At 39.5% G+C, this 72089-nt stretch overlaps 5 protein-coding genes across 7 annotated transcripts in view; all 5 read right to left on the bottom strand.

Annotated features, from left to right (window-relative positions):
• Positions 1-6977, bottom strand: part of LOC110368519 — a 15927-nt gene extending 8950 nt beyond the window's left edge. Inside the window, exons 1-3 of one of the 2 annotated variants that reach the window (XM_036139888.1) lie at positions 6915-6977; positions 6512-6573; positions 6119-6186 (exon numbers count right to left, since the gene is read on the bottom strand). In XM_036139888.1, the coding sequence (XP_035995781.1) occupies positions 6119-6129 (11 nt within the window). In that variant the 5' untranslated portion in view covers positions 6130-6186; positions 6512-6573; positions 6915-6977. The remainder of the gene's footprint in view (positions 1-6118; positions 6187-6511; positions 6574-6914) is intronic. The other variant, XM_036139890.1, reaches the window with a different exon arrangement.
• The window catches only part of LOC105925838, a 31140-nt gene extending 21953 nt beyond the window's left edge, over positions 1-9187 (bottom strand). The window contains exon 1 of the mRNA XM_036140691.1: positions 9068-9187. The gene's annotated coding sequence lies outside the window, so the exon portion shown is untranslated. The remainder of the gene's footprint in view (positions 1-9067) is intronic.
• Positions 9188-30884: 21697 nt separating this feature from the next.
• Positions 30885-42971, bottom strand: LOC110368486. The gene is made up of 3 exons (XM_036139894.1): positions 42870-42971; positions 42478-42545; positions 30885-32660 (listed from the first exon to the last, which is right to left on the bottom strand). Exons 2-3 carry the CDS (start codon positions 42486-42488, stop codon positions 31112-31114), a joined length of 1560 nt encoding a protein of 519 aa, XP_035995787.1. The 5' UTR covers positions 42489-42545; positions 42870-42971; the 3' UTR covers positions 30885-31111.
• An 8561-nt stretch (positions 42972-51532) lies between these two features.
• Positions 51533-58106, bottom strand: LOC105925998. 2 transcript variants are annotated; one of them, XM_036139877.1, is made up of 4 exons: positions 58097-58106; positions 55462-55520; positions 53648-55120; positions 51533-53218 (listed from the first exon to the last, which is right to left on the bottom strand). In XM_036139877.1, exons 2-4 carry the CDS (start codon positions 55470-55472, stop codon positions 51607-51609), a joined length of 3096 nt encoding a protein of 1031 aa, XP_035995770.1. In that variant the 5' UTR covers positions 55473-55520; positions 58097-58106; the 3' UTR covers positions 51533-51606. The 2 variants fall into 2 exon arrangements, with proteins under 2 accessions (XP_035995770.1, XP_035995769.1); XM_036139876.1 differs by lacking the exon at positions 58097-58106 and having other exon boundaries at positions 55462-55781.
• Positions 58107-65178: 7072 nt separating this feature from the next.
• Positions 65179-72089, bottom strand: part of ppp1r3b (protein phosphatase 1, regulatory subunit 3B) — a 10259-nt gene continuing 3348 nt past the window's right edge. The window contains exon 2 of the mRNA XM_012862150.3: positions 65179-67379. Within this exon, the coding sequence (XP_012717604.2) occupies positions 66506-67379 (874 nt within the window). The 3' untranslated portion in view covers positions 65179-66505. The remainder of the gene's footprint in view (positions 67380-72089) is intronic.

Raw genomic sequence — 72089 nt, 5'->3', positions numbered from 1 at the left:
ATAATTTTTGGACCAATAGAGGAGAGATCAAAAGTTAGCACACAGCTTCAGTCACTTCAGCTAAAAACCACTGATCAGGCCCGAAACCTGGGTGTAGTGATGGACTCAGACCTGAACCTTCAAAAGCATTTACAGACAGTGACAAGGTCGGCTTTCTATCACCTGAAGAACATTTCCAGGATTAAAGGTCTAATGTTTCAAAAGGATCTGGAAAAACTAATCCATGCGTTTATATTTAGTAGAATTGATTACTGCAACAGTGTTTTCACAGGTCTGCCTAAAAAGTGGACCAGACAGCTGCAGCTGATCCAGAACGCTGCTGCACGCGTCCTCACTAAGACTAAGAAAGTAGAGCACATAACCCCAGTTCTAAAGTCCTTACACTGGCTCCCTGTATATCTGAGAATAGACTTTAAAATACTTCTGTTAGTCTATAAATCCCTAAATGGCTTAGCACCTAAATACATTACAGATTTGTTATCAGTGTATGAACCATCCAGACCACTCAGGTCTTCTGGCTCCAGCCTACTCTGCATACCTAGAACCAGAACTAAACACGGAGAAGCAGCATTTAGTTCCTATGCTCCGCTTATCTGGAACAAACTTCCAGAAAACTGTAAAAGTGCGGAAAGCCTGAGTTCTTTTAAATCAAGATTAAAAACACATTTGTTTAAAATTGCCTTTGACTGTTCTAGTTAAACTGTTTTACTATTTTTAATGTTCTTCTTTGTTTCTACATTCTATCTCTACTTGCTTTTATTCTATTTTCTATCTACATTTTATTCCTACTTGCGTTTATTTTGCTATATTTTAATCATGTAAAGCACTTTGTATTGTCTCTGTACTGAATTGTGCTATATAAATAAATTTCCCTTGCCTTGCCTTGCATCTGTGACCAAGACAGCAAGTGTTTGTGATGTATCAAGAGCCACGGTGTCCAGGGTAATGTCCGCATATCACCAATAAGGATGAACCACATCCAACAGGATTAACTGTGGACGCACGAGAAAGATGTCTGAAAGGGATGTTCGGGTGCTAACCCGGATTGTATCCAAAAAACATAAAACCACATAACTCTACTTATAAATAACTTTCTGAAATATAAACTAAAGGTCACCAATCAGTTCTAAAACATCTTTAGATGAACCCTTGTTGAGCCCTGGAGAACCAGCGTACCAGATTAGCACCTTACAAAGAGTTTACAATCATTCTGTTACATTTTATCTGAGTGTCTTTTACTCAGGTGAGCAGCAACTCGTGGTCTTGTCTTACTTTTTATTGATTATTTTTTTAACCAGGACACGAACATTTATTACAGGATCAGCCCGATCCAAATAAACTGAATCGTTTAACTCACTTACCATAACACAGCAGGTCCCCATCACCGTTTATGACAACGAACTTCCACTTCTTCTTCTTCTGTTTTAAAAGTGGTGCGCCCTTCTTCTTCGTGTTTTAATGGGTGCTGACCACATCCAAAAGGATCATTACCGCCCGTCTAGTGGTGCGCTCTGTTCCTCATCTTTATATTATCAGCAGCGCAACCAGCTACCGTAACACCTGTTTCTGCGCGCAACAGCTCTACCGTAATAACAGTCTACGCGCAACATTTTCCCCTCGGTAAAATCAGGGACATTTCCGGGGACAGCTTTAGCAGGGACAGGTGGTCCAAAACGGGGACAGTGCCCGGAAATTGGGGATGTCTGGTTACCCTAGTAAAGAAAGCCAGTGTGGTGTTAGCTTTAATCTAGCACGCATTCCCCTCCGCAGTTAAGCCGGCTTTGTTTACGTTCCGGTCGCCGGCTGAGTTGCACTTCCGCCCGGGAGAAGTCGGCAGGATCCAGTGTTCTGGAGATCTCTAGGATGACGGGAATATCGGCGATAAATGTATCACTGTTATAGCTCCGAAGGTCCAGAAACTCATGTGTGCTATTGCGCAGCAACGCGGTGCAGTTTTGGAAGAAAAAGTCCGGTGAAAAATAGATTAAAAAAAACTTCAGGAAAACTTTGTCGTTTTTTGATGTGAGGCGCTGCAGAGCTGAAAAGTCCATATTTCGCCTGCTAATGAGCAGTAGTTCTTGCTGTTGCAATTTTTCATAATTCATTCATTTGTATCAGTTGTTCAAATTATTTATTTGTTACTTGTAAAAAAAAATATTGGGTACCCCCAGTGGGTGGTGAACCTGCAACTTTTGGTGCACCAGCCCAACACCTAAACCACTGTACCAAAAAAAAAGTGTCATGCTGAACTCTGCATTATGGAGAGGTCAACTGTGTCTAGGAAGTGGTTTTGAGAAGTGGTTTTTGGTTAATTTTGGCACCACGGTAACTTTAAATAGCGTCAAGTACAAATAGCACACTTCGCGGCGTCGAGACGCACGTTTTGATATATAGTTTGTGGGGGTACAGCCTATGGTTCGGGCTGTATTAACGGTGACGGAAGAATAAAAAGGATTAAAGAAACCCTTATTAGGTGCATAGTATAAGGCCTCCGCCATGCATTTTCAATGCATAGGCGGGCGTCTAATTAGAAACTTTGTAATCAAGGTAAAAAAAAGGAAAAAGAAATTGTACTATACTAGAAAAGAATTATAGAAATAAAACTTGATAGTAAACAATTATGGAATACACTGAATAATTTATTGAGAGGAAATAATAAATCAATTCCAGCTTATTTAGAACATGAAGGTGATTTTTTACTGGACCAAGTGATATAGCGAATCATCTTAATGAATAATTCATAAATAAAATAATTAAACTGAAAGATACTAAACAGCTATACAAGACAGATTTATCAAATACAGTAATAAAGAAGACGATGGAAGGTAAAACATGTAGCTTTAAATTCAAGAGTGTGTTTGTAAAGTGGATTACTTCTGATGAATTGTAAAAACAAACCACCTGGTGTTGACTACCTTGATCATACGTTGCTTAAACCAATAGTTTTATTATTGCTCATATAATTAATTTGTGTTTTATGCATAATATATGTTTGCAAGAATGGAAAATATGTAAAGTAGTGCTAATACCTAAAAATACGAAATATCCTTTTCTGGATCAAACAGTAGACCAATAAGTTTATTACCAATTCTTGGTAAAATAATGGAAAGAATTGTTTATGAACAGATTCAGTCTTATTTTATGAATAATGATTTGTTTACAACTTTTCAGCATTCATATAGAGGAAAACACTCAACAGCCACTGCCTGGACTCAGATGATTCAAGGATATGGAGGAGAGGAAAATAAGGTGTTGTAATGCTTGATTTCACTGCAGCATTTGATATCATCGACCACAAATTACTGTTAAAAAACTGGAGTATTATGGTTTTTCACAAACTGCATTATCATGGATGAAATTTTTTTTAGATAGAAGACAATTAGTTTATTTTAATGGCAGTGGAACATGGCGTGCCTAAAGGAAATTGTCTTGGGCCGCTCCTGTACACAATCTTTACCAATGATCTTCCATCTGTTTTAGATAAGGTGAGCATCTAAATGTTTGCAGATGATTCCACCATATATTTAGCAGCAACTAATATTAGTGAGTTAAATACAAAACTACAAAGAGAGCTTCAGTTAGTGATGGACTGGGTAAAGAGTAACAAATTGGTTCTCAATGTATCTAAAACTACCTGTTTAGTGGTTGGAGCTCCTTTTTCTTTACTTTCCAAACAGAAACTTGAACTCAGCATAGAGCAAAATTCTGTTGATCAAAGACAAGAGGCTAAACTTTTGGGAGTGATAATTGATAATAGATAGTTGGGACAGACATGTTCAGAACTTGTTAACTAAAATGGGTAATACTTTATCGGTTATTAAAAGGAGTTCAAAATATTTTACATCGCAGATTGTTAGCACTTGATGCTTTGTTTTTTTCACACCTTGATTATTGCTCGGTGGGTTGGTCAAATACTTCAGCAATTAATATAAAAAAACTACAAGTATTTCAGAATAAAGCTGCACATGTCTCTCTTTAATGTGGTTTTAGACCAAATGTTAATAAAATATATGATAGACTTTTATGGTTAAAAGTTGAAAATAGATTGGTGTATTCAGTAATGGTATTTGTATATAATGTTATAACAAATAAAACACCTTTGATTTTATGTGCAAAACTATTTAGTTTTATCCAAGAAAACATGCAGTAAAAGGTAGTTTTATTTTACCTAGAGTTAAAACTAAATCAATTCAACGTTCAGTTAGGCACATGGGAATGTGTAAATGAAATTCACTCCCAAATATTATCAAACAACAAAACACTGTATGGTTTCAAAACTTGACTTAAGAAATATTACCTTCAAGGAAATTTTAATAATCGATGTTAATTTAATTAAGGAAATACTGTTTTAGGGTTGTTGTTAGCTTGTTCTTTGATATAGATCTATTTGGAGTAGCAATATTTAATTTTAATTATGTTTATTATTTATTTATCTTATTGTTATTTTAGTGATCAGTGGCGTTAAATGTAAATATGTATTAAATTTTGAGTAAATGTCTTGTGCGTATAGTGTGTAACATGATGTAATAAATTGTATTTTCACATGGAAGATTGGAGGACCACAGGAAGAACAGCTCTTAGCTAATGCTGAAGCTAATGGGGATCCAGATAAAACAAACAAACCATTGTCCTTATATCAGCTGTTTGGGCTGATATTCACCGGACAATACCTAACAGACCGAGAGTTATTTAAATAACTTAAATAACAAAGAACAGTGAGAAATAGTAGCACCACAATGTATTCGGAAGGTGGTTAAAAAAATCTCTGTTAAAGCTGCAGGCCTGTAAAACTCTGACCAATCTCTGCTCTTTGCAATGAAGAGCAGGGATTGCTTGCTGGCTGCGCATGCCGCTTCTAATGTTTACGTGTGAACGTTAGCTTAGCGCCTTGGTTAGCGGTTAGCCTCGGGGTTAGCCATTTATTGTAGCTCCACTGCTCTTACTGTAGACTTTGAACATGGCTGAGAGTCGCAGACCGAGTTCATGTTTATAAGAAGAAGAGGAAGAGGAATTTACCAAGTGTCACTGGTACATTTCTGGAATCAGTTAAAGTTACATTTAATTCATGTAATTCAGTCATTTAACAGCCTAAAGTGATTGGAAAGAAGAGAGACAACAACATCTAACTTCCTTTAGACGTTTAAACTTACACAAAGAATGATGAACTAAAGCTAATAAAGGAGCTAATCTGCTCTCAATGTTATCATAAGTTTTTGTCATTTAAACACAGACTGGACTGATGCACATAAAACCCCACATCTGGGCAGTCTAGAGTTTTATCTGAGCAGTCTAGTAACAGACCTTTAATCCAGAAGCTCCCAGCAGTTTGCGATGGAAATGCTTATGTTACCAAGAAACTTTATCAGTATTTTTCTTATTCAGATTGAAGGATTTCGTCTAATTATTGTGTGTTCACAGCAACCAGAATCATGTCTAATGAAAATAACAATGATTACAAATTGACTTTTCATACTGTTAATATGTTGTATGTTGTATATTTATTTCAATAATCTGATGTTACACATGTGACTATGTAAAATATGGTAAAAGCACTTCTAACTACACTCCCCTGTATGAGAAGTGCCATATAAATAAAATTTGATTTGTTATTAAAATGTGTTGGTGCTCATATTTTAACAAAGTCAGCATTTGTTGCAAGGTATAGTGATACTTTGTGACTTCACCCAGCTATAATTTGATTAAAAATTCAAGAGTGTTTGCCTTATTAGCGCCATCTTGTGGTGAGACTATGTCCCATTAATAAGCAATATAGACAAAGTAAACACGCCCTTGGAGAGAAAACTGGGATAAGGCAATAAAAACCTCAGGCTGGACCAAGGCTATAGGTTTATAGAGCTGCATATATATATAATTAGCTTTAATTAAGAGATTAAAGATAATCATCAGAAATCAATTAATAATAATCTCTAATTAAGACATTATGGAAATTATTTTTCAACATCAGATGGGAAATGTTTATCTAAAATTATTTCTTTTAGACCAGGACAGAATTAACTCTCTTCACACAAAATTATCAAAGTTTATAAAATAATTTAGATCTTCCTTCACATAACCTTGACTTGGTTTCAGGTGTTAACAAGATTTAAGAGTTACTCACGCTCTTTCCATGGTGAGGAAGTGGTTCAACGATCTCCACAGCAGTGATGCTGAAACACGTCTTAATGTCTAATAAAACACAATCAAACAGATGTTGCTGCTGTTCTCATTCAGCTCATTTTAAATGGTTTCTACTGCATCAGCTAAAAAAGACATTTCTTCATATTATCCCCATGCTGTTACTGTGCCTTTAAGAAAAGGCTAAATATTTTTGATGTAGATGTATTCATTAGTAGATACAGAAGTTGCATCTTCACCTTTATTGGACTATTGTTCAATGTTGTTAGATTATAAATGATGATAAAAAATTAAAAAAATTTTCCTGAACCCTGCAGTCTGTATAAATGGTCTGTTGTTTATCATACCATATAATTAAAGTACGAGGTTATCCTACCTGTGTGTAAATTACACAACTGCTCCTTGTGACGCTCAGTGAGGCTGAAGAGGCAGAAAGCTCTAAGATGAGTCAGAGTTTAGAGTTTTATGCAGTTAGAGGAGGAGAAAAACACTGATCACATGGTTTCACAAAAACTCTCAACTGTTATCATGAAGGGAAATCTTTGAAAAGAGCTACAACCTTTTACTGAGTTACTGAGCAATGAACAGATAAGACGAGATGGAACAACAGGGTGTAAAATAAGACAATAATTACTTTTATTTGTTTGTTTTATAAAAAAAAGACCTAATATTAAATCAAAGTTCATCAGTTTAGCAGCAATGTCTGTTGTGTTTAACTGACTTATTACTGACTGTATGTTATGTATCCTTCCATAAATTAAAACAGGAGGTTATCCTACCTGTGTGTAAATTACACAACTGCTCCTTATGAAGCTCAGTGAGGCTGAAGAGGCAGAAAGCTCTAAGATGAGTCAGAGTTGAGAGTTTTATGCAGTTAGAGGAGGAGAAAAACACTGATCACATGGTTTCTGTTTGCATAATTTAGTTTTCTCGGGGAGTGTTTGTTTGCACATCCAGCTCTGCAACTTGGAAGATTTAATTTGCACAGTATTTTATATAATTAAGTAAACTGACTGCTACTGTCTGTTTGTTTCAAGTATCAATTAACTTGAATATTTTAATTTCAGCTAATGACTATTTGTACACTTCTTAACTCCTCCAGGAACGTTTTTCTGATTCACACAGATAGATAGATAGATAGATAGATAGATAGATAGATAGATAGATAGATAGATAGATAGATAGATAGATACTTTATTGTCCCTACAAAGCTCCTGCATGTAGCTGAACAGTGATTTATATGGTCTGTAAAGGGACTGTTGTCTGTCTTTTTGACTCAAACATTTTATTGAACACTAAGGACTATTTGCTTGCTTTAAGCTTCTCATGAAGGGTTGTTGGTGCAATCACAAAAAAGGGGAAAACATTATGTGTTCAGGATAACGCACAATGCCAATAAAGATTTTTGATTCACACAAATTCTCCACTCTTATCTTGAAGGGAAACCTTTGAAGAGAGCTACGACATTTCACTGAGTTAAAACAGGGCAAAAAGAGATGGAAGAATAGGGTGTAAAATAATAGAATCATTGTTTCCATTTAATTTATTCTTTGTTATTGAAGAAAGACCTGAATACCGTTAACAATTATTGGTTTGATCCACACATTTTCACAATGCACCCAGAGGAGCCGGCCCAAGTGTCTGGGGAGAGGGACGTCTGGGTCTCCCTACTGAAGCTGCTACCCCCACGACCCGACCCCGGATAAGAGGAAGAGGATGGATGGATGGATGGATGGATGGATGGATGGATGGATGGATGGATCCACTAATAATGCATTTAGAAGCAGAATAAAAAAAACATCTGATTGAAAATCATACTTTTAAATTATTGTTGAAATGCATAAAATTATTTAACAGTGTATTGTGATTTAAAATAGTGGCAACATGTATATTTCATATCAACAGATTTTACACATTTAAAACATTTAGTTTGTAATTGCATCAAACAAACGGTGCTACTCTCATCTCTTCATAAAATAGATTTCAAACTAATTTCTGTTATTCAGAAAAGAGAATAGCTTTAATCCAAATGTTCTTAACCCAGACTTCACATGTCTGATGTAGGCCTAGTCAGAATCAGACATACTTTAATAAAAGGTACAGGAAAAAATAACAAAGACCCCACACACTGAATTTAGTCACATTCTTAACTTGTAGTTTGTCCTTTAACCACATCAGCTTTGAACCGTGTCAGTTGATCAGTACGTTGATGCTGGTTTCAATTAAAAGCTGTCTTTTTGTTCAAAGGCCTCTTGAATCTGACGTCCAAACATTCCAGGGAGATGTTTCTTATGCATCACAGCTTCCACATAATAACCCATAAACACATTCTGTTTAGGACAACTATCACATGTTGACTGGGCAGAAATGTCCATTCGGTACCTGAATAAATGTTAGCATTTCATACGATTCAGCGGCCAAAAGCTGCTTTCACTTTAAGGTTTGTGTGGCTTATCCACACATCTCCAAAATGTCGTCTTGTGAGATGTTTTGGTCACAAGGCGTTAATGGCGGTAGTGATGGTTTATCAGGTTTAACATAGCTGGCTTCTTTCACTCCTGTCTCCAACCTCCTGTTGTTCCTTGTCCTAAAGGAACCTCTGACTCCTGATGAGCTGGTTATTCTGGATTGGCCCGTCTTTTTGTGTAGCTGCAGTTTATTTTCTAAATGTGGAGATGGAGCTCCGGTGTTTTGACCTTGGGAGGAACCAATCTCAGACTGTTGCTAGGATCTCATGCTTCAACAATGTCCTTCTTCCATTCTCAGATACTCAAACCGACAGGGAACTGCAATGTCTTTCACCTCTGCTACTTTTCTTCTTCCCAGGACTAGGTTTAGTGATATCTTGAGATCCTGCTTGTCTTAACATAAGCCTAGTTAGTGTAACCACAAGTTGAATGAACTTTTAGTGTTTCAAGTTCACCTCACTCACCTTGTTTTTCTGAAATCTCAAGTTCCTCATTATGACTGATAGAAAGAGATGACCAGCAACTCATGCTTGTCTTTCTCTGCTATAATGTTTGAATCCTGCTTCACATCCTAAATTTGGCTGCCTCATCTGAATATTGCAGGGGTGTCCAACTCCGGTCCTCGAGAGTCGATGTCCTGAAACTTTTAGAGGTTTCCCTGGCCCCACACACCTGAATCAAATGTCACAATTAGTTTCTCAGTATGCAGTCAGGTTCTTCAGAGTCCTGCTAATTAACTGATTATTTGACTCAGGTGTGTCAGAGCAGGGACACATCTAAAGGTTGTAGGACACCGGCTCTCGAGGACCGGAGTTGGACACCCCTGGAATATTGTTTGAGCCTTTGTGATTTTATTCTCTTTATACCCTTGTAAAAATACTTCTTATTTCTGTTGCTATGTATCATAGCAATTAGCTAAGACTAAAACAAACACCAAAAAAGTAGCGCAGCATCTAAACCAGGAGGAATACAAAAATTCAAAATGCAATGCTTTTGATCAAATAAATTAAGAAAAAAGTAAAAAGAATGGGTCGCTTGCAACAGGATGCTGCATAGTCTACTCAATAAGAGGAAATACCAGCTGCAAATAGCTAATTTACAACAAAAGAAAAACATTTTGTGCAGTTTGGGTTTTATGGGAGTGATGCTGGATTCATGAAAAATGTTATAGTTCAATTTTACAGGTGCTATAATAATTTCATTGTAAAATAAAATGTAAGCAAATTGGCTAATTTAGAAAGGTTAATATCTGAGTCGTCATTGTTCAATTTAATTTGACACCTTTTCTCTTTTAAATTTAATTCATTTGTTCATTCAGTTTTTATTGACTTTAGTATTTGCTGCAAAAAAAAATAATTTTCTTATACAAGACCCTGTTCTGTGTGTCAAAATATTTTTAAATCTTAAGACCAAAAGGTTCCCATGCACTCTATCATGTTTTGCTTATGTGTTGTGCACGTCAACAAGACAAACCCTCTATATCGTGCCATCTCAGAGAGTGGTAATGTGGGTTTTGCTTTGCACAAAAGAACATTTTTTCATGGGAACAATGAGGCCATAATTTTTTGTACCACACCCAAGTTACATCTTTGTATGGAGAAGGATTAATGCACATACCAACCAATGCCAACAAACTCACTGACAGCTAGTTATAAAAAAAAGAAACTATAGGTATTCAGATCAGATATTTTATGTAGGCATATCAAGGCTGAAACAATTTAGAATATTATTTATATAATTTAATGAAAATGATCTTGAATATTGAGGTATTTCAAAGGTGTTTGCATAGGGTGTGAGTTTGGCACCATGTCAGGTATGTATTCATACTTAATTTAATCTGAACAGTAACTGGGTGTATGAATGAATGGATGTTTTGGTTTCTCTTTCAGACTGTTGATGGATTTATTTCTTGATGAGTGACAATTTAAAGCTGGTCTGATTTCTGTGAGATGATGTCTTGAATTCAGATGTTACTGTCATTATTTAGGTTCTTTGAGGTTTTTGGTATTCTTTTGTGTATTTGTGTAAATAATATTTACACAAATACATATGTGTAAATATTCAAATGTGTAAATATTCAATTCAATTCAGTTTTATCTATACAGGAAGAAAACCTCCAGCAGAACCAGAACCAGGCTCAGTGTGAACGCTCATCTGCCTCCAGCCACTGGGGCTTAGAGAAGACAGAGCAGAGACACAGAAAGCTCAGAAGCTCACATTGACCCAGGAGTACTTTCTATGTTAGAGAAGACAGAGCAGAGACACAGAAAGCACAGAAGCTCACATTGACCCAGGAGTACTTTCTATGTTAGAGAAGACAGAGCAGAGACACAGAAAGCTCAGAAGCTCACATTGACCCAGGAGTACTTTCTATGTTAGAGAAGACAGAGCAGAGACACAGAAAGCACAGAAGCTCACATTGACCCAGGAGTACTTTCTGTGTTAGATGGTAATAGTGGATGATCTGTCTCCCCTGATGATGTCACAGCTAACAGAACGCCAGACTAGGTGTACCTTCTATGAAGAGAAAATGACAGAGAACAAAAAGTTAAAAGCTGAAATAACAACAAACAAAGCAGATTGGAGAGCAGTAGGAGAACTCAGCAGAGAGAGAGAAATAGACCCTGATGTCCTCCAGCAGCCTAAGCCTATAGCAGCATAACTATAGAGGTAGCTCAGGGTAACATGAGCCACTCTGACTAGAAGCTTTGTCACAAAGGAAAGTTTTAAGATTAGTCTTAAAAGTAGACGGGGTGTCTGCCTCACGGACCAAAACTGGGAGTTGGTTCCACAGGAGAGGAGCCTGATAGCTAAAGGATCTGCCTCCCATTCTACTTTTAGAGACTATAGGAACCACCAGCAGACCTGCAGTCTGAGAGCGAAGTGCTCTGTTAGGAACATACGGGGTAATCAGAGCTCTGATATATGATGGAGCTTGATTATTAAGGGCTTTATACGTTAGAAGGAGAATTTAAATTCTATTCTTGATTTAACAGGAAGCCAATGAAGGGAAGCTAAAATTGGAGAAATATGATCCCTCTTGTTGATTTTCATCAGAACTCTTGCTGCAGCATTTTGGATCAGCTGAAGGCTTTGAACTGCATTTTGTGGACTTCCTGATAGTAAAGAATTACAATAGTCCAGCCTTGAAGTAACAAATGCATGGACCAGTTTTTCAGCATCACTCCTAGACAGAATGTTTCTAATTTTGGTGATATTCCTAAGGTGAAAAAAGGAAACTCTGGAAACCTGTTTAATATGGGATTTAAATGACATGTCTTGGTCAAAAATAACACCAAGATTTTTAACTTTATTACCAGAGGCCAAGTTAATGCCATCCAGATTACGTGATTGGTTAAGAAGTTTATTTTTTGAGGACTCTGGTCCAAAGATTACAACTTCTGTCTTGTCAGAATTTAAATGCAGGAAATTTAAAGTCATCCAGCTTTTGATGTCATCAAGACATGATTGCAGTCGAAGTAACTGATTGGATTCATCAGGATTTATGGATAAATATAGCTGAGTGTCATCAGCATAACAGTGGAAATTAATCCCATGCTGTCTGATAATTTTGCCAATGGAAAGAATATATATATATATATATATATATATATATATATATATATATATATATATATATATATATATATATATATATATATATATATAATTAGTCCAGGGACTGAACCCTGTGGTACTCCACAGGTGACCCTAGAGTTTGAAGAAGATTTATTATTAACATGAACAAACTGGAATCTGTCCGACAGATAAGATTTAAACCAGCCTAATGCTTTCCCCTTAATCCCTACAGTATGTTCAAGTCTTTGTAGGAGAATATTGTGATCAACTGTATCAACTGCAGCACTGAGATCTAACAGGACAAGTACTATCTCCGTATGTTGTCAGACCCTTCTGCCTTCAATTAATTAAGTCTTCTAAATGTTCTCTGGGCATCAGCTGTCTCACGTCTGAGTGCCTGTTCATCTGGGTGAGGCATGGATTTCCTCACAGGAGAGTTGTTGAGAGCTTCAAACCGACTAAAGTTGTAATAATTCCTGTTTGTTCCTGCCTGAGAAGGTGCTGTGTGGAGTCCCATGATGCCACTTCCTTCTCCTTGTGTTGCACCAAGCACTTAGGTCTGAGTGATCACGCCTGCAGTGGCTCGAATTACGGGGAGTTGCTGCACCTGGGAGGAGCATTATATATTCCTGACTCTCCTAGTGGGTAACCACCAGATTCTTGAAAGCCATTGTCCGAGTAGACAATCCAGCATTCCTTGTCTTGACCTCCAGATATTGACTCTCTCTCTTTCCTGTTTCTCGCCTGGCTCCCTTGCCCTTATGCTGGTTAAGATTCTCAGTCATCCAGGTCATTGTCATTCCAAAAAAAAAGTAAAAAGCAAAGCAACTGGACTTGTTTGATTGCCCTGTTGGTTTCTGATCTTTGACATCTACCTCCTGCCTTGCTTCTCGACCAAGCCTACCTCTGCCCCTGTTTGGATTCTCCTGTCTATCGTGTATGACCCAAGTCTGGACCTCACACCTGTCTCCTGCTTTTGGCCTATCTCAGAAACCTCTGCACGATGTGTGTGCCTCCTGTTGCGTATTCTCTTGCCTGGATCCTAGATTGAGACCTGGATGCGTACAGGTCCTGGAGAGATGGAAGATTGCAGCCAATCAGCTTCTCTGCAGACCGGATGACACGCTGCAGTCTGCTCTGGTCCTTAGCGGTGGCACCAGCGTACCAGATGGTGATGGAGGAGGTGAGGATGGACTCAATGATGGAGGAGTAGAACTGCACCATCATTGTCCTTGGCAGGTTGAGTTTCTTCAGCTGCCTTCTTCAGGAAGTCCATCCTCTGCTGGGCTTTCTTGGTGAGGGAGTTGATGTTCAGCTCCCACTTTAGGTCCTGGGAGATGATAGTTCCCAGGAAGTGGAAAGACTCCACAGTGTCCATGGTGGAGTCACAGAGGGTGATGGGGGTAGCTGGGGCTGAGTTCTTCCTGAAGTCCACAACCATCTCCACTGTTTTTACAGCGTTGAGCTCCAGGTTGTTCTCCCTGCACCAGGTCACCAGATGGTCAGCCTCCCACCTGTAGGCGGACTCGTCACCATCAGAGATGAGTCCCATGAGAGTGGTGTCGTCTGCGAACTTCAGGAGCTTGATGACTGATGACTGGAGGTGCAGCTGTTGGTGTTCAGGGAGAAGAGCAGAGGAGAAAGAACACAGCCCTGGGGGGAACCAGTGCTGATGAGCTGGGAGTCAGAGTCATGTTTTCCCAGCTTCACCTGCTGCTTCCTGTCAGACAGGAAGTCTGTGATCCACCTGCTGCTTCCTGTCAGACAGGAAGTCTGTGATCCACCTGCTGCTTCCTGTCAGACAGGAAGTCTGTGATCCACCTGCAGGTGGAGTCGGGCACATTCAGCTGGGAGAGCTTCTCCTGAAGCAGAGCTGGGATGATGGTGTTGAAGGCAGAGCTGAAATCCCCAAACAGGATCCTGGCGTAGGTTCCTGCAGAGTCCAGGTGCTGGAGGATGCGGTGAAGGGCCAGGCTGACAGCGTCGTCTGCAGACCTGTTGGCTCTGTAGGCAAACTGTAGGGGGTCCAGGAGGGGATCGTTTAGGTTTAGGGTTAACACTATAAACCAGTATTATGAGTAGGTATATTTATGACTTACACTTAGACTTAGACAGCTTTATTTGTCATTTTGTATGCACAAAGTGCGTACAGAACGAAATTTTGTTTGCATACAGCTTGAAAAATCACAGTAAATTGTAGTAATTTTCAGGATAAAGGTAAAGATGCAGCAGTGATTTATGTAAATAATTGAAATGTAAACAATGTAAACAATGCAGGGGAAATAGACAGTGTGCTATTTACGGTATCCATGACAGTATTATTAAAACCGTGTAATATACAAATGTGGTACAGAGTCCATATGTGGATTATATATATGCATCTGCATTTTTATTTGATTGAATTTTGATTTTTATATCTTTTATATTTTCCTCTCTTTCATATTTTTCAGAATGAGATGTGTTGAATTTCATTGTGATTACCAGAAGCTTGTTTCCTATTTATGCTGGTTGATCAATATATATATATATATATATATATATATATATATATATCAATAAAAATATAAATATGCTGCTTGGTGTTTATACAGAATAAAGGTCCTCCAGCTGGCTGAAAAAGGAGGAGCAGCTATGTTTCGTCTCGACTTTTTGTTTTTCTTCAAGTTCATTTCTCTTCAGAAGATGTCATGCTCACTTTAACTTCTTTACCCACAATTTTTTCTATTTTTATTCTTATAGGTTCTGAAATGCATTTATTTGTCTTGCACATTTACTTTGAAAGGTTAGATGGGTGTGCTTTATATAGTTATCTCTTACTAGTTGTATTAATGCTAATGCAATCAGACTGGATTTAATCTTCTAAATCGCTACGATAAATTAATCTGATTAGATAAAACTTTTAATTGCTGTAAAAGTAAAAAATCAAAGTCTTTAGTTATTTGTCTATATGCCTGTGGAAATTCTCAGTTATCTAGGTCTGTGACACAGCAAACAGGCTTAAATCGGAGGCAACCAGACTTTCGTTCAGTTCTTTCTGAAAATGTTTCGACAGTTACGAGCCACTAGAATTGATAAAGACTCCTGGATAGGTGTTGAAACATTTTCAGAAAGAACTGAACTAAAGTCTGTTCTGCCAATTACTATCAATTAATCTCTATATATTTCTTTACAAGTGTATATAAGATCCATCTATAGCTTTCAATCTGAATACTTCAAACATATACACAGGGAACATAGACGTTCTGTACTTTCTGCCACATCCAATATGGCGGAGACGTTGATGTGCAAACCTGCGCCCAATGAGGCGTTTACGTATAAATGTCTGTGACCGTGGCTATGAGGAAGTGTTCACCTTAATGCATCCCCCTGCAACCCTGTCACATATTTTTCTCTATGTATTATTTTATTTTATCACGGTTTCATATTGTTTTATACAGAGGTTTCTTTTTTTATCTTCACTTATATGTTCTGTCTTCACTTTCAATCAGATTGGCAGCGTTTAAGCTTCTTTATGAGAAACCTGGGGGCCTTTAAAACCTTTTTGAACAATTTAAGAATGATCAGGGACTTTAAACCACATGTCGGCCTGAGGGCTTATTTTTCAGGAAGGCAGCTTTAATAATATATGCAGAGCAAGATATTTTCCAGCCCCTGGAAATATTATATTTAACAGGAATCTCCCCACTTTATTTACTCTGTGCAGTTGCCACCCGTGATGTTATCGCCTCTGTGGCCCCTCGGCAAAAAAAAATTAAATAATGAAAAAGATCCACATCCAGGTTGGGCAGAATCAACCACTTCTGTGGTTATCTGTTATGGGAGTTTTGGGTGGAATTCCAAGCAATAGTAACTGAGTTCCCATCTTTACTAAATGACGAGACGGTGGTATGACGTATGCACTTTTATTGAGAAACAGAGCAGAGAGTCACATAGTTGGAAAGTAATCGCACCCCTCGGTTCCGCTGCGGTCTGCGTCTGCCCTGTCTCTGCCTGTCTCACTTTCCGGCTTCCCCTAATACTGCACCGTGGCCTTGGCTAGAGACATAACAAAGACAGTCTATCATAGACAATAATCATTCTACGCAGCATTCAGCCTTGCACTCGGCAAACAGTGGAACTTATACACAGACATCAGGTCTCCAGGCCTCCTCTGTCCGAGTGGTGTGAGGCCATAGTGACTTCAGAATAATAATTCTTATAACATTCCTCTCTTTTTTTCTTCTTTTCTTGATGATGGCGTCGTCAGCATCAAGACAACCCAAGATGACACATCACTTGAAAATGTGAACAAAGCACAGAGGAACCATTTCTGTAAACTCGTAAAGTGGGACCCAAAGGGTTCCCGTGTTGGAACCGGGTAGTGCTGGAACTTTTAATACAGATCAACATGAATGCTTCATAGAGCTTTAACACACAAGATCAAAGATTTAGCTTTTGTCCACAATTTAGGATTCATCTAATTAGGTAAGGCCTGTTTTAGGTACCTATGCGCACATTACTCTTAACTTACAACACCAGGAGCAAAGGCAGGAGAGGTTCAGTGTGGCCAGGGAAACCCCAGAAAAAGCTACCCCCAGGGGATAGTAAAAACTGCAAGGCCCCCTCCCAGGGAGATCTGCTCTCGGCCAATCTGAGCCTGAAAACCCTGTATTGAATCTAAGTGTTAACGTTACCAGCTAATATTAAAGGATCTTTAGAGCCAATCCGATCCTGGTTCTTCCTATATCAAATCAAAAAGGTGCATAAACCATAGATCTTTGTGTGTCTGAAGCAAACAGTTTCCATTTTTTACCATAAAACCCATATTGATCAACATGCTGTAATATTAAAGTGTAGATCTCATAACACAAAAAAATCAAACATGTGAGTCAGTGGAACAGAGCAGTTAAACAAACAGCAACAGAATATGAGAAGAGTTCTAAACGTCAAGAACGCAAAGTTAAGAAAACCTTCAGGCCATTCAGGCACAAGGCAGAAAATAATCTAATCGCGCTTAGGGTCTCTTCAGGCAACTCCTCCCGTTGAAGAATAAGGAATCAGAGTTCTCTGGCTTCTTCATCCCCAGTCCTCTTCTTGGTTCCTCCTCTCAGGCTGGACGATTGAGCTGGATGGTAACGAATGTTCAGTTCTGGATGGGCACTAAGCATTTTATTTTGCATTTCTCTCTAATAAAACACTTTGTGAAGATGGTCAGCAGACACCAGTCCTTGTTTCCACTGGAGAACAGAAACAAGGTGTAATTAGTGTTCTTATCAAAACCCCTTTCATGTGTCATTTATTAAACATTCTCCAAGCACTTTCACATTCAAGATATTTCTGTCCACAATTATTTAGCTCTCAGAAATCTGCTATTAAATTATTAGTTAAAAGAGTAATTTTTAAGTTCAAATGTATCTGCAGTGAATTCATAATAATTCTTAACAGAATGCTTTCAATGTGTGTCTTAACTGTTGTTGTCTGACAGTTGAACTTCTCTGTAACATAATTTCATCAACATATTCGTTTCATGTCATTTCCCATTTTATTTTGAAAACCCAACTGAGAAAAAGAAAGTCATTCCATGTGAAAGCCTTTTCCCTCTTTTGCTCTCTTTTTTTTAAAGAAAGAAAGTGAGGTGCTGTTCTGCACAGAGAAGACAAAATATTTATACCATGCTGTTACCGTTCAAGGATGCCAAGGTTCTACAAAACAAAACAAAGCCGTGAGCAGGAGAGAACAGGAGTTTTTTGAAAACGTTCTAACATTGTTGAACAACCAAAGCTACTTAAGCAAATCAGAATTAGTTCCCAAATTAATCCTAAAATAAAGTAAACCTGTGATGTTCTTGGCACTGGCGCTGATTTTTCTACACTCTGCACACCTGTTCCTCTCTGCCCTGCTCGCAATTATCCTTTACTGGCTTCAGCTGTTTTCCTCTCCATATAAGCCCCGTCCAAATCAGCTTCCAGTGCCAGATCGTCTCATAGCTTGCTAGCGAGTACCTTCCAGCGTTTTTCCCTGTTCTGTCTGCTAACCCGTACCTGACCTGTTCTGCCTTGACCACCGAGAGTGCCTAACCCCTTATCTGATTCTGTCTGCCCACGTCTGGAAACCTGACCCGGCCCGTCCCTGGATTTCTGCATCTGCCTTCGCCTTGGATTTCTTGCCTGTGAACCTGACCTGTCTCACCGTGAGTTTTTCGAATCTGCCTAACCCCTGACGTCTGTGTATCTGCTAGTTTTTTTGGACCTTGGATTGGACTTGGACCTGCCTTCTGGATTTCCCCTCTTGTACCTCTGCCTGGATTTGGCTCACTGGACTTTGCCCCACAGACCATCACCCGTCAAAGACCCCAGTGGACCGTCAGCCGCTCAACGGCTCAAACCCCCGCAAACCCCTTCCTGCCGAGCCGGTCCCTGAGCTCACAAACCCTCTAACTGGTTAGTGTTTCAGATTACCTCTTTTCCCTTTTTCCTCCCTGACTGATCACTAACCTGTTGTCTCCGTCTCAGGGGGTTACCGGCTCGAGAGCTACCCGCGCGCTCCACGCGCAGCGCATGCACAGTCAAAATAAAGCCTGTTACCAACCACTGACCTGTGCTGTGTCGAATCTTGGGTCCTACGTTATCGTTCGTTACAAAACCTTACATTTTGTACATTGTGATTTAATTATTTATTTATTTATCTTCTTAAACTGAGGATTGAGGACTTTGATTAATAAGTTGTTGGATGAACGCGTCTCTGCGTTACTATTTATCTAGGCCTCGGTAATCTGATCTATGATCTATATATTCTGAGTGCCTGGTCAGGAAAGGTTAAGGTTCTCTGAAGCTTTCTGTTTTCAGCAACCCTGAAAACCCCGGACCCTTTACAGTCAGTGTAAGGTGTCAGATGACCTGTGGGACCACCTCGTCTTCCCTCTGGTTCCACCAGATGTGTCAAGTCCACAGCAGCTCGTCCTGGGTGCCATGCCCCAGGGGTCTCCACACCCCCCTGTGTGGAACGTCTCTCATTGCAAGGTTCTCACCTTACGTCCCGTTCAAGATGTTCTTTACACAACAGGAGTTCCAGTGTGGGGTGTCTTTGCTGCTTTGATGTTCCTCAGAGAAAACCTTCATTCACTGATACATCTTCAAGCTGTTACCCTTTTATCATCACAGCCCACCAGCCATCCTGACCAGATCCAAAATGTCCCCATAATTTAATCTAATTAAATTAATCTTACTTCTTTTCTGTATGTAAGACGATAACCATTAAATTATCCTGATCTAAATGCCCTTAGGTTAACAGCTAAAACTCAGTGTTATGTGTTTTTTTTTCCCCTAGGATGTTTAACTGGTTAAAAAGACTATTGAGTTACTTGTGTTCTAGTCGAGATATATTAAATCTCCATAAATATTGTAACCATTGTACACTGATGCTTTAATCCTAAATTTACCCATGTTAGTTAGTAGGATGTGTCATTATGCTAATGTTATTGCAACCTTATCCATTTTAGCCAGTAACCTTTTCTTTGCGTTTTATTGAAGCCTGCCAGAGTAGTAGAAATCAGCTTACTTTAAGATGTTTATTAAATGAAATGCTATTTAAAAGTTCAGATTACTCTATGTATATAGTGAAAACTAATTAATTCATTTATTTAACTGTTGATATAATACCCACTTTATTGGTTGCTCTATGATTCCCATCGAGTTACTTCTTTAAAAGTTTTTCCACCTTTACATAATCTTAATGTGTTTCATAATGTGTGTTTTGTTTTAATTGTGTACAAAAAAATCTAAAGTGAAATGCATGAAGTCGTGTCTGCAGAACTCATCTGTGTTTGTTGTCGAAGGTTGTCCAATGCCTCAGTCATAGTCCTTCAATGTCCTTTTCCAGTCCAATGTCTAAATTCAGCAGCCCAACATTCTCCTTCTCATCAAGAGTCCATCCTCCAGTCCTCACGCCTGCAAACAGAATGAATTCTGCCAGCATTTTTTGCCAAAGAAAACGCTCCATAGGTTGAAAAGAAATTACAGCAAAACAGTCACAAACATTTTAACTAGTGTTCCCTCTTTTCTCCTTCTCCCAAGGATCAGCCCCCATGTCACTGTTGCACTGTTTCTGGATTCTCTCGCATCTGAGAATGTCTAAAATGAGACTAAATCTCTATGTTAGCACATTCCTATCATATTGACCAGGTTTCTTTGCAAAGAAAAAGAAGCAGAAAGATAGAGCTGTTAATAGCAGAAAGCAACAAACATCTTTAAGACACCACCTTTCCTGCTGGAAGATCTGGCATAACTTGGTTAAAACTAAGTATAATTTAGTGGCCAAATCTGATTATAACTCCTTACTGCACTGCTAGCACTGTCTTTTCAGAGTCTTCTGTTGGCAGAAAGGTGGCGTCTCCTTTAATCTGAAAGCAATAACTCAGAGAAAAACAAGAGCGTTAATAGCATGCAGTTAAAACCCTGGTCCCCTTAGTGTCCCTTTAACGTGATGTTTTTCCCTTTTTTTCTGATCCTGGGAAGGTTTCTATTCTTCCCCTTTCCTTTGAAACTTTGTTCAAAACACCTCCAAAAGAAAGCGAAAAAAAAAAACGAAAGAAATTAACCAAACAAAATTAAAACAAAATTGTTTTCCAAGGAGCACAATTATGTCTTTTCCAATATGACATAGGTTTTTGACTTATTACAAACCTTTTTGATATCCTTCTGGTCCTTTGACCATGTGTAATTGCTGTTAGTAATACTTTTGTTTATATATACCTTTTCAATCTTAATTGGTCAAGGGGGAAACTTTAAAGCAATGATTGTTCCCTTTTAGTTTTTGAGCTTCTAGTGTTTCTCTATAAATGATAAGAGTTTTCCCCGTAATTTAGCACATTAAGAAGACTACCCAAAACAACCCAAGATTAGTGTTAGAATTTAACCCTTCAGAAGCTGGCTTTATTTTATTTTTTCCCTCTGACATAGTTTTCGTGCCCCCAGGCCAGAACACACAGACCCAGCCTCGCCATAAACATTCAGATGTTTAAATCATGGTCAGATTTGTTTATCATATCTATTGTCCTTCTCAGGTTGTACTGTCCCTCTGAGGATCGCCTCAGCTCAGCATAACTAATAACATCAGATGATTTTGTAACTGATGACGCGTGTAACGTGGCCTTCTGATATTTTGACGCTTTTCAAACTTTCTCATTAGTTGCATTCAAATTCCAAGTAAAAAATAAAATAAATGAATAGAAATCCCTTAGAAAAGCAATTAATATTTAGTTCCATACAGGTTTGTTCAAAGCACAGTTTTTCTCATCTATTTAAATCAAAAATCATCTATATCTAAACTTCTTTCACATGGACTGGTTTGTGATGAATCATTGTTATTATAAGAAATGAGATCTCAGTAATTTTAAATTACTTTAGGGCAAAAAAAACAAGTTATAGGGTCTAATTTCATACAGTAAACTCAAGAAGCTTTATGTAAAGCTTATTACCAGTTCCAATTTCTAACAAAGCTGAAATATTTCCGTTCAAGCCATGTTAATCTCTCCGTGTATCAATTTAATTTGGTCCAGATATTTAATGTTAAAAAACAAACTTTGTTATTTAAATCTCTCTTTTACTTTACCTTTTTGTTAACATAGTCCATGCTTAAAAATGTCATTTGAATTACGGAGCTGCAGTTCTCCCAAAACAAATGATCATTTTGAAACCATGAACAATAATTTTAACCGAATTAATTAATTCACACAGAAGAACGTTTAGTTACAAACGATACATACATACGTACAGTTACATACATACAGATACATAGAAACGATGACAATCAGACAAACAAACACGTGCAGGCCTGCTTTTTTCACTATCTTAAATAGTTCTGTGTTTTTCATATTTTTTAAAAGTTTATGGCTACGCCGAAAGATGCATTTTCAACGTGTTAAGTTTCCGCTTAGTTTAAAAAGGTGGAGAGCATGCGCTGGCTTCGACCCCCTAATGTTTCGTCCACACGCGGTTTTACGCTTCAGTCCCGCAAGGATACAACTCTGTGTCTCGCAGACACTTGGACACTTACCCATTTTTGAAAGTTATACGTCACTATTAGCAGTTTAGACCAACTTTATCCACAACGGAAGTGCCTAATCGGTCCCCACGTAAACGCTTCCCCGCTGCAAAGCCTTTTTAGTTTCATTTCCGTTTCCTTGTTTTTATTCATTTTATTCAATTTTCGCTTTTCTTTTTTCTCTTAATTTTATTTTTATTATTTAGTAGCAGTACTGCAATAAAATAAAGTAATAGTAATAATAATAACCCCTATGTGAGAAATCTGCATGTTTAATCAAATCATTTCAAATCATTTATGCATGTCATGCTTCTGGGCCCCTACTTTTTCAGCATGAAATCGAACCTCCCACCCTGGGGCTAGGCTTGACCCTGAGAAACTCTGCCTTTTACCCATTACACGGACTCTTCTGCATCCAGACTTTTTTTTGTTTGTTTGTTTTTATTTATTTTATCCTTTTTTTGTGTTTTTATTATTATTTTCTACTCGTCTTTAGCACGATCGACCAACTAAAATGAAAGGCCTCACATCTGATGGTCGGCTTTTTGGTATAATGGTCGGGGTCCCCACTTATCAAAGCTGCGAACGTCTTCGCAACAGTCAAGGACTTAAGCATCCCTGCCGCTTTCATCCACAACAGAAGTGGACAGCCTCTTGCACAAACCCAAGACAAGAGGACTTTAATGGACCAGCTGCAAACTGCTCAGCCGGTCACCCGTTCTCCAGGTGAAAAACATTCTGCCCATCCTTCTCCCAGCATGAGAGTCCATATTTCAGCTGAAAACGTATTTTAATTAAATTTTGAATTTTAGTTTAATGTTTAAACCTTAGTCACCGTTCGGTATTGCGAACCCTGTTTTATTTGCCTTAAGGATTAAATATAATTCATTATTTCTACCGGCTTTTACTTTTACTACCTTTTAGGTTTACAGTTTTAAATTTTTAAATTTCTACTTTAAAATTAAAATTTAAAATTTATACTTTAAAATGGGGTTTAAATTTTAAAAGCTTGCAAGCACTTTTGAGCAATTGCGTTTGTTTTTAAAAGAGCTGGAAAATAATCCCCTTACCGTCTCATGAAAGAAAGGTTCGGATCTTTGCGCCGACGCCCAGAGACGCTCCGAGACCAGGAGCTCCTCCACATCCCTTGAGAATCCATTCGGGGTACCAGAGGCCGGATAACCTCTCCGGGCCGGCCAAAGCAGCTCCTGTCCCCGGACTCCCCGGCTCGTCGGTCGGAGATCTTGTTCGTTTACGTCAAATTGTTATGGGAGTTTTGGGTGGAATTCCAAGCAATAGTAACTGAGTTCCCATCTTTACTAAATGACGAGACGGTGGTATAACGTTCCAGCACTTTTATTGAGAAACAGAGCAGAGATTCACATAGTTGGAAAGTAATCGCACCCCTCGGTTCCGCTGCGGTCTGCGTCTGCCCTGTCTCTGCCTGTCTCACTTTCCGGCTTCCCCTAATACTGCACCGTGGCCTTGGCTAGAGACATAACAAAGACAGTCTATCATAGACAATAATCATTCTACGCAGCATTGAGCCTTGCACTCGGCAAACAGTGGAACTTTTACACAGACATCAGGTCTCCAGGCCTCCTCTGTCCGAGTGGTGTGAGGCCATAGTGACTTCAGAATAATAATTCTTATAACATTATCCCAGGTTCTTTCTCTATAGAAGTGGTCTTCTCTAGACTTCCTGTAGTAATAAAATGACTTTTGAAACAGTAACCATATATAACATATTTAATCTGACCAGGCAGAGGGAGGGTACAGCTTCAGTACTGGACTCTCATAGATAAAACAATATGGAATGGGTGAAATCAGGAAATGGAGAGCCATGATCATCATTCATGTAAGCTTTATATGGAAGTGTGTGCTCCCCTGTGAGGGGCTGTACCATATGACATGAGTGTTCCTCGCATGACGTTGGTGGACAATATCACTGTTTTCCTGAAGTGAATAGGCTGACTCCTCCATAATCAGTCCATTTAATCCAATCTAAGTATGTCAGCCTCTGAGTCCATAGTGTCTGTGAGTTATCTGTTGTCTCCTGTTTTCTGAAATGTTTATTTCAGGATCGGGAGAGATCGGCAAACACAAATAAGGACTCAAACACTGTTTCTGTTAGAATATAAGGCAAACATTTATTATTATTCCCCACAGAATACAGCACATCAAAACAATTAGCTCTTCACACACGCAAAGTAGCAGGCAGTAAAGCAACAAGCTTTCAAACAAACGTGACGCTCAACAGATTCTCAGAATCAGCTCTTACCATTGACACGAACTGGGAGCCCTCAGTCCTAGGTTAAGATCAGCGTTCACGATGCCGGTATTCCACACACGAACTCACGGCAGACTCACCAGGCTGAGGGCAGTCTCCTCTTTATATATTTGTAAACAAAGAGTCAGATGTGGAGCGAGAGCGGCCATCTCTCCCTCCACAGCTGCCCTGCCTCCCTAAGCATGTTTCCCAAAACATCAACCGTTCCCAGCACCTCAGCAGTGTGCGAAGCAAAATAATATTGCATACAACAAATCAAACAAAATAAGAATACAGAATCAGTCTTTCCCACAACACATTGTCATAGGTTCCCACCACAAGTTAAAACAAGTTATAGCACAATAACACATGTGGTTCTTAGTTTTATGTGAGCAACATAACAGGCACGAGCATGTATGTTGCTCTTAGTTTAAAACTAACCAGTTTTTCCTAAAATACATAGTCAAAGAACAAAAATAACTCTTTAATATATCATCTCCCCATTAACTGCTTTCTGCAGCTATAATCTCATAATTCTTAAGGGTCAGCTCCCTGATCTATCACACCTGAATCAAATGGCTGAATTACCTCCTTAAAATGCAGTCATGTGCTCAAAGTTCTGCTAATGACCTGATTATATGACTCAGGTGTGTTGAGCAAGAGACACATATGAAAGCTGCAGGAAACCAGCCCTCAAGGACTGGAGTCGACAATCCCTGAGTTAGAGGAAGCTTCTTGAAATAATTTCACACTCCTGGGGAGTACTTGGGGGGGGGGGGTACCTGGGTTGGTATACCAGGAGATCATTTTAGCATAAGCTAATCAATGAAGGAACGGGTTTTCAATGTCTCAGAGGCTCATGATACCACATAGGTAGACACTCAGACATCCAGTGATCAGCTGCCAGCTGCTTATATGCTCCTGCTGCAAGTAAGGGTAATTGGCCCATCTTTAGCTTAGTCCAGCTCTTAGGAAGGAGACAGCAACACGCGCCCAGGGACTCGTCCTGACTCCAATCACAGGGCCCCCTTGTGACTTTCTATTCCCAGGACCCGATCATGACTTCAAGTCCAGGGCTCTGTTGTGACCAGGTTTCCAGAGCTTCTGCATAGATTCTCACCTGCTAAGTTCAAGTCTGACAAGCTCCAGGTCACATCTGAGGCCAAGAGACCAAGCCTGCTGAGCAGCACCGGTTATCCAGACTGCCTGATGCGCTGTTGGTCTCTAGGACCCCTGCACTGGTGTCTTCAGCCTGCAGGGTTCCTTCTGCGCCGCCGTCCTACCGGTCTCCATGCCGGCTTTAAAAATGTTGCTTCAACAGGAAATAAATGTCTTTAATCATCAACAATCTGGAAAAGAAACTAAACTCACCCATGCACCCAGTTACTATTCAGATTCAATCAAGTATGAACACATACCAGACATGGTGCCAAACTCACACCCATCAAACTCCAGCTCAAAGAGTCAATCAAATAAGAGAGCAGTTTCTGTTTTGTTTTGATGTTACATAAAATATCTGATCTGAACACGCCTAGGAAGTGGTTTTTCAGGACAGCTAGTTGTCCAAAACAATGAGTTGGTTGACAGAGTGCATGGCTTTTGCATTAATGCTTCTAAATACAAAGCTGTCCCTTGGGTGTGGTAAGAAAAAATACAGTATAAATGAAGAATGGCCTCTTTGCTTCCATAAAATTCTACTATTTGCAGGGTGACAGTAATTAACCAAGGACATTAACTGCTTGTCTTTCAATATTACATGAAAACAACCTCAGTATTAATCATAAAAAAAGGTCCGTAAAGGTGCAATACTGAGCATCAACCTGGTTTCATGGAGCAGCAAATCTGATGTTTGATTGCTTATAAGTATCAGTGTAAAAAGTCAAACTTCAGAGATTTATAATTAATAATGTTTTACTTGTTATTATTGGAATGTAAATTAACAAACAAGCGTAGCTACAGGAACTGATGAGTGAACAGATAAAAGATAACACAGCTGGGCATGAAAATAAGAGCATTGCCCTTTTATAACGATTAGCTTTGTATGGCTGTCTGTATGCCGTAGACGTTGTCCTCAAGATGAATGATTAATCCCAGCAGTTGTTCAAAAAATGAAAAAAAATGCCATTTATCTGACTTTGTTAATATATGAATTGATTTCTGATAATCAGATTGATTTGTTTTGTCTCACAGAAACCTGGCTACAAGAGGACTACGTTAGTATAAATGAGTCAACTCCCTCCAATTATTCAAATTTCCACATTCACAGATCTGTGGGAAGAGGAGGAGGAGTGGCAACCATCTTTCAGTCTGATTTATTAATTAGTCCCAGGCCAATTAATAACTACAGTTATTTTGAACATTTAATCCTCCGTTTCCCCTTATCCAAACTGCAAAGCAATAAAACCTCTTCTCTTTGTTGTTTTGTATCGTCCACCAAGCCCTTACACTCAGTTTTTGGATCAGTTGTCAGACTTCTTATCTGATTTGGTGTTAAATACTGACAAGGTTATTATAGTGGGTGATTTTAACATCCATGTTGACACAGAATGTGATAACCTTAGTGTAGCCTTTAAAACTATCGTAGATTCAATTGGTTTTTCTCAAAATTTGCATAAATCGACTCACTCTTGGCTCCATACTTTAGACCTTGTGCTGACACATGGTATCAATTGCGAAGAATTAACAGTATTTTCTCACAACCCTGTCCTATCTGATAATTTTTTAATAACATTTAAAGAGTCTGTCCCCCTCTTAATATCCTCAGTATTGCAGAAATAACCTGCAGATAGCAGCAATGTTGTTTCTTCCCATTCACAAATACATGTCTTTGTTAACGGCGTTACTTCCTCATTGCATTCTGCATTGGACAATGTAGCTCCCTTGAAAAAGAAGGTGATTATTCACAGGAAGCTGGCTCCCTGGTTTAATTCAGAGCTGCGTTCCTTGAAGCACAATTTTAGGAAATTGGAGAGAAAATGGCGCTCTACACACCGAGAGGAATCCTACTTAATCTGGAGGGACAGTCTATTGCTGTATAACAAGACCCTTTGCAGAGTTAGAGCAGCATATTTTTCATCATTAATTGAGGATAACAAAATAATCCTAGATTTCTCTTCAGTACATTTGCCAAACTTACCAAGAGTCACAGCTCCGTTGATCCATCCATTCCCTAAGCTCTTAGCAGTAATGATTTTATGGAATTCTTCATAAATAAAATTGATTCCATTAAAAATAAAATAATTGGCATCCTCCCAAACATGATTACCTCGTCCTCAGTAAGTGAAGCAGCATTGGAGGAATCTTTAGAACCTGCGCAGTGTCTGAACTGTTTAGAAGCAGTAGAGCTTTCTGAGCTATCTAAAATCTTAGCTTCATCTAAACCTTCTACCTGTATGTTAGACCCAATCCCAACCAAGTTGTTTAAGGAGGTATTCCCTCTGATCAGTGGTCCTATTTTAGACATGATTAATCTATCCTTAGTAAATGGATATGTACCACAGGCTTTTAAAGTAGCTGTTATTAAACCTTTACTTAAGAAACCATCTCTTGATCAAGATGAGTTAGTAAATTACAGACCTATATCTAATCTTCTTTTCTTATCTAAAATTCTTGAGAAAGTAGTTGCTAATCAACTTTGTGAACATTTACAAAGCAATGACCTACTTGAGGAGTTTCAGTCAGGCTTCAGAGCTCATCATAGCACTGAAACAGCTCTGGTGAAGGTCACTAATGATATTCTCATGGCCTCAGATAATGGACTTGTGTCTGTACTTGTCCTGTTAGATATCAGTGCAGCATTTCATCCAGTTGATCACAATATTCTCCTACAAAGACTTGAACATACTGTAGGGATTAAGGGGAAAGCATTAGGCTGGTTTAAATCTGATCTGTCGGACAGATTCCAGTTTGTTCATGTTGATAATAAATCTTCCTCAAACTCTAGGGTCACCTGTGGAGTACCACAGGGTTCAGTCCTTGGACCAATTCTCTTTACTATATATATGCTTCCGATTGGCAAAATTATCAGACAGCATGGGATTAATTTCCACTGTTATGCTGATGACACTCAGCTATATTTATCCATAAATCCTGATGAATCCAATCAGTTACTTCGACTGCAGTCATGTCTTGATGACATCAAAAGCTGGATGACTTTAAATTTCCTGCATTTAAATTCTGACAAGACAGAAGTTGTAATCTTTGGGCCAGAGTCCTCAAAAAATAAAGTTCTTAATCAATCAGTTAATCTGGATGGCATTAACTTGGCCTCTGGTAATAAAGTAAAAAATCTTGGTGTTATTTTTGACCAAGACATGTCATTTAAATCCCATATTAAACAGGTTTCCAGAGTTTCCTTTTTTCACCTCAGGAATATCGCCAAAATTAGAAACATTCTGTCCAGGAGTGATGCTGAAAAACTAGTCCATGCATTTGTTACTTCAAGGCTGGACTATTGTAATTCTTTACTATCAGGAAGTCCACAAAATGCAGTTCAAAGCCTTCAGCTGATCCAAAATGCTGCAGCAAGAGTTCTGATGAAAATCAACCAGAGGGATCATATTTCTCCAGTTTTAGCTTCCCTTCATTGGCTTCCTGTTAAATCAGGAATATAGTTTAAAATTCTCCTTCTAACGTATAAAGCCCTTAATAATCAAGCTCCATCATATATCAGAGCTCTGATTACCCCGTATGTTCCTAACAGAGCACTTCGCTCTCAGACTGCAGGTCTGCTGGTGGTTCCTAGAGTCTCTAAAAGTAGAATGGGAGGCAGATCCTTTAGCTATCAGGCTCCTCTCCTGTGGAACCAACTCCCAGTTTTGGTCCGTGAGGCAGACACCCCGTCTACTTTTAAGACTAATCTTAAAACTTTCCTTTGTGACAAAGCTTCTAGTCAGAGTGGCTCATGTTACCCTGAGCTACCTCTATAGTTATGCTGCTATAGGCTTAGGCTGCTGGAGGACATCAGGGTCTATTTCTCTCTAGTTCTCCTACTGCTCTCCAATCTGCATTGCTTGTTGTTATTTCAGCTTTTAACTTTTTGTTCTGTCATTTTTCTCTTCATAGAAGGTACACCTGGTCTGGCGTTCTGTTAGCTGTGACATAATCAGGGGAGGCAGATCATCCTCTATTACCATCTAACATAGAAAGTACTCCTGGGTCAATGTGAGCTTCTGTGCTTTCTGTGTCTCTGCTCTGTCTTCTCTAACATAAAAAGTACTCCTGGGTCAATGTGAGCTTCTGTGCTTTCTGTGTCTCTGCTCTGTCTTCTCTAACATAGAAAGTACTCCTGGGTCAATGTGAGCTTCTGAGCTTTCTGTGTCTCTGCTCTGTCTTCTCTAACATAGAAAGTACTCCTGGGTCAATGCGAGCTTCTGTGCTTTCTGTGTCTCTGCTCTGTCTTCTCTAAGCCCCAGTGGGTGGAGGCAGATGAGCGTTCACACTGAGCCTGGTTCTGGTTCTGCTGGAGGTTCTCCTCCCTGTTAAAGGGGAGTTTTCCTCCCCACTGTCACTTCATGCATGCTCAGTATGAGGGATTGCTGCAACAATGCAGACGACTCTCCCTGTAGCTCTACGCTTCTCCTGGAGTGAATGCTGATTGTTGGGACTTTGAAGCAATCAACTGGTCCAAAGTTGTTCAAGCGTGGTTTTTACTCCAGCTGAGCAGTTTCACTTTGAAGATTTCACACATATGTCAAGAATCCAGAATCTTTTATCGTCACCCCGTGTTACCGTGGTTCAATATATATTATTAGAGACACACACCAGCTCAGGATGCACACAAATAATATTAAATTAAGGAAAACTTCCAAAAGTCAGTCCTTTTTAAATTACATTATTTACTGTGCTGCATGAATTAATCAATCAAAGCTTATTATAATCAATGTATTAAATAAAGGCATTTCAGGTTTTAACAATAATCACTTTTCAATCAGTCAACCTTATTAATCAGGATTTTTAAAAACTAAAAAAGAGAAAGACAAGTTTATTTGTTGCTCATTTGAGTAACAAGACAATTCAAAGTTCTGAACATGAGCAGAACATGAGAAAAAGAACATTGCAGAGGAATAGTAGCAGCAGGTCAGATACAGTATAACACATGTTGGACTACAAAGTTCAACATTAACATTTAAATAAACTAAAAAAAACATGTTTTTAAGTCAATTTAAAGGAACTAAGGCATTCAGCACCTTTGCAGTCTTCATTCTTCTAACCCTAACTAAATGCTGCTTCTCCATGTCTGGTTCTGGTTCTGGGAATGCAGAGCGTTGAAATAAACGATAATCTAACATGTACTGTAGCATTCAGAAAGCACTTCAGGATGCTACCATTAATACATTTCTAAGATGTAAGTAGCAGCATCAGTATGGGATTAAAGATTCAGGTTTATTGAAAAGGTTAGTAGAGGATGTTGATCTTCCTGGGGAGCAGAATGGTGCTCTGGCAGCCGTGGTGAAAATAGAACTTTTATCTCAATATTTAAATTTTACTAGCATGCATACATACTTTATTGAAGATTAATCTTAAATATCCCTCCACCAAATTTGTCTCAAAATAATTTCTGAATCAATGTGTTGAACTTTCCAGTTTCCAGGGAAGAAATCTGATTAAAGTTCTTCGACTTTTATTGCCTCAGACTCTTTTAGACACGTTTGTATCTCTGTGCTGCTTTGGTTCCTTCGTCTACTTTTCTCTTCAGTTCCTCCAGCTTCTGGACTTTCATTTTGTCCCCCTTTTCCTTCATCTTCTCAATCAGGAAGTCCAAGTGGACATTAATGGACACTGAATTAGCTTTCAGGGCGATCTGCTCCAGCCTGATGATGTGCTGGTAGGCTTCATCCACTAATCTGGATTTATCTTTTGAAAGTTGCTCCATTTCCTTTTCAAGGTTTCCCAGAAGACATGCCTGGTCTTGATACTTGGAGTTATTTTCATGGTCATGTTTGACTTGCTGTATGGTCTTACTAGCTTTCCTGGTTTTGTTCACATATATCCACTTCTCCTTATAGTGAACTGAAGCAGGACACTTGTTGGAGCAGACGGTGCAGCGGCCTCTCTTCATCACCTCACACAACTCAGGGAGCCAGGTCTTGGTGCATCCAGGGTAATGACAGTTCTGCTTGCATCTCTTACAGATCACAGCTCCATTAAAAAAAAAGATCCCCTTCTTTGCGTCTTTGATATATTCTTTACCAACGTAGGGCTCGTCAAAGGTTACAGTGAAGTCCTTGTGTTCCTTCATCTCTGCTTCATGCGCCTTCAGTTCTCCCTGAATCTGCTGCATTTCTGTCTGTTTCTGTTTAGTCAGCTGGATTCTCTCCAGCAGGTTTTGGATGCAGGCCGTCAGTCTGACGCGTTCATTCATCACTTCAGTCGTTAGCTTTAGTTTCTCCGGTGAATTATTGTCGACAAACGCTGCAAACTCTCTTATTCCCCTCTCTGAAATCAGATCAGCTGCTTTCACATATTCGGCTTCATTTGTCTGGTCTGTTTTCTGCCAGTTATTAAACAAGAAGTAAACCCGTTGATTCCTTGGATTTTTTGCACATCTGATGTTTGCAGCTTCAAGAGCTTCAAGAGCATTTTTAGGCGTTCTTCCGTTCGAGTGAGTGATGAGAGCTGCAATGTTTTTCTCCATGTCATTTCCAAACAGAGACATGACGGTGTCAAAAATGTACATCAGTCTGTCGCTTAGTCGGTTATCAGTGGCCTTCATCACCAGACCTACAGCATGAAGCTCATGAACACCCTTTCCTGACTCAAACAACTCGTGCATCCTGTCAACGACTACCTGATCATGTTTGATCCCTCTGGTGCTTCCGTATCCAGGAGTGTCAATGATGGTGAGGGAAGAGGGCAACGTTGCACCTTCAAAACCAAAGATCTCATATATGATCACATCTGGGGTTTGACCTTCTTCTTCATCTACGATCTGAAACCAGACCCCATCTTCAGCCTGGACTCCCACTGCATGGTTGAAAATAACGTCGATCATCGAGGATTTTCCTGACCCTGTTTCACCCACAAGTAAGATGGTTTTGTTTTTCTGATCAGTGCCTTTTTGACCAAAGGTTACTTTGGTCAGAGTTCCAAGCCTCTCTTTCTTTGTGATCAGCTGATAGATGTCTGGATGTCCTGAGGAGATCAGAGAACTAGCGGAGATGAGTTTTGTCAGAGAAGGATTGTTGATCCTGTAAAAGAAAAAGCACAAAGAAGCTCAAAGCACCTTAAACTTTTTGTACACATGTTGCCTTCTTGTGCAAAATCTCTTAAATTAAAAGTAAAACGGTTGTTGATTAAATCAAGCAACAAACTAGACATATATTTCTGATCATGCTGAGTAAAATACATTTTGAAGCAATGTTTTAGTTTTAAAGTCTTTCTTGTTGTGGCTGAGAAATCCAAACCACCGGAGGGTTATCCAGATATACGTTTTAACACCAAACTTAATCAAATGTGGGTCTTGGTCATCATACCATGCAAGTTTATCTAAAATGAGCAGTTTTCTATTTTTTAAATCTATTTTTGTTGTCATTGATTGAGTCTGCTGACCCCAACGCAGCAGCAGGAGCACGACGGACAGCCAGCAAGTTTCTCAGGATTAAAACAAGAAACAACTCATTTTGACCGACTACTACTGTTTTTAAATATTCTATAAAATAACATTTACTTTCACATGGTCCAACACATAGAAACCAAAGCAGATGATTTACTGAGGAAGACTTTATTCAAACTCAAAAAAGAACAGTATTTAATGAGCCACAGGAATCCAAAGTAATAAAAACAAGAAGATCGATTATTGTAGTTTGGAAAATTGCAAACAAGGAACATCATTCCCAGCCGGTTTTGTTTCCTGCTCTGAATGAATGAAAGTGTTTTTATAAAAAATCTGATCCACAGAGATTCACTTTCCAGTTTTTCTCAGCTGCCTCACATCAGCACCAGTAAAGCATGGAAATGTAACCCAAACCAGCACTTTCAACAGATGCATTGAAAATATGAAACAACAGATGCCTCCAGAAATTATTGTAACTGTTTTCATTCTTATGAATCATTGGGGCATCACTTTAGAAAAGCTTGTAACAAAATTCTGACTTGTTTAATCTGATCAGACCAACACTCTACTAATATTTCTACTAAGCATTCACTTATTCTCTATTCCTATCAATCAGACACATGAAACACATGTTTGTAGTGTGCGATGTTTCATTTTCAAACAGACCAAAACTATTTTTTAAACTGTAATCCAGAACGTTACATATTCCAGGGAAAAGCTGCTACAAACAATATTACGAAGTGTGCTTACAGAAATAAATCTCCTAGCCCCTGCTATGTGTCATTAAGACTTAATAATGGTTTATTTGAATTAAAACTGACAAATACATCAAATATTCTGTTGTAAAAACTTGAGCATCAGAGTTTTTATCATTGCGTCACTGATAATGACATCAGTATCAGGTACCAGCTATGTTCAGGACTCGGTGTTTGTGATCTTCCCCCACACATACTGCATCCCCTGGATGATGTCACAGCTAACAGAACACCAGACCAGGTGTACCTTCTATGAAGAGAAAAAAGACAGAACAAAAACTTAAAAGCTGAAATAACAACAAACAATGCAGATTAGAGAGCAGTAGGAGAACTCAGCAGAGTGAGAGAAATAGACCCTGATGTCCTCCAGCAGCCTAAGCCTATAGCAACATAACTATAGAGGTATCTCAGGGTAACATGAGACACTCTAACTAGAAGCTTTGTCACAAAGAAAAGTTTTAAGATTAGTCTTAAAAGTAGACGGGGTGTCTGCCTCATGGACCAAAACTGGGAGTTGGTTCCACAGGAGAGGAGCCTGATAGCTAAAGGATCTGCCTCCCATTCTACTTTTAGAGACTCTAGGAACCACCAGCAGACCTGCAGTCTGAGAGCGAAGTGCTCTGTTAGGAACATACGGGGTAATCAGAGCTCTGATATATGATGGAGCTTGATTATTAAAGGCTTTATATGTTAGAAGGAGAATTTTAAATTATATTCTTGATATAACAGGAAGCCAATAAAGGGAAGCTAAAATAGGAGAAATATGATCCCTCTGGTTGATTTTCATCAGAACTCTTGCTGCAGCATTTTGGATCAGCTGAAGACTTTGAACTGCATTTTGTGGACTTCCTGATAGTAAAGAATTACAATAGTCCAGCCTTGAAGTAACAAATGCATGGACTAGTTTTTCAGCATCACTCCTGGACAGAATGTTTCTAATGTTGGCGATATTCCTGAGGTGAAAAAAGGAAACTCTGGAAACCTGTTTAATATGGGATTTAAATGACATGTCTTGGTCAAAAATAACACCAAGATTTTTTACTTTATTACCAGAGGCCAAGTTAATGCCATCCAGATTAAGTGATTGATTAGGAAGTTTATATTTTGAGGACTCTGGTCCAAAGATTACAACTTCTTTCTTGTCAGAATTTAAGTGCAGGAAATTTAAAGTCATCCAGCTTTTGATGTCATCAAGACATGACTGCAGTCGAAGTAACTGATTGGATTCATCAGGATTTATGGATAAATATAGCTGAGTATCATCAGCATAACAGTGGAAATTAATCCCATGCTGTCTGATAATTTTGCCAATCGGAAGCATATATATAGTAAATAGAATTGGTCCAAGGACTGAACCCTGTGGTACTCCACAGGTGACCCTAGAGTTTGAAGAAGATTTATTATTAACATGAACAAACTGGAATCTGTCCTATAGATAAGATTTAAACCAACCTAATGCTTTCCCCTTAATCCCTACAGTATGCTCAAGTCTTTGTAAGAGAATATTGTGATCAACTGTATCAAATGCAGCACTGAGATCTAACGGGACAAGTATAGACACAAGTCCATTATCTGAGGCCATGAGAATATCATTAGTGACCTTCACCAGAGCTGTTTCAGTGCTATGATGAGCTCTGAAGCCTGACTGAAACTCCTCGAGTAGGTCATTGCTTTGTAAATGTTCACAAAGTTGAGTAGCAACTACTTTCTCAAGAATTTTAGATAACAAAGAATATTAGATATAGGTCTGTAATTTACCAACTCATCTTTATCAAGAGATGGTTTGTTAAGTAAAGGTTTAATAACAGTTACTTTAAAAGCCTGTGGTACATATCCATTTACTAAGGATGGATTAATCATATCTAAAATAGTGCCACTGATCAAAGGGAATACCTCCTTAAACAACTTGGTTGGGATTGGGTCTAACATACAGGTAGAAGGTTTAGATGAAGCTAAGATTTTAGATAGCTCAGAAAGCTCTACTGCTTCTAAACAGTTCAGACACTGCACAGGTTCTAAAGATTCCTCCAATGCTGCCTCACTTACTGAGGACGAGGTAATCATGTTTGGGAGGATGCCAATTATTTTATTTTTAATGGAATCAATTTTATTTTTAAAGAATCCCATAAAGTCATTACTGCTAAGGGAATGGATGGATCAACGGAGCTATGACTCTGTGTAAGTTTGGCAACTGTACTAAAGAGAAATCTAGGATTATTTTTATTCTCTTCAATTAATGATGAAAAATATGCTGCTTTAACTCTGCAAAGGGTCTTGTTATACAACAATAGACTGTCCCTCCAGATTAGGTAGGATTCCTCTTGGTGTGTAGAGCGCCATTTTCTCTCCAATTTCCTAACATTGTGCTTCAAGGAACGCAGCTCTGAATTAAACCAAGGAGCCAGCTTCCTGTGAATAATCACCTTCTTTTTTAAGGGAGCTACATTGTCTAATGCAGAACGCAATGACAAAGTCACACCGTTAACAAAGACATTTATTTGTGAATGGAAAGAAACAACATTGCTGCTATCTGCAGGGTATTTCTGCAATACTGACGATATCAAAAGGGGGACAGACTCTTTAAAGTTTGATGCAGCATTGTCCGATAAAGATCTACTATAATGGAACCCTCATTTGGGGGTGGAGAACTCAGTTAGATTAAACTCAAATGTTATTAAAAATGATCAGATAAGACAGGGTTGTGAGGAAATACTGTTAATTCTTCACAATCAATGGCATATGTCAGCACAAGGTATAAAGTTTGGAGCCAAGAGTGCGTCGGTTTATGCACATTTTAAGCAAAACCAATTGAATCTTGTAATGATCTGGCTTGGCGGTGAACCCGGAATTCAATCAAAACTCTGCTAGGCTTGAAACTGGTTTATTGAAGGGTTGATGAGGAGTGGAACATGGACAGGCAAACAAAACATAATCCAAATGGAAGGTAAGGCAGACATCCAGGCAACTCTTGAAAGGCGACAGGTGGACAGAACTGGGCGAACAGACAGAACAGGGTCATTTAAACAGAATCAAGGTGCTGGGGGCTCTTACCAAAAGATGGGAGTACATTCGGGGATGCGACGGAATGGAGTGCGAGCAAGCATGAGAGACGAACCGACAACTAGCTGAGGAGGAGGTGAGGCTTAAATAAACAGACAAACAGGTGAGCGGAGTGAAAAGTAATTAACCAAAGGTGGAAGCAATTGCGGAACTGACAGGAGCTGGGGAATAAACCAAAATCCAAGAACAGTAATGAAAACAAATCGCATAACTAAAATTAGAACTAATACAGAAAACAGATAATGAAAATAATCAACAGGCTAAACAGAACACCAGATCCTAAAACACAAATAAACCAAAAGGCAGGAAAAAGCTAACTTAACCAAATCATAAACAGGAACCAAGACAGAATATTACAAATCTAGGATAGTTTTAAAGGCTACGCTAAGGTTATTACATTCAGTGTCAACATGGATGTTAAAATCTAACTAATAAATCCGGCCAGATTCCTAGAAAGAAGAGCTGCACCATCCAAAGTAGGATGGATGCCGTCTCTCCGGATCAGACCGGATGAGTCAGGACTTCTTGACTCATCATGCCAGAGACGCCACTGATAACCAATCAGTCAGTGAGTCAGATAGACCTTTACGTGGCCAATAAAGGCCACAAAAGTACAATGAAAACCAATTAAAAAACATTCAGATATAAACAAAAATTACAAAACCATAAGAACTATGGAGGATTCAAATATTGAAAGTTAAATGGGACATAAATAATTAAATAAATGTGAATTTACTATGAAATAAATACATGTGAAAGCTCACTGTGGTTCAGCTTGGAGGAAGCTGCCAAAGACTTCAGACAGGATTGACATTAGCCCTGTCCACTTAGTAACGGCAGATAATGCTCTCTAATGAACTTATTAGACATATTTCAGACCAGACTAGGGATAAATAGGCTGGAGTTAATAACATTATGCAACAAAAATGATGTCCTCAGAGTCATAGTAAACTTGGAATCAGTTGCCTTGTCTTGCTATTTGAAGCAGCCAATCAGACATCCGGGTCTCAATGGAAGTTGCCCTAATCCAACCCACTGAGTTTGATGGGGTTTAACAGCTTAAATTATTTCATTACGACATTGCTGCATGGGAGCCATGAAATAAATAACTTAAGCCCTTACTTTTATTGAAGCATAGAAGTGCAATCAGTACCTTTAATTTTATCAGAATCTTTTATTATTCAAGTATTTGTACTTTTACTGAAGTAAAGAATGTGATTACTTATCCACCCATGCCAGCGATAAATCAGAATATCAGAGGACACATGCAGGAAGCACTGGCGACCTGTCCCCTTCTCTCAATGCACGGATAAATGATAAATGGATGGAAATGCAGAAAGCTACTCAGCAGTTGTGAGAAAGGGAGGATACCTGATTCCTACTTTTGTAGTGCCGTATTCTCATCTGAGAGGTTCATGTTTCAGGTTTTGCAAGTTGATCAAACCGCAGACAGGCACTTAGGGTGACCATCAGGGTAGTTTAATAATATTAACACAGAAAAACAGAAGAAGCACAATATGGAGCATGGGCAGAGTGGTGAACAGGTAGTGGAATGGAGTCCATGGATGTGTGAATGAGGCAGAATAACACAAGAACCCAGCGATGAGTAGTGTAATCCAGAGATTAGGCAAGGCAACTTTATTCATATACAACATTTCAGTCACAAGACAATTTAAAGTGCTGTACATGAACATAGGAGAAGAAAAAAAGCAGAAAAAGTGCATTACAGTTAAAGCAGGTATGAAAAATTGAACTGCTACCGTGAATGACTGATGTGTCAGTGAATAGTTTAAATAAAACTGTTAAGAGGCAACTCTAAACAATGGCTTCCATCTTGGGGAACCCCACATGTGATTTTTGTCGTCTCTGATGTAAAGTTACCTGCTGACACTAAAAGTCCCCTAAAGTAGGATTTAAACCAGTGGAGAGCTGTAGCAGAAATGCCGACACAGTTTTCCAGGCGTTCTAACAGGATGGTGTGATCACGAGTACCAATGCTGCACTGAGTTCCAACAGAACCTCATTAGAACATTATTATCAAGTGAGAATGCTATACAGCATTCTCACTTATTAAGTTCCTTCAGGTCTTGATTATTATTCCGTACTTTTTTCGGCATCTAATTACTCCTGCATACTTCAACTGATTTAAACAATTTTCGTATCAAAACGTTCGTTCACGACATTACTGCTATGTCTTTTGGTAATTATAACTTTTACAATATTTAAATTTTTAACTTTTTGTGAGTTTTTTGCTCTCATTGAAATTGAATGGAGAATCCTTCAAATTCTTCAAATTTTTCAGCTTTTTGACAGCTTACTGCTTCAGCCTACTTTCAGCTAGAAACGCCATTCAACTTTTAAAATGTTCAAATAACCTTCAGCTATCTTCAGCTACTTCAGCTTTTTCATATCTTCTACCATTTTCACATAGTACCTCCTTAAAATAATTTTGCATTTTCATAAAATTCAGAAAATGAATGCGTTGCTATGGTTGCTAGGGAGTTAATTTAGAGTGGCCACTCTGCCGTTCCTATAGATTTTCCTTCTCTGAACAACTTCTTCTCACTCGCTCAATTTTCACTCTATTCAGATAAATTATACATCAAAACGTAGGAATTTTTGTCTGGATTCTGGAAACGTAACCATCATTGGTGTGGGATTTATAGATTTTTCGCAAATCACCCCAGAGCACCACAAAGCCTAAAAGCTCTCCATTAATTTTCTATGGAGGTGTGGTAAAAAATCACACCTGACATTCCCAAGCGACACATGTTTTCACATCGTCGCTACTCCTAAACCGTTTCATGTACAGGCATGAGACTTTCACACATTGATGTCCAGACGCTTCTGGCGCTCACAAAAAAGGAATTTTGTCGATAAATGTTACGGTTTTGCCGCAGGAACAATTTGTTCGGGAGTAGCGAATGTGCAAAATCCTTAAAACGCTTTGAGCTTCATTCTTCCACATGATCCACTTTTTTACATCGTCGCTGTGCCTACACCGATTTTTGTACAGACATAAAAATGAACTCCATAGTCCTCAAAAGCCTGCTGATACTCACAGTGAAAGAATTATTTTGATATCTCTTATACTTTTTCACACCGCTACAGCGATTTGTTCGAGACCGTTTTCAGAGGATTTCTGAAATTCCATAAAAATCCCCTTTATATCATAATTTTTTACGCCTAAATTAAAACATTTCTAGCAAAAACCCGATAGTTTGTCTTGTTCTCCTATCCGTTAAGAAATAAACGCAGAAAAAATTACGTCTCTACCATTTACGGATCAGGAGATATGGAGCGTTGTTTGAGGCAAAGTATTCCATTCTATTTTAATGAGGCAGAGTCTGACACAAAGTGTCTGCACTTGAGTAGTCGGGCCCGCTGCAGGTGTGAGTGAGTTTCCATGACAACGGAACTCTGAGGGCCAGAGGGACAGGCTCCATTCGGATAGAATGGCAACTTTCAACATCCCCTGCAGTGGCTGTGATTATTGTAGGAATCTGAAATTTGCACAGTCACTTCTTAACATTTTAAAATTTTCAAGTGACTTTCAGCCATGTGTCACTTTTCTGTCCCATTTTGGATTTCACATGCTTTCCTATTGGGCCTTTGCTTCCAACAGGACCTGGCATGATGCCCAGACACGACCCAATTGGCCAATGCAGCACCACCCACCTGTGGGAAATGGCGTTACTGACCATTTTGGTCAAATGTTTAGTTCTGGGCCCAGATGTGGTGAGGCTGAGTTGCTAAAGGAGGCGGATTTGACCCATGAACTTTGGTCACGTTTGGTGACATTAAGTATTGGCACCCCTTTTTGAGGCACTTCCCAGTACATGATTTGGACCAAACTGACAGAGTACAATCACCAGGTGATACTGAACACAACCTTGTTAGCGGCTAATGGTTAGCATGTAGCTATCCGGAAGTAGCTCTAGGAAGCTCGTACAAACTTCTGCTTCACAGAGTCTGTACTTCCTTTAGAGAGAAAGCTCCACAAGAAATTTGGCCTACGTCAACCCTAGTCATGTTTTTACTACAACCGATACTACTCCTACTACTACTGATAGTACTACTACTACTAATGATACTACTACTACTACAACTACTACTACTACTTCTAATGATACTACTGCTGCTACTGATACTACTACTGATACTACAACAACTACTGCTACTACAAATTCCTTCAAATTCTTAAAATGTTTCATATTCTTTCAAATTCTTCTTATTTTTCAAATTGTTCAAATGGTTCAAATTCAAGTTTTTCAAATTCTTCAAATTTTTCCCATCGAAATCAATGCAAATTCCTTTAGATTCTCAATATTTTTCATATTCTTTCAAATTCTTCTAATTCTCCTTATTGTTCTTCTTGTTCAAATGGTTCAAAATTTTCAATTTAATACTTTTCAATTTAATACTAATACAAATACTTCAAATACTTAAAATTCTTCAAATTTGTCAAATTCTTCAAATTCCTTCAAATTCTTGTGATAAAACTGATATTACTACTGCTACAACCGATACTACTCCTCCTACTACTGATACTACTACTAATAATAATAATAATGATACTACTACTACTAAGACTACTACTACTACTAATGATACTACTGCTGCTACTCCTACTACTACTGATCCTACTACTGATACTACAACAACTACTACTGATACTACTACTATTACTACTACTACTAATACAACTACTACTACTAGTAGTACTACTGATACTACTACTACTACTATTACTACTACAAATTCCTTCAAATTCTTCCAATTTTTCATCTTCCTTCAAATTCTTTCAAATTCTTCTTATTGTTCAAACTGTTCAAATGGTTCAAATTCTTCCCATTTTTAACATTTTTCAAATGCTCAAATACTTACTGATAGTAATCCTACCACTACTGATACTACTACTGATACTACAACAACTACTACTGATACTACTACTATTACTACTGCTAATAGAACAACTACTGCTAGTAGTAGTACTACTGATATTACTACTACTACAAATTCCTTCAAATTCTTCAGATTCCTTCAAATTCTTTAAAAACTGATACTACTACTACTACTACTACTACTACTACTACTACTGATACTACTAATATTTCTACTACTGATACTACTACCACTACAAATTACTTCAAATTGTTCAAATTCTTCAAATATTTCAAATTCTTCAATGTTTTTCAGCTATTTCTTCTCTTCTGCATGGATCTTCTGCATCTTCTCCTCAAATCATTCTGCAGATTAGCATTCTCACTCTCTGTTATGCAGGAACAGCTTTTTCTAGTTATTATTATTATTATTATTATTACAAAGTCAGCATTTGTTGCAAGGCATTGTGTTACTTTGCGACTTCAATAAGTTGATTAAAAAGCCCAGAGTGTTTGCTTTGTTAGCGCCATCTTGTGGTGAGAAGTCACATTAATATGCAATACAGGAAAAGTAAACACGCCCTTGGAGAGAAAACAGAGCAATAATAACCTGGGGCTGGACCCAGGGCTACAGGTTTCTAGAGCTGCATTTATATAATTCCTTAGTAATGATTAGCTTTAACATTATTTAAGATTATGAAAACAATTTTTACCATCAGCTGGGAGGTGTTAACAGGGTTTAAGAGTTACTCACGCTCTTTCCATGGTGAGGAAGTGGTTCAACGATCTCCACAGCAGTGATGCTGAAACACGTCTTAATGTCTAATAAAACACAATCAAACAGATGTTGCTGCTGTTCTCATTCAGGTCACTTAAAATGGTTTCTACTGCATCAGCAAAAAAGACATTTCTTCATATTATCCCCATGCTGTTACTGTGCCTTTAAGAAAAGGCTCAATAGTTTGATGCAGATGTATTTACTACTAGTTACAGAAGTTGCATCTTCACCTTTGTTGGACTATTGTTCAATGTTGTTAGATTATAAATGATGATAAAACATTAAAACAAGTTTTTCCTGTACGCTGCAGTCTGTATAAAGGTCTGTTGTTTATCATACCATATAATTAAAGTACGAGGTTATCCTACCTGTGTGTAAATTACACAACTGCTCCTTGTGACGCTCAGTGAGGCTGAAGAGGCAGAAAGCTCTAAGATGAGTCAGAGTTGAGAGTTTTATGCAGTTAGAGGAGGAGAAAAACACTGATCACATGGTTTCACAAAAACTCTCAACTGTTATCATGAAGGGAAATCTTTGAAAAGAGCTACAACCTTTTACTGAGTTACTGAACAATGAACAGGTAGGTGGAGATGGAACAACAGGGTGTAAAATCATGGAATAATTACTTTTGTTTGTTTGTTTTCTAAAAAAAAAGTTAATCAGTTTAGCAGCAATGTCAGTTGTTTTAACTGACTTATTATTAAGGCACTGAAAAATATTTGTTCCAATATTGTTGCAAGAAAAAAGTGTTTTAAAAATGGAGCTTTGAAAAATGTTCCCATTTACAAACAAAGCGATTTGCAAAATATGAACTTACATTTTTCAAGACAGTCTGGCTGCATACCTGCGGTCTCCTGCACTGTGTAGACAGGAAGTTTATTCCATGCCTTTCAAAATTAAAGCGAGGTTGATTCGATTATCTATTATTATGATCCTCTTAAAAATATTAGCCTACCCAAAACATACATTATTTTACTCCAGTATTTAATTCATAAAAACACAGCTGGGGCACGGAGTTTGCACAATTGCATATTTTTGGCGCATGCACCCTGTTCAATGCATCAAAATTAAAATTTGGAATTAGGCTGGTTTATATCTGATCTGTCTGACAGATTCAGTTTGTGCATGTTAATATTAATATTAGTATTAAAATTATCAGTTAAAATGCAATGTTGAAATTATCAGACAGCATGGGATTAATTTCCACTGTTATGCTGATGACACTCAGATATATTTATCTATAAATCCTGATGAATCCAATCCGTTACTTTGATTGCAGTCATGTCTTGATGACATCAAAAGCTGGATGACTTTAAATTTCCTGCATCTAAATTCTGACAAGACAGAAGTTGTAATCTTTGGACCAGAGTCCTTAAAAATAAACTTCTTAATCAATCAGTTAATCTGGATGGCATTAACTTGGCCTCTGGTAATAAAGTAAAAAATCTTGGTGTTATTTGTGACCAAGACATGTCATTTAAATCCCATATCAAACAGGTTTCCAGAGTTTCCTTTTTTCACCTCAGGAATATCGCCAAAATTCAAAACATTCTGTCCAGGAGTGATGCTGAAAAACTAGTCCATGCATTTGTTACTTCAAGGATGGACTATTGTAATTTTTTACTATCAGGAAGTCCACAAAATGCAGTTCAAAGTCTTCAGCTGATCCAAAATGCTGCAGCAAGAATTGTGATGAAAATCAACAAGAGGGATCATATTTCTCCTGTTTTAGCTTCCCTTCATTGGCTTCCTGTTAAATCAAGAATAGAATTTAAAATTCTTCTTCTAACGTATAAAGCCCTTAATAATCAAGCTCCATCATATATCAGAGCTCTGATTACCCCGTATGTTCCTAACAGAGCACTTCGCTCTCAGACTGCAGTTCTGCTGGTGGTTCCTAAAATCTCTAAAAGTAGAATGGGAGGCAGATCCTTTAGCTATCAGGCTCCTCTCCTGTGGAACCAACTCCCAGTTTTGGTCCGTGAGGCAGACACCCTGTCTACTTTTAAGACTAATCTTAAAACTTTCCTTTGTGGCAAAGCTTCTAGTCAGAGTGGCTCATGTTACTCTGAGCTACCTCTATAGTTATGCTGCTATAGGCTTAGGCTGCTGGAGGACATCGGGGTCTATTTATCTCTTTCTGCTGAGTTCTCCTACTGCTCTCCAATCTGCATTGTTTGTTGTTATTTCAGCTTTTAACTTTTTGTTCTTTCTAATTTTTCTCTTCGTAGAAGGTACATCTGGTCTGGCGTTCTGTTAGCTGTGACATCATCAGGGGAGGCATATCATCCACTATTACCATCTAACATAGAAAGCACTCCTGGGTCAATGTGAGCTTCTGTGCTTTCTGTGTCTCTGCTCTGTCTTCTCTAACATAGAAAGTACTCCTGGGTCAATGTGAGTTTCTGTGCTTTCTGTGTCTCTGCTCTGTCTTCTCTAACATAGAAAGTACTCCTGGGTCAATGTGAGCTTCTGAGCTTTCTGTGTCTCTGCTCTGTCTTCTCTCCCATAGAAAGTACTCCTGGGTCAATGTGAGCTTCTGTGCTTTCTGTGTCTCTGCTCTGTCTTCTCTAAGCCCCAGTGGGTGGAGGCAGATGAGCGTTCACACTGAGCCTGGTTCTGGTTCTGCTGGAGGTTCTCCTCCCTGTTAAAGGGGAGTTTTCCTCTCCACTGTCGCTTCATGCATGCTCAGTATGAGGGATTGCTGCAAAGCCATCAACAATGCAGACGACTGTCCACTGTGGCTCTACGCTCTTTCAGGAGGAGTGAATGCTGCTTGGAGAGACTTGATGCAACCTGCTGGGTTTCCTTAGAGAGGAAACTTTCTGACCAACCTGGAGGATCTGATGGAATCTGACTTTGGAAAGAGCCTTGAGATTATGTGTTTCATGAATTGGAGCTATATAAATAAAATTGAATTGCATTAATATTATTCAATATAATAGAATTCCTTGCTACTCATTAATTTAAGAAAAATGCAGTTTATAACAGTTAAAGAAAATTAGATAGATGAGTGCATTAAAAACAATTTTTTTTATTGGCCCTACTAGTTGCTACATAAATCAAGCAAAGTTTTTCTTCTTAAATACTCTTTTTTGTTCAATCTGTAAAAAATATTTTAGCTATTTTCATATTTAATGTGTGTAAGTCGTAGTAGCTGTCTAACATTGTGTTTTTGTCACTGTCACTTCAGAATGTCCAGTCTGTGGGAGGACACATGTGTTTATATTCATTCTATTTTATTTTATTGTGTTGCCTCTTGGAGCAGAAGGTATTTGAACAGGGTGTGGGTTTGGCACCGTGCCTGTTATGTGTTCAGACTTGATTTTAACAGTAACTGGGTACATGGATGAGTAGAAAGGATGTTTTGGTTCCTCTTTCAGGCTGTTGATAAGCGAAGACATGTATTTCTAGCTGAGCAATGTTTCTAAATCCAGTCTGATGCCCATGATATGTTTCTTTAACCTCAATTAAATGTTCTTGAGAGTTAGAAATAATGAAGCTGATAGAATGGAGTTTATCTTTTTCTTACACTGACAAGCCATAACTGGTAGCTCCTCAGTCAGAAACGCAGCATCAGACACACCAGCGACTCTCGTTAAATATTTTCCAGACATCAGATCCTACCTGAAACCACTAAAAAGAAACGTAAATACAGTAAGATGGAAAATGTTCCTGTAAAAAGTGGGATATAGACTTTTGTCCCATTAGAACACAGTAACAATAAAAAATGACTCCCTGACAATTGGAATGAGCTGAAGCAACAGCATAAGGAAATAAGATCATATGTTCAATAGTTTAGGTCTTGTTTAATCAACATTTTAACAGTTTTCTTTAGAATAAAAGTCAAAACCCTCATTTCTGAAGCAGAAATTTGGCCCAAAAAACACGTTAAACCTTTTGTTTGTTTAAACACTGATGATATGATGGCAATGCAATTCAGCAAAGGATGAAGACTATATATATATATATATATATATATATATATATATATATATATATATATATATATATATAGATAGATAGATAGATAGATAGATAGATAGATAGATAGATAGATAGATATGCGACAGACAGCAACCTGTCCAGGGTGTACCTTGCTCACCCATTGAATGCTGGAGATAGGCACCAGCAACCCTCGCGACCCCAACAAGCGTGACAAAATGGATGCATTATATAATAAAGTTCTGTTGATTTGAGTAAGAACAATGTTCACAGTAGATGAATATTTTTAGATAAAACAGAAATAAATTTCCATCTCTCAGCTTTATTATTTTACAAACATTTTTGAGGTCAAAACAGCATTTCATGGCTTTAAAAAATGTTGCTCAACTGGAAATAAATGTCTTTGTTTTTCAACAGCCTGGAAAAGAAACCAAAACCAGAATCCTTTCAACTCAACCATGCACCCAGTTGCTATTCAGACTAAATCCAGTGTGACAGCGCTTGACTTTAATCAAAGCTCAACATCATTCTTTGGTTTCAACAAACATTTATTTAGGACAACATGCCTCACAGTGCCCAACAAAATGCCATCAGAACTAAGAAGGAAAAACACAACCTAAATTAGTTCACAGAAAATACTGAATTACATAAACAAGTACACAATAAAGCAAAAATAGTACCTTACAAGCCAGATTAACTCCAGAAGAATAAAGATGATTTTTACAGTTTCTTCTCAACAATTAAAAAACCCTGTTTCTTCTTCTGGAAACTTCTTTTAATCGGTCTCTTGCAGAAATGTTTCATGTGGCTCTCTGAGCAAATCAATAAGTCTGATCCATGAGCAACAACATGCAGAACAAAAAAAAGTTCCCCCTTGCATGTTAAATATATTTTTAATCTGATAAATGAACCTTAAGAAAACACATTTACTGAGAGATGTTAAATATTTATTTTTGAACATTTCATCTCAAATACTAAAATGTATTTATTACCATTTACCTGAATATTAAAAATAATGAAATAAACAGGACAGTCGCCTTCAACAGCAGCTATATCAAGTACGACCACATAACAGACATGGGGCCAAATCCACACCCTACCCAAACACCTTTGGCTCCGAGGGACAATTAAAAAATAGCTCTTTGTTGTACTTTGACTATTTAAAATATCTGAGCTAGTTGTCAAGAGTTTGCCTGTATGGTCTGAGCATTAATGCTTCTCCATACAAAGTTGGAACTTGGGTGTGGTACAAAAAATAAATTAACAATGGTCTCTTTGTTCCCATAGAGACTATTTTTGTGGCAAGCAAAACCCACATTAGCCACTCTGATGTGGCACGATATGTAATATTTTTCTTATGATAGCGTGCATGGGAACCTCTGGGTCTTGACATCTAAAAATATTTTACACACTGAACAGAACAGAGAAATGCAAAAGAAAATAATTAATTTTTAAGCAAATTGTCAGGTTCAAACACCTAAAACATTCATTAACAACACAAGGAGAGACAACAATGAGATTGGTTTTCAAATAATCTTGCAAGGAGATCGAACGGAGATGCTTAATACAGATGTCCAAATCCGATCTGAAGCAAATCCGTCGCCCCCTCTCTATTTATTAGGAAAGGGAATCCCTGGTTCCATTTTGAATCTAAGGGGTAGGGATAAGCAAAATAACTGTGACCTTCCAGATAAAACCAAGCAGTTCACACAGTGCAGCACTCCAGATGGCTGAATAGAGTTCATAAAAACACTGATCATAGTCACAACATATTTCTCTGCTTTCTGCAGGCCTTCTGCAAATATAATAGAGAAATCTAAAACCTTAAAACTTCTTAGTAGTAAAGAGTAAATATATATGATAAATGAAATGAAAATAGTAAATAACCTAAAATATGTAGACATAGTAATAATAATTCTATCACAAATACTAAGGTCAATATAATCTGTATGATCAAATTCCTGTCCAAATACTCGGATCATTTAAAGGCTTCTTCAAATGTGTCCAACAAATGTGTCCTTATCCCAATTTGAAAAGTGAGTTGGACATACCTTTAATGGCTAATCCTGTCCCAGAATTTGTTGCAGGTTGAAGCAAATTGTTCAAATGTAAACAGTGATGGCAGAGAATGGAATGCTGTGAATAAATTTGGATTCACTTTTTGTGACACAATTTTTAAATGTTTAATTTTTAAAATGTTTTCAGGCATGAAAATTGGTGTTTAAACCTGAAATATCTGTTTAGTGTATTTTCATATTAGTTAATTGCAAAATTGCTCAGACGTGTTGGCTTTCAGCTGACGAGGTTCGCTGTGCGGAGAGAGAGCGCCTGTCTTCCGGCCCGTTGTTTTCACACACCCACCGGCTATCTGCAAAGAGTTAAAATCAGAAATAATTCAGTTAGGTGATATCTAATGTCAAAACTCGGTTAATGTATCATTATTCTACCCAAATAAAGTGATTTAAACTTTGTTCAGACAGTTATAGTGTTAGTGTTTGAGTTCTTAAATGTTTTACCAATTAAATTGTATTTATTAATTTTATTTAGAAACACTGGCATCGAGCATGCCTAAACGATTGTTTGAAGTCATCAACAAGAATGGTGGAGCTACTCATTACTGAGTCCTTTTTTTGACATTTTGATTTCTGTTTTGGGGGGTTTTCGGGTTTTTTTGAGCTATGGTCTTAAACTTTTGATCAGCTGAAAAAAATCATGTTTGAGTGTAAATGCAGTTTTCAGACAATTCCCTGCTCAAATGTTCTTGTCTCTTGCACTGATTTGTCCTTTTAACATTGTGAAGCTCTACTTAGAACCTTCTTAAGATTCAGTGTTGCAAAATGCTAATTCTTGCAAATTTTTGACTGGTCTTAAGATTTTGATCAGGAGTGTAAATGCAATGAACATAGTAAACAAAATAGAACATACAGAGAATAATAAAAAATATTCTAGCACCATCCATAAAGCTCCTCTCTGGTTTCCTGCTCCCTGGCAGTTTTAGTTAGATGTAAAATGGTTAAATATTTAAATTAAATAACATATTTTATTCAAAAGGCCTGCAGGACAAGATGGTTGTTTAAATGATCCTGTTGTTATTGCAATTCACTTCAATTTTATTTACATAGCTCCAATTCACATAAGTCATCTAACGGCTCTTCCAGTGTCAGTTTAATCAAATCCTACGGACGGGTTGGTTCAAAGTTTCCTCTCTGAGGAAGCCCAGCAGGCTGCATCCAGTCATTGACTTGCAGCATTCACTCCTCGTGGGTGAGTGAGGAGCCACAGTGGACAGTTGCTGGCATTGTATCGCTGGCTTTGCAACAACAGCAATCTTTGTTAGCTCAGCCAAACACTAAATAGACTGTGCTCTAGCTTTTAGTGCCTGTGAATTTTATTGGGTCTGCAAAAATATGTCAGAATGTCATACATTTTCTTGCAACAAAAACAATGTTTCTGTTTTATTTAACCTATAAAAACCAGACATTTAAATCACCTTTCTATTAAGATATAAATAACTTCTAGAGTTAGGATCATGTCACAGTTATGATCTCTGTAGTCAGTTATTAGAAAAAGAATTTTATTGAATTCAAAAGACAGTGGAGTATAAGTTATTTTGTTTTTTATTAAGACATACAGATTACATCAGACAGAGGATGCTTTAATGAAAAGAAAAAATATGTATAAAAATGTTGATTTCAATATAACATGAATCAAATGTTTCTACTTGAATCAATATAGACTTTTTTTAAATCAATACAGTACTTATTAAGGTCTGCAACAAAAAGTGTTAAAAAGTGTTATTCCTGATTTTGAATCATAGCTTTAATGCTGATAGGGATACTCTCTACTGCTCTGTGTGCTGCTGTTGGATTCATGGTGATCACCTGATCAGACCCTTATTGACCAGGATGCTGTGTTGTTGTTTGGTAACATTCAACAGACATGTTAACCAGATGGCCGTCAAACACGTTGTGTTGCACATTCCATAATAAAGTTGTTAATTTAGGTTGAAGTTAGGCCTCTGTCATATCCAATTAAGGTCCATCTACACCAAACTCATTCATCCATGAAGAGGGTATCTCCAAACTGTTCATACAAAGTTATAAATTGTTCAAATGTTCAGATAATCAATAAAAATTTATTTTAGTGGAACTAAGGGGTCCAGTCCAACTTCTTAACAAAAGTGCCATCCACCCTCCACCAAACTTTGCACATGACACAATATGATCCTCCAAGGACTGTTATCCTGGCAATGTTCAAACACAGACTTGGCCACTAGAGTGTTAAACCCAGGGTCGTGAAAAGGTTGTTTTTGTTAAACCCAGGTATGAATCATCCCTTCAGAAAACGTGTCTCCGCTGATCTAGAGTCCAGTGGCAGCATCCAGCACTGCATCCAACACTTTGCCTTGTCCTAGGTGATGTAAATCATGGATACAGCTGCTCAGCCATAGAACCCCAATACATGAAGTTCCTATGTGCCTTTCTTCAACTAATTTGAAGGAAACATGCAGTCAGGAGGTCTGTGATGACTCTGTAGGAAATTGGTGACGTCTGTAGACCTTGGGCCTCAGAATCAGCTTAATGCATTCTATGATCCTTTGTGATGTATCGGTGTGTGTGCGTGTGTGTGTGTGTATATACTGGTTTATGTTGGCTACTGAGGACCTTATTAGGTACATTTACCAACCGTTAGAGGACACTGGACCTTATAAGGACCAAAGTCTGGTCGACATCCCGCAGATCTGCTTTTTGGGATCAGAGGTCAGAAATGAATTATATCAAGGTTAAGGTTATGTTTAGAACTATTCTGGTAGTGGTTAGAGTTGATTTAGTTTCAGCATGACATCCAAATGAATCAGTACTAGGGTTAACCATATATTTAGTTATATGAATGAATAAAAGTCAATAAAACTACAAGCTTGTGTGTGGAGAAACACAAAGGTAACAAATAAAGGTGAGGACTATAAAGAAGTATTATCTGGAAATACATGCAGCTTGCATTTTATAGATAGTTTGGTGACAACTACAGACCTTTGCTTACTGCTAGGAAAATGACTTACTGATGGGTTTTCTGGTAGTTGTATATATCTGACTGTTTTCATGTTGTGACTAACTTTATCTGAGCAATAGTTCAACTACAAATTATAAGACACAATTCAAATCAGAAGGTGCTCAGTTCACTGTTCAGAACTTCTTTCACTTTCTTTCCAGCTGCTTCTATTTTATTCCACACATGTTGCAGTTTGGATCTAGCTCCTTCATCTTCCTTTTTCTTCATTTCCTCCAGTTTCTGGACCTTCTTTGTGTCTCCATTGTCCTTCATCTTTTCAATCAAGAAGTCCAAGTGGACAAATGTGGACAAAGAATTAACCTTGAGAGCAATCTTCTCCAGATGGACAACATGTTGGAAGGCCTCTTCCAGCAAATCCGATTTCTCTGCTCTGAGAGCTTTAATTTCACACTCAAGATTTTGTAAAATGCCCAAACGTTTTTGTGTTTTAGATCTTCTTTTTATGATTTCCATATTCTTCTGAACTTTCCTTGTTTTGGTCACATATCTCCACTTTCCTTTAATATGAGCAGACACGGGACATTTTGATGAACAAACGGTGCAGCGGCCATCTTTCATCACCTTACAGTCTTTTATGTTTCTAGAACTTGTGCATCCAGAAGAGTGACAGTTTTCCTCACAGACAGTGCAGCAAACCGCTCCTTTAAATAAAATCATCAACCAGATCCCTCCATCAATAGGTTCTTTGTCTTTGTATGCTTCATAAACTTCAACAGCAAATGTCTTATTCCTCTCAGGTTTTTGTTCGTAGTTCTTCAGGGCTTCTTTGATCTGTTTAATTTCTGTCTGTTTCAGCTCAGACAGTCGGATCCTCTCCTGCAGGTTTTGGATGCAGGCTGACAGTCGGATCCGTTCGTTGAGAACATCCAAAGTGGTTTGCAGTTTTTGAGGTGCAGTTGTTCCCAGGAAATCAGTAAAGCCACTCAGACCTTTCGCTGCTATTCTATCAGCATTTTCAAGATATTCTGCTTCCTCTGTTCGCTCCTCATGTTGGCAGTTATTAAACAGGAAGCAAACAGGCTTTTTCTTCTCATCTTTGGCACATTTAATATTTGCAGCGTCAAGGGCCTGAAGCAAGTCCTTTGGTCTCCTTCCATTGGAGTGAGTGACCAGAGCTACAATGTTTTTCTCTATGTCTTTTCCAAACAGAGACATCACTGAATCGAAGATGTATCTCAGACGGTCACTGAGACGGTTCACACTTGACTTCAGCACCAGACCCACTGAATCAATTTCATGAATGCCATTATCTGATTGAAACAACTCAAACAATCTTTCACTGACGATGACGTCATGTTCAATCCCTCTGGTGTCTCCATATCCAGGAGTGTCGATGATGGTCAGAGAGAACGGCAGAGTTTTACCCTCAAAACCAAAGATCTGATACACGATCACATCTGAAGTCTGGCTTTCTGTCTGACTTCTCTTCTCATCTTCTACGATCTGAAACCAGACTTTATCCTCAAACTTCACGCCCATGGCGTGGTTGACCAGAGCGTTGATCAGCGTAGATTTTCCTGCTCCTGTTTCACCAACAAGTAAGATGCTTTTATTTGGCTTGTTCAGTTTTTGCTGACCGAACGTCACTCTGGTCAGAGTCCCAATGGTTTTTCTTCTGGTTTTGAGTTGGTAGACAGCAGGAGGTCCTGAGCTGATGAAAAAACTGTTGGAGATTATATGTTGTAAAGAGTTGATGTCAAACCTGTACAAAGAGTAGAGAAATGTAATTTAGATATTGGAGGGTAAATATTTTGGTGTTTCCTAAGACATGTCTCATCTCTGTTGCTGCGTACATGGCTTTGATATGGTGATAAATTATGGTTTATTTCATTTAAATTCCACATGGTTCATTTTTAAGTTTCACCTGTTGTTCAGTTAGATTAATGCATCAAAATTCTGTTAATAGAAACGAGAAGAGGGCTTTATAGGTGTAATTTTCCAAGTGTATAGGGAGCTACAGTAAAAACAATAATTTGCTTTTTTTCTTTTAAAATGAGCAGTAATCAGAACCAAGTTGTCTTTTATAACTATCATGACCTTGTTATCCATGCATTGTGCTGATCATTAGGGGGCTGTTAACTTAAACCAGTTCTTGTTATATGAAATATTAACAAATATCGATTGGACCTACTTGCACTCGATGACAGATTTGGCCCCTCCGTCCATTTGGCCATCTATCATTTCCAGGTTATCAACCTTCCCTGTGTCTCCTTTTTCCTTCATCTTCTTAATGAGGAAGTCCAGATTGATGTATGTAGAAACTGAATTCACTTGGAGGAGAGTGTCATCCAGTTTAAGAGCATTATGGTAAGCCTTTTCAATCAACCGTTCCTTCTCCATGTTCAGGATTTCCAATTTCTTCACTAGAGTTTCTTTAAATTTGACTTGCTTCTGTGTATCTGAATTCCTCTTCAAATACCTCATTTTAAATTCCTCTTTGGTTCTTTGCACTTTCCTTGTCTTGGTCACATACCTCCAGTTGCCTTTAACATGTTCTGACGCAGGACAGCTCCTGGTACAAACAGTGCAGGAGTTCATTTTCATCACCTCACACTGTTCAGGGTTTAGAGCCATCGTGCATCCTGGATAGTGACAGTTCTGCTCACAGACTGTGCAGCAGACTGCTGATTTAAAGAAGGACTTGTCACCATCAAGAGGTTCTTTATCATTGTAGACTTCATCCACCTCCACTGTGAAATTCTTGTTCCTCTTCATCTCTTCTTTGTGTTTCTTCAGGGCTTCTTGAATCTGTTTGATTTCTTTCTGTTGCAGTTCAGTTACTTTGATTTTTTCTTGCAGGCTCTGGATGGAGGCAGTTAGTCTGATGAATGAGTCAAACCCAACCTTTACCTGCAGCTGCTGGGCTGAGATCTTTTGAAGAAAAGCTGTGAATTGACTCATTCCCTTCTCTGTCACTCTCCATGCTTCTTCTAGATCTGAGCTAGTTTCCTCTGTTCGGGCCTCGTTCTGACGGTTATTGAATATGAAGTGAAGAGGAACCGTTCCAGATGTCCGAAAAGCCGGAAGAGAAATTTTTGGTGTTCTTCCATCTGAGTGAGTAATAAGTGCTACAATATTCTTGTACAAGTCATTTCCAAACAGACGCATCACTGAATCAAAGACATACGACAGCTGGTCACTCATTTGTTTTTCTGTTGCTTTCATCACCACACCGACAGCATGAACTTCACGGATACCATCCTCTAACCGAAGCAAGTCAAACAATCTTTGATTGATGATGACATCATGTTTCAGTCCGTCTGTGTCTATATAACCAGGTGTATCAATGACCGTCAGAGAGTAGGGCAGAGCTTTATTCATGGAGTCAAAGATCTCGTACTTGATGACGTCTGATGTTGGACTTTGTTGCCCCTCCTCCACAATCTGATACCAGATCTTATCCTGCCACTTTACTCCCATGGTGTAGTTGAAGAGAGCGTTGACCAGAGTGGACTTCCCTGCTCCTGTTTCACCAACAAGTAAGATGGTTTTATTTGGTTTGCTTAGTTGTTTTGTACCAACAGAGACTCTGGTCAGAGTCCCAATGTTCCCTTTTTTAGTTTTCTTTTGGTAGATGGCAGGACATCCTGCACGGGTCAGTACGCTGTGAAGATAAAGCATTTTAAAGAGGGTTCAGACATGGCTTAGTGACATGTATTAATTACTGAAAATTATCAGTAGGTGTTACTGATAAAAAAAAACTTCAATAAAAGACCATAATACCAGATGAAAAGTTTTAATTTCATCAATTAGAAAATTCTTGTGAGTAATATATTATGAGTAATCTAACCCGAATAACAGCAACAGGGGTGGTTTATTTTTGTATTACCAATGGATAAAAAAGGCGATGGTAATATATTTAGAAAAGTTTTAATGTGATGTTAAAAATGTAGATGTTTTATTGCTGTCTCATTGAACATAATTGCTCTGGTTAGTTGTACTCACGCTGAGTCCATTGTGCAATCTGCAATGGAAACCAGTGAAGGTCTCAGATGATTAGAAACCTGTAAAATGATTGAGGAAAACATGAATAATAGCACCTTTTCAGGTTCACTTAACATGTAACCAAAGTTTTATTATTCTCATGGGGGAGAGAATATCAACAATTATTCAACAAAAATATTTGTTTTTAAAGTCAAATAGTTGTTTGTCTGTCACTTAGTGGAATATGGGTATGGTTCTTATAATCTTCAGAAATTATAGTCCCTCCTGAGCAGTTAACAACCCCTTAAACACTGGAGCGTTGCAGGGTTGTGTCCTCAGCCCAGCTCTCCTCACCCAAGACTGCTCTGCTATTGACCCCACAAACATGACAGTGATGTTTGCGTACGACACCACTGTGGTGGTGATGAGACCCTCTACAGGGAGGAGGTCCACAATCTGACCCAGTGGAGCTCCAGGAACAACCTGATCCTGAACACCAGTCAGACCAAGGAGTTGATAATAGACTACAGGAGGTCCAGGAGGACTGAACACCTCCTCTCTACAGGGGGAGGTGGTGGAGGCGTGGACAGCATCAGGTTCCTGGACATCCACACCTCCTGGACTGTGAACACCTCCCACCTGGTGAAGAAGGCCCAACAACAGCTCTTCTTCCTCAGGAACCTGAAAAGGTCTGGACTTCCTGACTGAGCTGCTCATTAACTTCTACAGAGCCACAATAGAAAGCATCTGGAGGTCTGAGAGCTGCACAGGAAGGAAGTAGCACGGTGGTGAGGTCAGCCCAGGGGATTGTGGGATGCCATCTACCAGGTCTAGACACGGTTGATGCAGCACAAGTCCAGAACATGGCCAGACGTATTCCCACAGTCTGACCCACTTCCATCAGGGAAACAATTCAGAAACATTAAACGAATATACTTAAAAACAGCTTCTTTCCTAAAGCTGTGACAGCTATCGCCCCTTGCTGGGAGTCAAACCAGCAGCCCAGGTCGATAGTCTGTTACGTGTTTACTAACATGCTGCTGGTTCCACAGGTTCTGGATCTGATACAGAATTATTTACACCGTCTCTGACATGCTGCTGTCTATCTGCAAACCTTAATTTCTCCAGGAATGTTTGTCTGGTAGATTCATGCAAATTGCACAGTTTTTCATTCACTCTGTGAGACAACTGCTGCTTTTCTTCTTCTTAACATGAATTCAACGTATTACCTGTTATAGTGAGTCCACATAGGGCTCTCATTTTACAATGCACAGTTCTCCCTGTGCATGCATGGGTTCTCTCCAGGTACTCCAGCTTCTCCTGCCGGGTTAGGCACCATCCTTACAGTCTAACACTGTTAGGAACATGTTACTTTAGGCTCTTACAAAGTTTCTGCACTCAAGAGTCGGTTGAAAACCCCTCATGAGGTTTCTGCAAACATGATGCCCAACTGGAAGTAACCTGTTGGCCCTGTGCTTTCAGGGCTCCAGGTTACATTTTGCTTGGTTTTCAAAGGCTGTTTGTTCTCTCGTGTGAATAATCTTTTTCCTCTTGGTTCTGGTTGATCTGTCTTTCATTATTTAAACCTACGTTTAATTACTTATCAGAACATTCAGAGCTGGATCAAATAATCATAACTGCGGCTGTAGCAGATGGACCATTTGATTCAGGGAATTCAGGGAGGCGATTTCGATTAATTACAGAATTATGGAAATATTTAAAATATACATTAATTGCACTGTGAATTGTGAAATGATCAAATGTCTGAACCGGTGTTTAATAAGTAAATAGCAGATGCCTGATAGTGAGGTAACGCAGCTCAGAACGGCCAGGAGCTCCGCTGAGTGCAGCGCCGTTAAACCATGAGGTCAGCGATGGGTAACATGAGGGGACAAGGATGTGCATTTTTAAAGCAACTTAATAGATGAATGAAGCCTCAAAACCTAAAATCTAAAGCCAGAAACAATGTGCTGACAGGAAGCTTGCCAACATGCTGTCAGGTTTTCAGGGTTAGAGTGAATTCTAAACCTTTAGACGATTATGCAGACTGGGTGGAGACGAATAATGAGACAATCCTGTAAACTTGTAAAGCAACATTCTGATTAAAAGGCAGCGGCATCAAAACATGAGGCAACACCCATGTTAGTTCAGGCTATTAGCTCGAGGCGTGCTGCTGCTGCACATCAGATGTTTTTCACACTCTGCAGATCATATCAAGCAGAACCCGACAACCTAGGAGGTCCACAGAAAGTGTGAAATATCTGCTTCATGCTGCTAATTAATGCTTTGCAGCTGTACAGCCATGGAGTGATGGGACTGGAGCCTGAGCATCAAAGTTATCAGTGGATGATGAGATCAGTGCAAACAGAAAAATGTAATCTTTGTGGCTTTCAGACTGTAAACGTTTGTGCAGTTGGACACAGATGTGTGAGCACAGAAGAAAAGTCTGAAAGGTTTTTAGTAAAGTTACTTTTGTCAGAAAATAACATTTAAGAAGATCCTGTTGAAAACAACAAAACAGCAGAAATAATCTCTTGATGAATGATTTGCCTGATGTTTGACTTTTAAATATGAATCTACCGTTAAACCTCTGCTTAGACCTGATAATTCTGGAAGTTGAATTTTTTTCTGAAGAGGATGTTTGTGGTGTTCTTACCTCTGAAGACGATCAGTCAGGAAGAGCAAAGCTGGATGGAGTCAGCAGCTTTTATTCTCCATCAGAGGAGGAGCCACAGGTCACATGACTTCACAGAAACATGGATGCGTTGCTTTAAAGGTCGCTGACAGATAAACTGAGAGGAATGGTTTATTCACTTTATTACAACAGAGCTCTTATAAAGAAAAAGTTTGCTTTTCAAAGGGAACATTGCAGAGAACACGTGTCGCTCATTTAAAACTGCTACAGTTTGTTCAACCAAAACTTAAACATTTTAACTATTTTCATTCAGCTTTGCTTTTTTATTTGCTTGTTTAATATCAGAACTTCTGGTAACGGAGGTTTGACGAAACTATATCTGAAGTCTCCTCTGAAGGAGGACCTGAAATGCAGAATCAGGTTAATTTAATTAAATCTGCTAAGCTTTTATGGCTCTGGGATGGATTTACTGTCTGTGCTGATGATGCAGTTTTATTCAGCTTTTAAACTTTATTTCATTCTCCTCTGTATGCCACTAAAATCTATATTTATTATAGCACAATCTGCTTTTATGAAATGTTTAAAGCATTGAAAATGTTGAAAAGAGAAACAGTATCTTGCACACACACACTAAGACTAATGGAGCAAAATTCCCACCAAATCTAAGAGTTATATATTCTTTAATCAAATGTTTCTCATATTTATAACCTGTCACTTATTTGTTTCTTACTGTTTGTTTATTGTCTATTGTTGATGGTTGTTGACCATTAATTGCTGCTCTGGTAACCGGGTCTTCATGTTTTTGACTCCAGACCTGAAGACGAGTTCCTGGGAACACAAAGCGTATAAATGGCAGATAAAGGTCCCGCCTAACTCGATGAACCGGCTCTTCTTTGGACATTTCTGAAAGAGGAGATTGTGTTGTTGAGTCAAAATAAAGAATCAGGAATCTTTATTGTCATAATGAAATTGTGGTGAGAAACCGGCTCAGAGATCACACACAGATACAACAGGAAAAAATGTTAAGAGCGCACCGACAACCCTGGAAAGCAAACAGCCTGCAGATAATCCTCAGGACCAGATAAGATTTAAACGATGGGGTCAAAGAGGCAGATGGCAGTCACTTTACGGAACGATCCAGATTACTGTGGAATTACATGAATGTATAAGACACTTCCTGAGATGTTAAATGAGGGCAAATATTCATTAGCGGTCATTCATTTGACTCCTGTTGATCCAGATGCTGAACGCCAAACGTTTCTGCATCATCGGATGTGACTTTTCTGCACGTTAAAAACGTTAAAAAAGTCCTGAAGATCTTTTCACTCAAAGACCGATAGAGAGAAGCTTTATTTAGTTAGATTTTTGTTTTCATGCTTCATGTCATGAGCTCATTTATCTCAGTTTCTGCAGTTTTTATATCAAATTGTTTCATTTGAATCGGCACTAATTTCATCTTATCCTGCATTTAGTTTCATGCATAATGTTTTATTATATTTCTTTAATATGATAATCTCACTGTGGTTGGACAGTGATGTCGTTCTACACCCATCCAGAGCAGGGGTGTCCAAACTTTTCTGCATGTGGGCCGAAATTGTCAAGTCAGAAAAGATATCAATGCTCGGGGAAAAAATTGCAAATAAAGCAATTTCTTTAAACTGCTCAACCAAATGTTATAATTTTTACTAAACAAATTAGTCCGATTTTCTGTAGGGAACAGAAATGTGTAAATCATTGCAGATCCAGAGGTTAAAGATGAGTTTTTCTCATTTGCTTTATTAAAAGGTGATCACCCACTTTACTTTAACTTCAGTTAAAAAATGTTTTTATTACTTTTATTACTTTTTTTAACACTTGCTGCATTTAGCCAATTTCAATAAATGAATTCAAAGCAGATTTTAATGCACCAAAGTCTGCATTTAAGTAAAAGTCATCGGATCGATGGGGTCCTATTTACTATGAACTTAAAGAGAATTTAAAAAATGTGCTTATTAAAATACAAATCCATTGTGTTGAACCCAACAATTACACGTGTAAGATTTTATCTTGCCTGTAATAATTTTGCCCTAACTAAAAATTAACAATAAATAAGTTTCCATCTGTACCAGCCACCTCGGGGAGCCCCACTGTGGACGCGCCTGGGCCAGAGACTGAACCCATGCATGTACTGCCCTCTAGTGGTCAGAGTTTGTAAAGACACTATTGGGGTTTTTTTTACAGAGAAAACTCATATTTTCACAACATTGTTATTAACGATTTATGTCCAAATAATGAGTAATATGCATTAATTTGTCATTAATTGAAGGCAGAAGATAAAATATATGCAGAAACTTTACCTCCTGTCTGTTTCTGGGATTAAAAGTTAATCTTAGCAGCACAAAACAAAGAGTGGAAGCTGCTGTGAGGAACATCAGCATCTTCATCCTCCAGGAGAAAACAGATGTTCAGCTCTGATCCTGTCCGGTAAAATGGAGTCTATCGGGGAGCAAATGACTGAACTTCTACACTTTATAGGGACACATGATGAGGAGTTAGAAAGAGGAAGATGATTTTCATTAGGAAACTCTTCTGGTTTTCCAGGAAGGTGAGACTTTCATCCCTCTGCTGTCCTGACAGCATGAAGGTTGGCGGCAGGAGGAAATGGTCTGGACAGGATGTTGTGTCCCGCTACAAATGACAACCGTTTGGAAGCATCATGTTAGACGGTGGCGAGGCCAGAGTTTTCAGCACAAACATGCTTGGTCATATGAATCAGTTCCTTTGTGTGTTTCAAATTAGTAGACAACAATGTTCTCTAACATTGACATGGAATAAATACTCAAATGGCTTGCCATACTGCTAATCCAAGCTCTTCCAGTGGTTGCTCAGTGCCGGAGGCTGCTCTCAGAGTTATCATAAAACCAGACATGATAATTCAGTTTAAAGGCACATTTGTGGATTTGAAACTTTGAAAAAGAAAGCCGTGGTGCAGAGAGAGCTTATCTTTATTTATTTTACTAAAAAGTTTTTAACATAAGTTCCAGATGAATCCATAAATACTGTTGGTATTTTGTGACTTTACCAGATGCTGACCCAACCCTGTAAATATAATCTAAACCACAGATATGGTTCGTTTTCAATGAAGAAGTGAAAGGCTGAGCTTTGTGTACCAAAGGTTAGTTAGTTAAACATTAATTAGTGTTGGAAATGAGACGCTGTCACCTTTAAGCTCCCAGCAGCTGCTACAGTTCAGCTCGGTCTGTTCTGTCTGCTAATGAACATGTTAAACTATCATGTTCTTGAAAATATTGGGCAAAGGTTAATATTAAACAAAGTTTTAGTCTGAGTTTATTATTTATATAATTTACACTAAACACTAGAAGGGCAATAACTTTGAAATTTAATTATGATTATAAAATGATAAGCAGAGTCACCAGGTGTTAAATCCTGACCCCTGATGCCTGACAGGTTAAAGTTTCCACATATATAGTCAGTTCAGTAAAGAACACATGTTCTGCTGAAAACCAGGATTGATCACATAGTTTTCATGTTTTCTATATTTTAACTTTACAGACATTATCATCACATTAAATCATGATATTCAGCTGAGACGGTTAACTCTGGTTCTGATGGCGATATTATCCACCATTAATATGTAGATTAGATTCAGGTTGTCTCCATTCAGGGTAGAAATGATACAGCTGTATTTGTACTAAATGCTGAATTATTATTGGGATTTGCTTTATTATAAGGATTATGCTTGTTTTCTTTAGAAATTAGGATTCTCCAGAATTTTAACATCTAATATAAACATGAATCCTCTCAGCTGTTCCTTATTCAGCGGTCGTCCCCCCAGACTACGCTGGGTATCCAACCAGGATTCAAACCCAGGTCCCCAGATCGTTATTATATTTCTATCTAATCTTATTTTTCCATAAAACTACACTGACGTCTTCCTCAGTTTTTTCTTCAGAGACGGCAATGCAATACTTACTCCCACCACACGGGGGCAGTGTTTCACCAGGGAAGTTGTGATGCTGCAAAGCAAAACATGCGTAGAGCAGGAGATAGGAGATAGGAGATAGGACCTAGGAGATAGGAGTTAGGAGCAGGAGATAGGAGCAGGAGTTAGGAGCTAGGAGCTGTTATTAAGGGTATTCACATGGAGCCTTTATCTTAGTGAGGAGCTTTGGTTGACCCTGTTGCTAGGTGAGTCAATTAGACTGGATTCAGAAATGTGTCATGATGAGGAAACCTAGCAAACTTAAATGTCACACAGCATCAAACTGTTTGAATGCACTTCATTTACACCCTCGTCATCATTTTGATTTGCATATGTTTCCTCTCCATTCTGGTCATTTTACCACTTTATCTGATATTAATGCGCTCTCACCTGCTTGCATAAAGCGATTGGATCTGAGAAAACGACCAACAGGAAGTGGAGGTGGAAAAAAGCGAGAGGAGCAGCTCCTCTGTCCAGAGAGCTCAGGGAGGAAGAGTCTTTTTCGCGTCTTGTTGCTTTCATGCACAAGCCTGGAAAGTGAGAAGCGCTCCGTGCAGCAATCAACCCACATTAAAGCACGCTCTGCTGGCCACGCAAAAACTCAATATGGTGACCATTTTTCAAGATGGCCGACACAACTGATCGAGGCCTGTTGTTATGGGTCAGATAACGGGTAGAAAGAAAGACAGTTATAGTCCTATCCAGGTTATTTCACTAACACGGTGCGTAATTTTGTCCAAAGCAGTTAAATATTAGACTTTAACATGAGTTAGCCACCATGTTCAAAGGTTCTAGATCATGTTAAATCCCCACCTTTTTTTTTTTTTTTTTTTTTTTGACAAAGTCACCATTTTGCTTGCTGTGAGTGGAGTACTGGAGATTACATCAGCATCTCATCATGGTTCAGGTGACAAAGTCCTCCGCTCACACCAAGCAGCAGCTTCTAACCACCAGGACAGTGATGGTGGCTCACTGATATAAATCTGACTTTGAATGCGCCTCCATGTCCTTAAAGGAGCAATAAGCAACATTTCACCACTGGGTGGAGATTGATAACCTGACCCTAGCCAAATGAATTTCGCTCCACCTAGCTCCACTCATCCATCTGGGACAGATCCATAGGAACGGCGTTTCAGAAGGCTGGGCCTTATCAAAAATCCTTGCATATGATTGGATAAGCCACTTGTCTGTCATCTTTATCGACGTGCTATTTCAACCACTCACACCGAAGCTAACCCGTGACGCTGATGAGAGCGACGCAGGAAAAAACAAAACTTTTTTTTATGTGTTTGCGGCTCTAGTGGCGTTTTATTGACAGTGAGCTGACAGGAAGAGGGGGGAGGAAGACAGGAGGCAAAGCGCCGCGGGTCGGAGTCGATCCCGGGCCGACCGTGTTGAGGACTAAAGGCCTCCTAACATGGTTAGCGCTAACCGCTAACCGACAAGATGTCCGCCGCGGATGCGCCCCGGAAAACAAAACTTGCCAAATGCGGTGGGGAGAAGGGTGAAAACATGGTTTCCACCAACAAAAGCCTTCAGAGGCGTTCTCTGATGTTCTTTTAATGAAACAATATTAGGTAGATTGGACAACACGGAAGAAATAGCAGCATCAATGCTAACGCTTGCTTCCTCAATGCGAGCCGCCATTGCTGTCAAAACAGTCTCACGTCACGGTCGCTTCTCCACTACGTCACATCTATGAAACTCCAGCCCTGCGTCCTGATTGGCTGGACAATAAAATTGGTTGGAGAAATCACTCTCAATGGGAGATGTCCCAGATGGATGTGAGTGAAGCTAGGCGGAGCGACATTCAGCTGGCTAGGATCAGGTTAGGAGACTGAGCTCTGTCTGGAGACTACGGCTGCAGCACTCAGCAGCCACTTCCCCTCCTCACCCATCGGCTCCTATGAGCCTATTTGCAGAGGATAAAAATTTAGCAGAACAGCCTCAGCTTTCAGAGGAACATGTCTAGTGAAGAAGTGAGTAACTCATAGGTTTATAATGCTGATAGCAAGAGAACATTTTGATCCGATGGCATTTTATGGGCAGGGAGTGGCAGCAGTTCACGGCCCGGCTATTTAAACAAGAGACTGGAGAAACACAGACGTGTGACGTCTAACCATAGTCCATCTAAAATTATACCTTTAGTTCTATCTAAAATTATGAAATTTCACTTATTGCTCCTTTAAAAACGGCAGCACTCCAACTGCAGGTTGCTCAGTGCAACTCAGTGTCAAAACTTTTTAAGAGACAAAGTCTAGTTGCCTCTGATTTAAGCTTGTTTTTTAAATCCTGCAGTTTGTAATTCATCTTTTAATCTTATTTAATCAGCAAAGACTCGATAGAGGGGCGTATTACACTTCCCACTAGAAGTAGCTCTGTGTTTATTGGAAACTAGATTAAAATTCCAGAATGAATCAACATGTCTGTTTTATAATGTTATCCTGTGGTCGTGTTGTCCACTCCTTGACTTTCATGTTCAAAACCAAGCTCCATCATATATCAGAGCTCTGATTACCCCGTATGTTCCTAACAGAGCACTTCGCTCTCAGACTGCAGGTCTGCTGCTGGTTCCTAGAGTCTCTAAAAGTAGAATGGGAGGCAGATCCTTTAGCTATCAGGCTCCTCTCCTGTGGAACCAACTCCCAGTTTTGGTCCGTGAGGCAGACACCCCGTCTACTTTTAAGACTAATCTTAAAACTTTCCTTTGTGACAAAGCTTCTAGTCAGAGTGGCTCATGTTACCCTGAGCTACCTCTATAGTTTTCCTCTCCACTGTCGCTTCATGCATGCTCAGTATGAGGGATTGCTGCAAAGCCATCAACAATGCAGACGACTGTCCACTGTGGCTCTACGCTCTTTCAGGAGGAGTGAATGCTGCTTGGAGAGACTTGATGCAACCTGCTGGGTTTCCTTAGAGAGGAAACTTTCTCACCAACCTGGAGGATCTCATGGAAGCTGACTTTGGAAAGAACCTTGATGATGATGTGATGTTAATTGGAGATATATGAATAAGACCAGAAAAACCGGCCTCCAGTTCCTCTGCTGCCACGTCTAAACAGTAAAGATGGTTTCATGTGGTCTATAAATAATTTGTGTAAAAAAACAACTAAGCAACCCAGTCAGGATATAAATATACTTTTTATTGTTCTTCAGATCATTTTGACAGCAGATTGCGCCACAGACAGAATTTCATCTTCATGAGTAAAACATGGCAGAACTTTATTGACTTCTTAAAAAAAGATCAGCGTTCAGAATCATTCAGTCCCTGAAAGCCTGGAGGCCGATGCGCGCAGACATTTAAAACAGAAACTCAGAGCCAACATCACACACTGGCTCAGCAACAACTACTAAATGAAATATAGCTTATTTATTTCTGCCGTTTTGTGCGCAGATTGTCTGAAAGTTGAGGAAGATGTGCTCAGCTGGGAAATTACAGCCCCAACTTCCCCCGTTCCCCTTCTAAAAGCGTAGATCAACACCATGTTTCCTCGTTGCATTAACTCATGTGCAAATTTCTGCATAGCTGTGAACCAAAGCGAGCGCCCCCCCCCCCCCCCTGTTCTCTGAACTCCAGTGAAGCGAGTGCAGCAGACGAGCAGCAGAAAGTCTGACTTTAAACTCCTCGCTGTCAACTTTTAAGAACAAAAGTGTTCAAGTTCTGCTTTTCTGATTGCTCTCACAGTAACTGCACAGATTAAGGTAAAAGAAAGCAAAATTTGGACTTTTCAGGGTCACTAATAAAACGAGGCCGCCGGCACAGACTGAAACTCTCCTTCCGCTGCCGACAGGTTCCGGCTGACGGGGGAACCGCCTGAAGCAAACAGCAGAGAAAGGAGAGCCAACCGCAGGAACCGGCTGGGATCCTCGGCTACAAGAACCGTTTCATGCTTCTGGTCGTCTCTGGAGGCGCTGCCTGTAGCGTCCAGCGTTGCTTTAATACTTTGTTCCTGAACTAACCAGGCAGAAAACAAGATGAGCCAAAGAGGCGACTTCCCTCTGGTCCGGGTTAGTGCGGCTGGGACGTCTTTGTCCCTCCTGCCCAGCAACATCTTCCTGAACCCCAACCTGTCCCAGTCCAGCTTAAAAATGTCCCTTTTAGGATGCGTGGCAGCAGGACACCTCAGGTGCTCGGTGATCTTTAACGAAGCGTGGGATTAAAAACAGCCGGACTTCCTGTTAGCAGCTCCGGCTGGTCCGGACACGGAGGTAAAACCTGAGCGCGTCCGTGGAGGTTTGGTCGGTCGGCTACAGTTCCTGTGACGAGGCGAAGCTTAAAATCTGATGTGGAATGATGAGGAGGTAGAGAACACCTGACCAGGTACGGTCTGTGCTTTGATCCAGCAGCGGCTCTGAAACGGACTTCACGTGCGACCCAACGTTACAGAAACAGTTCTAAAAACCAGCAAGTCATCGGGGACAACGAGCAACTTAAAAACCGCCGCGTGTTCAGTAGTACGGCCCGATGTTCTCGTAGCCGGCGTAGCTCGGCCAATCAGGGAAGAGCCCGTGCGAACAGGTGGGGCTGCCGTAGCGGTCGAAGTGGATGCCGAAGTGGGAGGAGTCTGAGTGGCGGCTCTTCCTCATGTGGGACCAGACGATGCGGTAGTTGCGGCCCTGGTTGCTGTCCCAGTGCTCGCCGCCGCCGACCCTGTAACACGCGGCGAACTCCACCTGCTCGTTGGGCCGCAGCTCCGCCGGCAGAGACACCTCGAAGGAGAAGGTGTCGCTGTAGGAGGTGGGGTAGGCGTCCTTCACGTACTCGCAGATCACATCCGTGTGGCTCCTCCACGAGTCGAAGGTCACCCGCAGCATGACGGACTTCTCAAAGGACACGTTCTTCACCTTGATGGTTCCTGCAAAGGCCTTCTCCTTCAGCACGCAGTGCTCCAGGCTCACCAGGTTCTTCTCCAGGTTGTGGCGGAACAGCAGGTAGTCTGAGGAGGGCTGAGTGAAGTCCAGCACCAGTTTGTCCTCCTCAGCGGACGACAGCGTGAGCTTGGAGCTCAACATCTCCTGGATGTTCACAGGGATCTCTATGGGGTCCGTGAACTTGGAGAAGATCTTCACCCTGGTGAGGGACAGGCCTTTGTGGTCGGCAAACGTGACGCGTTTCTTCTTCTTGGCGTCTTTGTTGATGACGGCGCCATCTCCAGGCCCGGTGGTGCTGACGCAGCTCGGGCGCTGGAACCTGAGGCAGGAGCTGCGGGCCGACGGGTGTACCGTGGAGGCGCTCGTGAAGACGAACTCCTCCTTGGACAGGTAGAAGGGGATGGCCATGTCCATCGGCATGTCGGGCTCAGGAGGAAACATGCACAGAGCGCTGAAACAGAGAGAGTCAGAGCGTTAGGAGGTCCAGACCCAGAGAGAACATGAGTAGAAGGTTCCTTAGGTCTGCACTACGACCGGTCCGCCTCCTGGACCCAATCCCACCAGTGGAGACTCGCTGGAGAGTCTCCACTGGTGGTGGGTATTGCCAAAGAAATCGCGATGCATCGTCATGACGATTATTTTGCACATAGTCTCCACTGGTGATTAGAGACTGAATATCAGAGCAGAAGCCATTAACTACGAGCATCTGGTCCAACGCTGCCAGAAACATGAAGCCTTTCATGATCTACAGCAAACCAAACGGATTTATCACCTTCTGGCCTCAGCAGACAGTTCTGGACCATCAAGCAGAGAGAATAAAAGTTGTATTTAAACTAGTTTTACCAATAAAACTGAAGATTTTATTCAACGTTAACAGTAAATTTGACCTTTTCTGTTTATCTGTCAATAAGTTTAAAGCTTTTTTTTTTTACCCAAATCCTCGGTTATCCATCTGGTCCGGTTTTAATCCATGTTCTGCTGGTAAATCTGTTTTCATGCAGCGTGCATCAACCCATCGACATCTGGAAAAATCCCGGCGCCACCAGTGGTCTGCATTCTGACCCCCCCCCCCCTCACCGGCCCAGAAATAACACCGTCCTCTCAGCGTTCATGAGGATCACTCAGATGTTCAGGACCTTCACGTCTTCCCTCCTTGCTGCCATCAGTTTCTCTGGGTTTCTGGGTTTCTGCTTGAACCTCCTGCAGAAGCTTCAGGTTTCAGGAGGAACCTGAAGCTCAGAGAAAACAGGCTGCATTGTTTGGTCTCTGCTGAGCAAACAGAGGACAAAGACGTCTCCACATGTAGGTTAGCAGGAACCTGCAGTCCAAACTAAACCCTGCTGTGGACCCGCACCGCCCACTGCAACACAAACAGAGGGGCCCCGCACCAGGAGGGGGGGAGGCAGAGAAACATGACCAGCATCACTCCCAGTGAACTTCAAACCCAGCAGAACCTCGTGGAGGACTGGACGTCCCACAGAAAGCTGCTTGGTTTCAACCAGACGGATCTGGAACGCTTAAAGTGGGTCGATCTAAAAAAAAAAAATAAAAATCACCAAACTCCTCACGGTGTCAGCAGCAGCACGAAGAAAAATGACTAAAGAGTGAATCAATCACGAAATCCAAGGATTCTTTCATTAATGGAGGCAGATCAGAGCACCAGAGGCCTGAGTGACACCAGCCCGACCCAATCAGCCGGGCTGGTGTCACTGGTGCCCCTAACGAGCAGCGTCTCGTTAGGGGCACCAGTGACACCAGCCCGGCCCAATCAGTGACCGGCAGGGTGGCGCTGCTCGTTAGGGGCAGCCAGACGGAACCATGCATGTAACCTTTATTTATCCAGCTGGATCTCATCCAGGTTAAAAACCTCTTTTTCAAGAGAGCCCTGGTACTAAACGGGGTCTGGTACCACGGTACCACTGGAAAACCCAACAACCGGGTAGGGTTACAGTTCTGGAAATATCAATAAGCCCAAACAGCTGGGAACACGTTCCCTGACTATCAGGAAGACGAGCTTTGACCCACCTCCATGAGACCCATTGGAGGAGTCGGCACCAAAACTCTGACCGTAAACCCAAATACCACCAACCAGAGGCCGCTCAGGAACGGGACCCAGGACTGGACCCTGTGGATCCGTAACCAGGACCAGCAGACCCAATCAGAGGTGAAGACCACCGGCCTGTAGCGGGCCACGCCTTCCCTCCGTGGACCAGCAGCACGTCCTCTGGGACCTTTCCACCCACACCACCTCCAACCGGGCCAAGACGCAGCATGTGACCCGAATGACCCGCAGGTGTGGTGAAAGTTCAAGGACAGCCAGTCAGAACCGGACTGTCCTGTTCTGACTGACTGAGCATGAAGCCGGCAGTGGAAGGGGGTGGGGGGGGACTGAACAACTTGTCAGGAGAGGTTCCGGGTTTCACATCACCCACCAGTCCATGAAGTTCTGACAGAAGGAAGTCGGTACCGCTGGGTTTCTACAGTCAAACCAGCCGGACTTCCTGAACCTACAGCAGGCCAAGACTGAAGTTGAAGCAGAACCGATGAATTTATTCCCTCCAGGAGCTGCAGAGACATCTTTATGTTCTATTTGATTTTTCTAAGCTGTTTTCTACGTCATGGTGTATGCTACCTTATCAATATATAATTATTAATTGGAGGTTCTGTTCAAAACTCTACATCGGTATGACCCTTTAAAAGCAAATATCTGCATGTTTCTTCCTCCTGCACTGCAAAAACAGAACTAAAAATAAGTTAGATTGCCTTGAACTTAGTGTATTTGTCCTTGATTTGAGAGGGTAAATAAGATGATCTGCCAATGGAGTGAGTATCTTGACCCCTAAAATAAGATAATTAGATATACTGCACTTGAAATAAGATAATTGAGATGAGTTGTTCCTATTTTAAGTGCATAAATCTTATTCCATTGGCAAATCATCTGATTTGCATGCTTAAATCAAGGACAAATACACTAATTTTAAGAAAATTCCACTAATTTTTTTTTCTTTTCGTTTTTGCAGTGTGTGAGTGACAGCTGAACATGTTTGGATGCGAGAGAGAAACCATTAATTAGATTTTTGTTGTTTCTTTCTGGTTCCAATAACAAAAAATGTATTTCACAAAATCTGCTTCTCTTTAAATTGGGTGACTCAGTTTTAACTTGCTTTTCTAACTTTCCACAACTGTGAAAGATGTGATTTAAAAATATAAAATAAAATGACGTCGCAGTATTTGCTGCTGAATAACTTCCAGCTAAACAATTTTGTGAATCGGCCATTTTTTAATTTCTCGGAGTGATTTTGTAGTCGAAGCTGAAGGACTGAAGCTACGAGTGGACCACTCCGCCCCATTCAGCCATTTTTGTAGTTTTATGGGGGCCGAAATCTCTGCGACCTGGAGGGGGCGGGGTCTGAAGGGCCTCCTCCAGATTTAAAGAGACGGCACCAAAACGAGTCGCTCTCAGACGCTCCTCAGAACCGGAGCAAAAGAGGAGCAGAGCAACAATAAGGAGGAATTCAGACCAAAGTGTTGCTGTTCTACTTTCTATTGAGCACAACTGGAGGATTTGAAAGTGAAGAACTAAAGCATAATGTTCCCTTTAATACTGATAATTGTTTTAAATATAAACAAGCCTAATCAGACCAAAGAAGATATCTGGACCATCAGGCAACATAAAGGAGCAATCTCCTGATTTTGTTCCTTCAGAAAATACTGAACCATTTTTAAATCAAAGTTCCAGTTCTGGTTTAAACACAGTTTTCATTTAACTGTCTGTGAACCTCTGGTACCTTAATGTGCCGTTAAGACTTTATATTCACTCATTTCCACAGAGCTCAGTGTTCACATATTTAGAAAGTCTTACATAACGCAATATTTAATTGCCATTAAATGTTAAATATAACATCTGATAAAATTGGTGCCATTTCAAAGAGAATGGTTTAATGAATAGAGTCCAATGGAGGACTAAGCTGCATCTAGCGATGGCGACCTCTTCATTAAGTTTCTTCATTCCTTCCATTATAGCAGCTGTGTTGCTGTGTTCAGCGTTTTAATGCGTGGATAATTAAACACCTCCCTCATTCTAGCTGCATGTCTGGGCAGCAACAGAACCACCGGACTGAACCGGCACCAAACACCCAGCCTGCCAACCTGGTTCTGGTTGGAGCGGCACATCTGGCCCAGCACATCTGGCCCAGGAGGGGAAGAACCATGTTTAGTCCTGGGTGGTTAAAAAAATAATAATGATATGTTGGAAATAGAAATAACTAGAGGTGAATATAATGCCTAGCCATGCTAGTATCATATTTATTGTGATGATAAATAATATTAGAGTCATCACCGCATATGATGGAGGTTTGAGTCCCACTGCAGACTAAAACACTTTTAGGTATAAAATGGGTCTGTTTACATCTGGCTTCATGTCACTCACCTCCTGGTATTTTTATGCAAACATTTAAAATGAGGATTTCTATGCCGACTAGACAGTGTTGATCCATTATGGTTGTAAAACGAGTTTACATTAAAACTTCTAATTAAAGAAGAAACTTGCAGGAGCTTCTGTGACCCTGAGGAGGATCTGACCACCATGTCGCCTGATTTTACTCATATCTGGGGAGAAAAAAAAAAATAAAAAAATCGCTGGAAACTTTGTGGAAATGTGTAATAAATATGAAATTATCTAGGTTTGTCCCGCCTGTACAGCTGGTCATTGGAATATATTTACAGTTAGAATGAAACACTGTGATTATCAGCAATAAACTATAACTGCCTACTCCTCCACAGTTACCCTGTGTAACCAATGAACAGCGGTGGGTTTTATTGTTTTAATCTTATTTAACTTAGGTCCTGCAAAGCTTTCTGATAAAAGCCGGGGTTTTCAGGTATTTTTATATATCTCTCAGTTAAATAAAAATAAAAGAATAAAACCCAACAACAGGCCAACTGGGTCATTGGTGCAGGTCTGCTCCCTCCTGATAAACGCTGATATTCAACAGCAGCGGCTCAAAGCTGAACAAAAATACCAACTATTGCTCATAGGGCTGTGCATAAAAATCGATATAATAATAATATCGATATTTTTAAAAACGATTTAATATCGATATTCTGGCTTTCAATATCGATATACCTCCCAACCTCTAGGGGGCGTTATTACAGCGCAACC

Source organism: Fundulus heteroclitus, chromosome 8 (assembly GCF_011125445.2).
Source record: "Fundulus heteroclitus isolate FHET01 chromosome 8, MU-UCD_Fhet_4.1, whole genome shotgun sequence".
In the NCBI taxonomy this organism is placed as follows: Eukaryota; Metazoa; Chordata; class Actinopteri; order Cyprinodontiformes; family Fundulidae; genus Fundulus; species Fundulus heteroclitus.
The sequence above is the reverse complement of the archived record's forward strand: the minus strand, read 5'-3'. Positions and strand labels throughout refer to the sequence as shown.

Bases quoted from the DNA above. Each gene is read 5' to 3' on its own strand.
- LOC105925998 (XM_036139876.1), bottom strand. From the start codon at position 55,577: ATGTTAAGTGAACCTGAAAAGGTGCTATTATTCATGTTTTCCTCAATC. The intron at 55,121-55,461 runs GTGAGTACAACT...TTATCTTCACAG, and splicing joins GATTGCACAATGGACTCAGC to CGTACTGACCCGTGCAGGAT. The intron at 53,219-53,647 runs GTAGGTCCAATC...CTCTTTGTACAG, and splicing joins AAATCTGTCATCGAGTGCAA to GTTTGACATCAACTCTTTAC.